The 52136-nt window shown below is 41.8% G+C and overlaps 2 protein-coding genes and 2 long non-coding RNA genes across 4 annotated transcripts; 2 read left to right on the top strand and 2 right to left on the bottom strand.

Annotated features, from left to right (window-relative positions):
* Positions 1-16074: 16074 nt before the first annotated feature.
* NDUFS5 (NADH:ubiquinone oxidoreductase subunit S5) lies at positions 16075-21752 on the bottom strand. The gene is made up of 3 exons (XM_045476816.1): positions 21624-21752; positions 19899-20116; positions 16075-16298 (listed from the first exon to the last, which is right to left on the bottom strand). The coding sequence occupies exons 2-3, from the start codon at positions 20112-20114 to the stop codon at positions 16194-16196; spliced, it is 321 nt and encodes a 106-aa protein (XP_045332772.1). The 5' UTR covers positions 20115-20116; positions 21624-21752; the 3' UTR covers positions 16075-16193.
* Positions 21753-21841: 89 nt separating this feature from the next.
* Positions 21842-29871, top strand: LOC123597667. The gene is made up of 4 exons (XR_006712203.1): positions 21842-21953; positions 25288-25350; positions 25701-25874; positions 29684-29871. It is a non-coding gene; the product is annotated as an uncharacterized LOC123597667 (long non-coding RNA).
* A 2576-nt stretch (positions 29872-32447) lies between these two features.
* On the bottom strand, positions 32448-43495 carry AKIRIN1 (akirin 1). The gene is made up of 5 exons (XM_045476815.1): positions 43021-43495; positions 38342-38482; positions 35921-36055; positions 34642-34713; positions 32448-33986 (listed from the first exon to the last, which is right to left on the bottom strand). Exons 1-5 carry the CDS (start codon positions 43238-43240, stop codon positions 33976-33978), a joined length of 579 nt encoding a protein of 192 aa, XP_045332771.1. The 5' UTR covers positions 43241-43495; the 3' UTR covers positions 32448-33975.
* Positions 43496-43595: 100 nt separating this feature from the next.
* LOC123597666 lies at positions 43596-45344 on the top strand. The gene is made up of 2 exons (XR_006712202.1): positions 43596-43694; positions 45116-45344. It is a non-coding gene; the product is annotated as an uncharacterized LOC123597666 (long non-coding RNA).
* The last annotated feature ends 6792 nt before the right edge of the window (positions 45345-52136 follow it).

Raw genomic sequence — 52136 nt, 5'->3', positions numbered from 1 at the left:
AAGTACTCGGTAATATATGTTGATTCGGAAGGCACTGGGTGGCAAAAAGATAAAATATTCCAGTGTTTGGCCTAGAAAAACTCAGGCTGAAAGCTGGTATATTTTGTTTACTTCATATTCTTTTGGCATTGTTGTTGTTTAACTTAAAATACCGAGGTAGAGTTTACATGCAATAACGCGCACCCATTTTAAAAGAATGGTTAGTTAAGTTTTAAGAACTGTATTCACGGGGCGCCTGGGTGGCGCAGTCGGTTAAGCGTCCGACTTCAGCCAGGTCACGATCTCGCGGTCCGTGAGTTCGAGCCCCGCATCAGGCTCTGGGCTGATGGCTCAGAGCCTGGAGCCTGTTTCCGATTCTGTGTCTCCCTCTCTCTCTGCCCCTCCCCCATTCATGCTCTGTCTCTCTCTCTCCCAAAAATAAATAAACGTTGAAAAAAATTTAAAAAAAAAAAAAAAAAAAAAAAGAACTGTATTCACTTATGTAACCACAAAGCCTATAGAACATGCTGATCACCCCCAAAAGTCCCCGCATGCTATTTAACTTTTTAAATGTTTATTTAGTTATGTATTTATTTGAGAGAGAGAGAGAGAGTATGTGTGCACGAGCACAGGGGCGGGGCAGAGGATCCGAAGTAGGCGCTGCACTGACAGCCGAGAGCCCGATGAGGGGCTTGAATCCACAAACCACAAGATCATGATCTGAGCCAAAGTCGGACACTTAATTGACTGAACAACCCAGGCATCCTGCTATTTAACTTTTAAAAAATCTTTTGTCTTGAAATAATTATAGAGTTACAGAAAGTTGCAAAGATAGTACAGAACAATCCCATGTACCCTTCAATCGTCTTCCCGCAGTGGTTACGTCTTCCATAATTATAGTATAGTACATATCAAGAGCAGGAAATGTACACTTGTACAATGTGAATAAATAGTTAATGTGAATAAATAGCTTTGTGTCATTTTATCACTTTTAGACTCATATAACCAACCCTGCAGTCAAGATACAGATCTGTTCCATCATCACGGGGATCTCCCTAGCACTGCCCCATTATAATCACGTTCCCGCCATCCCTATCCTCTGGCAATTAATTAGTAACCTCTTTTCCACCTCTACAATTCTGTCTTTTTGGGAATGTTATATAAATGGAATTATACAGTGTGTGACCTTTTGAGATGGCTTTTTTCCGTCAGCCCTTGAGATCCATCTAAGTTGTTGCTGTATCAAGTTTGGTCCTTGTCAGTGATGCGTAGTATTCCAAGCTGTATGTGTTTCCCAGAGCTGCCATCACAAATTGGCACAAACTTGGTGGCTTACAACAACAGAAATTTATTCTCTCATATCTAGAGGCCGGGAGTCCTCAATCCAGGTGTCACCAGGGCCGCGCTCCCTCCAAAGACTTGAAAGGAGGCTCCTCCCTTGCCTCTTCCAGCTTCTTTTGGCTTCCCCCATTCCTTGGCTTGTGGCTGAATCACCCCAGTCTCTGTCTCTGTCTTAAGATGGCCCTTCTCCAGTATAACTGAGTCTTCTCTTCTATCTCTTACAAGGACACCTGTCGTTGGATTTAGGGCCCATTTAGATAATCCAGACTGATTTTATCTCAAGACCCTTAACTTAATCCAGGGTTTTTCAGCTATACTTAGCAAGAGGAACAGGGAAAAATATGTCTGGTCCATATTTCCGGAAGTGGAAGTTGCTCTACATCCTTTAAAAAAAATTAAGGCCAACCTTTAAAAATCACACGTCTCATAAAAATGTAGACTTCTGGTTTCCCATGAACCGTTGGAAGAAAAGTCATCCTGGCCTGCACTTCTGCTTGGTAACAATTGGCTGTGCCGTTCGGGCGCCTGGGTGGCTCAGTCGGTTAAGCCTCTGACTTCGGCTCAGGTCACGATCTCGCGGTTCGTGAGTTCGAGCCCCGTGACGGGCTGTGTGCTGACAGCTTGGAGCCTGGAGCCTCCTTGGGATTCTGTGTCTCCCTCTCTCTCTGTCTCTCCTAGCTTGTGCTCTGTGTGTCTCTCTCTCAAAAATAAATAAACATAAAAAATAAATAAACAATTGGCTGTGCCGCTGTGAATGGGTGATGATGAGTTTACCATAAGCCCTGCCCTTGCCCAGTGAATGAATATAGACTTCTACGTACAAAAGGTTTGTATCGCTAGTTCTTATGTTACTGTAGGAGTCTGAACTTGCCGCCTCTGTATAAGAACTTGTGTTGGGGGGGTACCTCGGTGGCTCAGTAGGTTAAACGTCTGACTTTGGTTCAGGTCTTGATCTCACGGTTTGTGACTTCGAGCCCCACACGGTACACTCTGCTGTCATCGCAGAGCCTGTTTTGGATCCTCTGTCCCCCTCTCTCTCTCTGCCCCTCCCCCGCTCTCTCGCTCAAAACTAAATAAACATTTAAAAAAGAAGAAAACAACTTGTGTTTGATCTTCAGGAAGTGTTGGCCACAACAAAGCCTGGATGTCACGCCAGAAAAGGAGCCACTGGCAGGATCCTTAAAGGATTCTGCTACATCATTGAGGAAATGTTCTCTCTCTCTCCCAGCACAAAACTCAGCTTCAGCACAGATTGTTCTCAGCAGTTACAGTAAAAAATAAAACAATAAAATAAATAAAAAGATAAATTCTCTCAGGAAACAGCTAGCTCATTCCTCCTTTTGAGAACCCCTAAGCATGAAGTGACCCTGAGCTAAGCTCCCAGCCCATTCTTGTGGAAGAACTACAGACAGAGCCGGTTGGCCCACAGAAACACCTAAGTCAGCAAAAGCCTTGGATTCTTGGTGACTGCAAAGCTAAGCCCCGAGGGGAGGCAGCTTTGTGATCTAAAAGAGCAAAGAATGTTGTGTTGGAAGCTCCCACCAGACAGACGATCCAGGCAATGTGGGAGTTTTCGTGAGGGCCCAAGGAAAGGCCTAAAAATGGCCCATCTCTCCTCACGGATTCAAACAAGTGGTTCCGTTAGCCTGGTCAGGTATGCCATTTCAGTGCCCAAACTTACCAGCACCGGTGGGGCTGCAGAACCACACTCAAGGCAGATATTTTCTTTTATCTTTCTTATCTTTCTTTCCTTCCTTCCTTCCTTCCTTCCTTCCTTCCTTCCTTCCTTCCTTCCTTTCAATTTATTTTTTGAGTAAGCTCTCTGCCCAATGTGGGGTTTGAACTCACAACCTCGAGATCAAGATTACACGTTCTATCAACTGAGCCAGCCAGGGGCCGGCCCCTCAAGGCAGATATTTTCAAACTGTTGGGTTCACTGACTCCTTTCGGAGACATGAGGCCTCATGAGTGGCCTAGTCTCTTTGATCCACTGCACTCTGGCTTCTTCCTGAGAGGGAAATATCAAGAGGAAGCCACCGATCTCCTTCCTGTTGCCTGAATCCTCACCCCTCCCCGTCCCCAGCGCCTCACCTCTGGTTCTGTGCACAGCAACAGCCACCATTGCTTCTGGCCAGAGCTGAGAAATGCTGAGCAACCTCTTTGCTCTGTTTGGATAAAGCAAAGCCCAACAAATGACAAGAGGGCAGGAGCTGCCTGAGGAACCCTGCTTCCCTTATGTGCTGTCTCTGGGAAATCAAACACAAAACAATTCGGGTTGTCAACAAGGGCCCCGGCTCAATGCATCTTGAGGGTGTTTTGGCCAGGGACCTCATCATTCTCCTTGGCCAGGGCCCCGTGCCTGGCCCTCTGTGCCATAAGGAAACAAAAGCACTGATGTCAAACTAGGAGGAAACTCAACTGAAAGAGACCCTTCAAGAGGGCTGGCCATATATAATGTGGTAGTAATCGGTATGAGGAAGAGGAGAAGAAGAAGAAGTCCAGGTGGTCCAGGGTTGCTCTGGTCTCCAGCCAGGACTGGCAGGTAAGTGCCTCTAAATTATATGCAAATCAGTACTAAGTAATCCTGGCCTGGGCCATTTATGCTCAAATCTCTGTGGTCTGCAAATGACAGGTGCCACTCTCACTCTGAATGGTTACTGGAATCGAGTGAGTCCTCCAGGTGCCTAGACTGGGTAGTGGGGCAGGAGAGAGGACGCCATTTTGACTGACTCCAGGCAGGGACCTCAGGGCCGCCCTCTTGGCAGTCCAGGGACTTTACCTCCAACCGTGCCTCCCTTCCATCCCCTCCTCTGCTCCACTGCCACCACTACCCTAGGCCAAGTCTGTGCCCCTGCATTAGTCTCCACTACTTTCCTTGCTTCCTCGAAGCCAGAGATGGTGAACCAACACATGCCTCCTAAAAACACAGATCTAGCCTTTCTTGCACTCTCCACCCATCCCTCTCAGAGACCACCTGATCGATTTTCCAAAGCTTTGATCACATTACTCCTTTGCTCCTAAACCTATAGGGGTTCCCCAGTGCTGTCAGTAAACTCTTGTCCCGATGTTCATGGCTCATCTCACCCTTTTCAGTCAGGTCTCTCTCTTTGCTCCCCCTTGGCCCCATGGTTTTGTTGTTGTTGGGTTTTTTTTTTTTTTTTTAATGTTTATTTATTTTGAGAGAGAGAGATAGAGAGTGAGCAGGAGAGGGACAGAGAGAAGGGGAGACAGAAAGAAGGGGAGAAAGAGCCTGACACAGGGCTCAAACTCATGAACTGTGAGATCATGACCTAAGCCAAAATCAAGAGTCAGATGCTTAACTGACTGAGCCACCCAGTTGCACCTGAGCCCCGTGGTTCTTGAGCATTCTCTGATTGTACCAGAATGGTACACAAAACCATTTCACAATGAGGACCTCTGGTTGAAGAGGAACTGAGGGGGCTGCTAATAATCCCTTTTCTCCTTCTGCTTGAAAACCATTGCTTGAACCAGTGATTCGGAGCACAGTTGCTCTCAAACGCCTCCAGGCTTTTGCTCAAGTACCCTCTGCCCAGAACATCTGGCAAATCTCCATGTCCAAACCCTATCAGTCCTTTAGGGGTCAACATGAGTGCCACAAAGCCTCCAGCCCATCTCTGCTCCCCTGACCCCCAATATCCATTCTCATACCAACAAGGCTGTCTCCCTTTCCTGGGCTCACACAGGACTTGAACATCCCTCATGAAACTGAGTACTTTCTACCATGAACTGATTATTTGTGTCCATACTTGTCTCTCACTGAACTGTGAGCTCCATGAGGGTAGGGACCATGATCTATCACCTTTGACTCTTCCACAAGGCCCAACAGAGTATCCGTTTTTCCTCCATCCCTGTGAATAAGAAGTTTCTAATCCTTCATTTTCCAAATTGGGTAATGTAGAACACCAGGCCCATGGGATGCTTCTTCAAAATTAGGTTCTTCCACCAAATACAGTTGGGTAACACTGTATAGTCTACCCCTTTTTTTCTTTAATGTTTTTCTTTTATTTTTGAGAGACAGAGAGAGACAGCATGAGTGGGGGAAGAGCAGAGAGAGAGGGAGATACAGAATCCGAAGCAGTCTCCAGGCTCCGAGCTATCAGCACAGAGCCCGATGCAGGGCTCGAACCCACAAACTGTGAGATCATGACCTGAGCCGAAGTCGGATGCCTAACCGACTGAGCCACCCAGGCGCCCCAAGTCTACCCTTTTCTTGGAGATTCACAAACTCTATTAGCACAGTAAAAGTTCTAAGTTCTACAGTTAAAAATGACAACTTGACTTACTCGGCTTTACTGAATTGTATTTGACCTTTTACCAACTCCCCCCAAAATACATACTGAGATCTCAGAAAAGTACTGTTCCACAGCACACACGGAGGAAATGCTGTTCTAAATTCCTTTTGAAACCTTGATTCTTGTGTTCTCTTTCACATGACCGAGAGTTAACATTTAGGTGAATATAGCAGTGAGGTTGAGTAAGACTGCAACATCTTTCAAATCTGGGACCTTCTTTATTGCATGTAAACATCAAGAAAAGGGACATGCATGTAGGGAAGGACTCCATTGCTTTCCTCCTGCTGCCCCCTCTTCCTAGACGCTTCTGCAATCAGGTGCTCTTGGTAAGATTCCTAGTCTGGCAGTCACTGCCCTAGTCTGGCCTCACCTCCCTTTTTAGGTTTTCTCCCCAGCACTCCCTAACAATCCCTAACCTTCACTCTGAAGATGGGACGCTGGCTCGAGCAATTCCGTGAGCAGAGCTATGTTTTCCAACCGCCCATGTGATCCTCTGCCCTGAATGGCCATCCGTGCTCACAAGTTTGCTGGTGGAAATCCTGCCCCACCTTTCAAGGCCCTGATGCAACCTGCACTAGCTGAGCTGGAAGTTCATCGATCAATGAAGTCGAGTGCTGCAAGAAAACTTAGAAATGAGCTAATCCAAAGCCTTCATTTCAGGAAATGGTGATTCAAATAGGCTTAAGTGACCTCCTTAGGTGATAAAACTCAGTAGAGGGTAATTCAGAAACCAGCTCCTCCTCACTCTTTAAAAGTTTCCCTCCAGTTGTATTTTATCTTATTGTGCATTGAATTATGGTTAAACGGTAAGCCCCTCCAAGGAATTTACTTTTTATTTCCGTTGATAAGTCATAATGCTCTAACCAGAGGATACAGATAGATGGGTGTGGTTTCAGTATCTTTCAAGAGTTTGAGTTCTGGAGTTAAATAAACCAGATTTTTTTCAAAACAGGGTTAGTTAAATTTACAAATGAAATGTACGCGTTTTAAAGTATATAGTTCTAGGAGTTCTGACAAATGTAAACACTCACATAACCACCACCATCATCAAAATGTGGAACGGGTTGCCTGGGTGGCTCAGTCGGTTAAGCATCCAACTTCAGCTCAGGTCATGATCTTGAGGCTCATAGGTTCGAGCCCCACGTTGGGCTCTGTGCTGACAGCTCAGAGCCTGGAGCCTGCTTCAGATTCCACGTCTCCCTCTCTCTCTGCCCCTCCCCCACTCATTCTTTCTTCCTCTCTCTCTCTCTCTCTCTCTCTCTCTCAAAGATAAACATTAAAAAATTAAAAAAAAAAAAGAAATTGGAAAATAATTTTCTAAGCAATACCATTTTATACTCCCATCAGTAATGTAAGAGAGTTCCAGATGCTCCACGTTCTCACCAACATTTGGTATTCTTAGTTTTAAAAAATCTTTGGCCATCCTAGCGGGTATGAAGTGCCCACTAGGCAATTCAAATCTAGGCATTTTCCTGATTACTAATACTATTGAACACTTTTTTAAAAAAATATTTTATTTTCAAGTAATCTCTACACCCAACATAGGGCTCAAACTCACAACCTTGAGATCAAGAATTGCACGCTCTACTGACTGACCCGGCCAGGTGCCCCTAGCACTTTTTTTTTTTTTTTTTTTGAGCATCTTTTATGTGCTTATTGACCATTTGTGTATCTTCCTTTGTGAAAATATATATTCAAGTCTTTTACCATTAAAAAAAAGACTGGGTTGGGGCACCTGGGTGGCTAAGTTGGTAAGTGCCTGACTTCGGCTCAGGTCATAATCTCATGGTTTGTGGGTTCAAGCCACATGCCAGACTTTACGTTGATGTGCTGAGCCTGCTTCAGATTCTCTGTCTCTCTCTCTCACTGCCCCTCCCTTCTTCCTCTTCTTCTTCCTCTCCTCCTCCTCCTTATTCTTCTTTTTCTTTTTTTTTTTTTTTCTTTTTGTAGAGAGAGACCATAAGTCGGGGAGAGGGGCAGAGGAAGAGAGAGAATCTTAAGCAGACTCCACACTCCGTGCAAAGCCTGATGCGGGGCTCAATCCCACGACCTTGGGATCATGATCTGAGCTGAAATCAACAGTTGGACACAACCAACTGAGCCACCCAGGCACCCCTGCCTATTCATTTTTTAATACTGTCTTTTGATGAGAAGTTTTAATGTAATGAAATCCAATTTATCACTTCTTCTTAATGGTTAGTGACTTCTGTGTTCTTTGTAAGAATCCTTACCAACCTAAGATCACACATATATTCTCCTACATTTTCTTCTAGAACTACACTGTTGGTCTATATTCAAGTTCATGGATTCTTTTTTCTGTCATTTTCATTTGGATACTGAGCCCATCCGGTGAGTTTTTGATTTTGGTTACTCTATTTTTCAGCTCAATAATTTCAGATTGGTTCTTTCATATATTTTTCTACTTGCTGAGATGTTTGTTTCAAGAGTTTGTAATTGCTCACTAAAGTATTTTTATGATGACTGCTTTAAAATCTTTATTTAGATAATTTCAACATCTGAATTATCTTTGTGTTGGCATCTGTTGATTATGCTTTCTCATTCGAGTTCCTAGTTCTTGGCATGATGAGTGATTTTCTATTGAAACCTGGACATTTTGCATATCATGTTATGAGACTCTTGATTCTACTTAAATCTATTTTAGCTGGCAGTCACATTATTTAGCTTAGTGCCCAGGTCCCGGCTTCATTTTGAGGGCTGTCATTCCAAAGACAACTTAGTTTTCAGAGTGCTTGCAGTTATATTCTGGTCTGCTTCGTTTATGTGTGACCAGAGACCAATCTGAAAACCTGCATGGTATTCCTCACTGTAATTCAGTGCCTAAATATCTGCCATATGAATTCTACTTATTTTATCCTGTGGGCCATTCTGGGGTCTGCCTAGGATTTCACGTACAGGTTTTAAAGAACGTCTTTCAGTGGCACCTGGGTGGCTCGGTCAGTTAAGCCTCCGACTTTAGCTCAGGTCATGATCTCGTGGTCCATGAGTTTGAGCCCCGTGTTGGTCTCTATGCTAACAGCCCAGAGCCTGGAGCCTTCTTCAGATTCTGTGTCTCCCTCTCTCTCTGCCCCTCCCCTGCTCATGCTCTGTCTCTCTCTCAAAAAAATTAAAATAAAGAAAGAAAGAACCTCTTTCATCAGTTTCCTCATCTCCCAAATCCTCCTCTGCACAGATGAGGGTTACCTTGCTGCTGCTGGGTGGTGGGGGTAGGGCTCACAGTCCAAGGCACCTTGCTTCTTCAGAGTGAGCAAGTGAGGAGAATGAGTGAGGCAGCAAGATGGAAGTAAGTCTTTTGCATCCTAATCTCAGAAGTGACATCCTGTCACTTTTGTCGTATTCTGTATGTTAGAAGCAAGTCACTTAAGGCAGCCTGACACACCACGAAAAGGGGATTACATAGGACAGGAGTATCAGGGGATGGGGACGACTGGGAGTCTTAGAAGCAACCTACCACAGTTATCTGATTTTTCTCATCATTTTGTAGTTTTCAGAGACATTAAGTAGAAAAGCTACCTTTTACATTTACTCATATATTAATCTGGTTAGGTTTAAGCATCCCCACTCTGCTATTTGTTTCCTGTTTATTTCACCCGGTTCTTTTGTTCCTGTTCCTTTTTTCTTGCCTTCTTTTAGGTTAATCCTGCACATACAGTGAAATACACAGCTCTTAAGTGTATGGTTTCATGAGTTCTGACAATCGTGTACATTCAGGTAATCACCACTGTGATCAAGATATCGAACATTTCCACTACCCGCGAAAGCTCTCATGTCCTCCCCCGTTCGATCCCCAACCAACTGCCCCTCTTAGGCAATTACTGTTTTATTTTCTATTACCAGACATTATTTTACCTGTTCTTGAAATTCCTATGACTGGAATCATACAGTATATGTACTTTCTTGTGCCTGACTTCTTTCATGTGATCTGCTTTTAAGATTCCTTTTATTGGCTTTTTTGCTATTTTTCTTTGATCTATCTTCAATGCCACTGAACCTTTCTTTTGCTGTCTCCAATTTGTTAAGCCCATCTAGTGAATTTTTAATTTTAGATACGGTAGTTTTCAATTCTAAAATTTCATTTGCTTTGTTTTTCATGTTTTCATTTCTCTTCTAAGATTTCCTATCTTTTCATGCATTATGCTGATCTTTTTAAGTTCATGAATATATTTTTAATGGATGCTGTTAGGTCCTTGTCTGTTAACTAAACTTCTGAATCATCTTGAGGTCTGTTTCTGTTGACTACTTTTTCCCTTTACTATGGTTCACATTTCTTGTTTACAATATGTATACATGTCTACCATATGTTGAAAATTGTGAGTGATAAAAGTAGTACAGACTCTGGCTTCTGTTACTATTCTCTCAAGAGTGCTGATTTTGGGGCGCCTGGGTGGCTCAGGCAGTTAAGCATCCGACTTCTACTCAGGTCATGATCTCATGGTCCAAGAGTTCGAGCCCCATGTCGGTCTCTGTGCTGACAGCTCAGAGCCTGGAGCCCGCTTCAGATTCTGTGTCTCTCCATCTCTCGGCCCCTCCTCTGCTCATGCTCTGTGTCTGTCTCTCAATAATAAATAAACGTTTAAAAAAAAAAAGTGAAAGTCTAGATTTAGATTCAAATCCTGCTTCTAATACTTAGATGTTTGATACCAATGAAGTTACTTCACTCTTCTAAGCCTGTTTCCTAAGATGTAAAATGAGGCAACTTTGATGTATTTGCTATTCAGTGGGCCTTCTTTGTTACAAGTGACAAAAATCCAACTGGCATTAGCTTAAGGAAAAAGAAATTTATTTACTCATACAACTTCCAAGTCCAGGGACAGGGCTAGGTTTTCGGGTTTTTTTTTTAATGTTTATTTTTGAGTGAGAGAGCACGTGAGAGTCGGGGTGGGGAGGCAGGGAGAGAGGGGGACAGAGACTACAAAACGGGTCCTGTGCTGACAGCAGTGAGCCCGATGTGGAGCTCAGGCTCACAAACCGTGGGATCATGACCTGAGCCAAAGTCCGATGCTTAACAGACTGAGTCCCCCCAGGCGCCCAGGACAGGGCTAGTTTTATAAAGGACTTGAGGAAGAAGCTCATGTTACCAGACAGCAGTTTTTCTCTCTCAAATTGGCTGTTCCTCTTCATCTATTGAAAATATACCTTTATATTTCTCCTCTTAGTAGCACAGTTGCTTAATCAAATGAATAAAACATGTCTACAGCACCTATAAACTTAAACCTCCTCCACATTAAATCAGAGGAAACATCATTCCTCTCTTCTAATATTCCAAGCAAGTCTCAATCATTGGCTCCAGCTGGGTCATGTTCATGATTTGGAACATTCTTGAAAATACAGTAAGGGAAGAAAGCAAAATGCAGAAATCATGTACATAATTTGCTACCATTTTTGTTTAAAAAAGGGCAAAGAAAATGTGTGTTATGTATGTATAGGCACAGAGTATTTCTAGGATACTCAAAATACTGGTTGCCTCTGGTAGGATTACTACTATATGACTGGGAGAGATTTTTCATTACATATCTTTTCTATCTTTTGAATTTTAAACCACATCAATCACCTATTCAAAAAAATTACATTACATTACATTACATTACATTACATTAAATGAGTTGCCAAAGCACTCAGTGGTTTCCCTTGTGTGTTGTGTTGCAGCAGTCAGGGTTAAAGAGCACAGGCCAAAGGAGTTAAGGAGTCTTGCCTAGCAGAGTGTAGGGAAGGAAGAGGCAAGCACAACAAATAATGCTGTTTTGAAGGAGCAAGTAACTTGCTCTCTTGAGTGTTTAATCATCAGTTACAAAAAACCTCACAGCTTTGTCCCTCCTGCCTCCCAAACCCAGTTCTGCACCAACCTAGTTGGCCAAAAAGATACAGTCCTATTTGTTTTTATTCAAACTGCCTAAAGGAGGGGTGTCTTGGAGCTGATTCCTTCCTTTTAACAGTTCATTAAAAATTTTTTTTTCTCAAAAAAGCAATATAGGGACAAAATTGACCAAATATAAAGGCAAAAGGCAAGGTTGCTTGTGCCAGGGCTATTTATGGGTATCATATCACCTAAATGAAGGCTTCCGATATTCTATAAAGATATCAAGGCAATGCTTTCCAGCAAACACAATGCAGTGTTCTCTACAACTCATTTTTTACCTTTAGGCAAACACAATCTACTGGAATTTGGTTTCCTTTCATACAACAACCAAGAGCTCAGAAATAAGAGATCTTTGAATGAAAGGGAGGTACTTACTTTAAGCCTTGATTAATATTCTGCTTTCCTCTCTGGCACTTCCAATTTGCCTGACTTTCCAAAAACATGTATGCACTGAATCCCATTTTGGACTTTAAAAACTCAGAAAAGCTTGTGTGCACAGAGCAGAGAAAAACAACCTGACACAGGACACGGCATGGGATCTTGCTGGAAGGACTCCAGCTTGTTTCTTCATTGTGACTGACTGGTGATTAGTTTAAGAAAATGCTGCTTGGCTAAAGATCTGCCCTGTAACACAAAGAATAAGCAGGACCTTGCTCAAATGCCAAATCCTGTTTTCCCAATTTTGGGACTAGAATGCAATCTACCTTCTCTTTTGAGGAGAACCTTATATTCAAGCCCTACAACTGATATTTTTTAACTCAAAATGCTACAAGATTAATAATGAACAATACAAAAAGGAGATTAACAAAACCAATTCCACTTAAAGTAATATTAAAACAAACAAACAAACAAACAAACAAAAACATCCTTTGGGCACCCCGCTGGCTCAGTTGGTAGACCATGCAGCTCTATCTCTAGGTTTAGTAAGTTCAAGCCCCACATTGGGTATAGAAATTACAAACAAACTTTTTTTAAAAACTGAAAACTTGACAGCTGCATTTGTTAAAAAACAAAAAACAAAACCACCAAACTTAGGAATTAACTTAGCCAAGGAGGTGAAAGACTTGTACAGTGAAAATTATAAAATACTGCTGAGAGAAACTAAAGACATAAATACAAAAAGACATCCTATGTTCATGGATTGAAAGATTTATTGTTGTCAATATTACCCAAAGCAAGCTATAGATTTAATGCAATCACGATAAAAATCCCAGTTTTTCTGCAGAAATAGAAAAACTCATCCTAAAATTCATACAGAATCTCAAGGGATCCTGAATAGCCAAAACAATCCTGAAAAACAAGAATAAAAGCTACAAGACTCCCACTTCCTGATTTTAAAACTTACTACAAAGCTGCAGCAATCAAAACAGTGTGGTAGTGGCATATAAAGGCAGACATACGGGCAGAATTGAACAGAATCCAGAAATAAACCCTTGCACATACAACCAAATGACTTCTGACAAGGGTGTCAAGACCATTCACTAAGGAAAAGAGTCTCCAACAAATGATGCTGGAAAATCTGGATATCCACATGCAAAAGAATGAAATTGGACCCTTATGTAACACCATCTACAAAAATTAACTCAAAAAGGATCCATGACCTAAAGGCTAAGACTTAAAAACTATAAAATTCAAAAGAAAATATGGTGGGCGGGGGGGAATACCTGGATGGCTCAGTTGTAGAGCATGCGACTCTTGATCTCAGGATTTTAAGTTCACGCCCCATGTTGGGTGTAGTGTTTACTCAAAAATCTTTGGGGGACCTGGGTGGCTTTGTTGGTGGAGCGTCTGACTCTTGATTTCAGCTCAGATCATGATCCCAGGGTCATGGGATCAAGCCCTGCATTGGACTCTGTGCTGACAACATGGGCCTGCTTGGGATTCTCTCTCTTTCCCTTTCTCTGCCCCTCCCCTGCTCGTGCACTGTTTCTCTCTCTCTCAAAAATAAATAAACTTAAAAATAAAATAAAGTAAAATCTTTAAGGGCCAGCTCAGTCGGTGGAGAGTGCAACTCTTGATCTCAGAGTTGTGAGTCTGAGCCCCACATTGGGGGTGTAGAGATTAAAAAATAAAAATAAAAAGTAAAATCTTTAAAAAATAAAATACAATCTTTAAAAGAAAACACAAGAAAACATAGGGGGAAAGCTTCACAACAGTAGATCTAAAATGATTACCTGGATAGGACATCAAAGACAACAAACAAAAAATAAACAAATTACACATCATGAAAAATTTAAAATTTGGTGCACCAAAAGGCATTATCAGCAGAATAAAAAGGCAACCTACAAAATGATAATATCTGGAAATCATGTATCCAGTAAGGAATCAGTATCCCAAATATATAGAGAACTCCTAAAACTCAGCAAAAGATAACTCAAAAAATGGGCAAAGGACTTGAATAGACATTTATCCAAAGAAGATGCACAAATGGCCAATAAGCATGTGAAAAGATGCAACATCACTAATCACACAGAAATGCAAATCAAAACTACAGTGAGATACTACCTGGTATCTATTAGATAGCTACTAACAACAAAAAAGGATACGAAGAGACTGGAACCATTGTGCACTGTTGGTGGGAATGTAAAAATGGTGCAGCTGCTATGGAAAATTGTATGGCAGCCTGAAACTATTAGAAACAGAATTACCTTATAATCTGGCAATTCCACTTCTGGGAATATATTTTTAAAAAAAATGAAGACAGGGTCTTAAAGAGACATCTGTAGGGGCGCCTGGGTGGCGCAGTCGGTTAAGCGTCCGACTTCAGCCAGGTCGCGATCTCGCGGTCCGTGAGTTCGAGCCCCGCGTCGGGCTCTGGGCTGATGGCTCAGAGCCTGGAGCCTGTTTCCAATTCTGTGTCTCCCTCTCTCTCTGCCCCTCTCCCGTTCATGCTCTGTCTCTCTCTGTCCCAAAAATAAATAAACGTTGAAAAAAATTTTTTTTTAAAAAAAGAGACATCTGTACACCCATATTCATAACAGTATTATTCACAAAAGCTAAAAGATGGAAGCAACTGATGTGCTCACTGACAGATAAGCAAAAGGTGGTACAGACACAGTGGAATATTATTCAGCCTTAAAAAGAAAGAAATTCTTCAATATGCTACGTGGGTGAACCTTGAGAATGGTATGCTAAGTGAAATAAACCAATCATAAAAAGACAAATACTATATGATTCCACTTATATGAAGCCGAATAACCCAACCATAGAGACGGAAAGTAGAACAGTGGTTGCCAAGGGCTTGGGGCAAGGAGTAGGGAATTACTGTTTAATGGACATAGAGCTTCAGTTTTGCAGGACGGATGGTGGCCATGGCTTGTACAACGTGAAAACAACATCAATGAACTGTGTACTTAAAAGTGGTTAAGACGGTATTTTACCACACACACACAAAAAGTTGGAAAAAATTCTAAAGGACATCTACATTAATTTTTTCAGTTCATACCTCCCCTCTACATCTGGATTTTTCTTTTAAAAATGTTTATTTATTTAGAGGGAGAGAGAAAAAGCATGCACGAGCCCAAGCAGGGGAAGAGCAGGAGAGAGGCAAAGAGAGAATCCCAAGCAGATTCTGCGTTGTCAGCACAGAGCCTAACGCAGGGCTCAATCTCACAAATCGTGAGATTGTGACCGAGCCAAAATCAAGAATCAGATGCTCAGCCAACTGAGCCACCCAGGTGCACCTGATTTTTCTTTTTTTAAATGTTTATTTATTTTAAATGTTTATTTTAAATGTTTATTGAGACAGAGAGAAACGGTGTGAGTTGGGGAGGTGCAGAGAGGGACAGCAGATCCGAAGCAGGCTCTGTGCTGACAAGAGAGCCCCATGTGGGGCTCAAACTCACAAATGGTGAGATCATGACCTAAGCTGAAGTTGAATGCTTAATCAACTGAGCCACCCAGACACCCCGGAATTTTTCTCTTAAAAGCCATTTCTAAACATGTCAATTAGAAGTACTAATATACCAGGGGTGCCGGGGTGGCTCAGTAGGTTAAGCATCCGACTTCGGCTCAGGTCATGATCTCACAGTTCGTGAATTCCAGCCCTGCACTGGGCTCTGTGCTGACAGCTGGGAGCGTGGAGCCTGCTTTGGATTGTGTCTCCCTCTCTCTCTGCTCCTCCCCCACTCATGCTCTCTCACTCAAAAATAAATAGACATTAAAAAAAAAAAATTTAAGTACTAATATACCAGTGATGTAAGATAGTAAATTGAAACAACAGTATTGCTTCTTCAAAATTATCTGAAGTTCTCATTTTCTTAGCCTTTAAGTTAGATTTCACAGGCCTGAGAGTAAACACAACCACTCTCTCTACTGCCTCCCCCTCCCAGCCCCAGTCTGTGTTGTGTGGAAAATAAACCAGAATGAAAGCAGTAAAGAATACTGCAACTTCTTAAACCAGTTAACATATTTAAAGTAGCTTATACGTAGTAAGCATCATTAAATGCTGCTTATTACTACCTAGATGCTAATTTTTAAGGCATAGCTAGAGGCATTTTTCCTAACTTAAAAAATAGGTTGCAATTTCATTATAGACAAGTATGATCCAAGAGAAAATAGAATAAATAGGATAGAGCAATCCTTTATTTTTAGACACTTTCACAAAGAAGTTTTCAGCAAATGGACTTTCCGGCGGAGAAGAGAAAACATGAAAATCAGCCTGCAGCCATCAGCAGCAGCTCTGCTCAGGGCCTAGGGTCCTCCTTGCCCAAGTGGTGAGGCGGGGGTGTGTACTTCCCTTCCTTTATCAGTTTATCCCGCTGCCTCCTGATGTCACTCAGACGCTTCATCTGTCAAAGGAAAGAAGTATTTAAACTAGGGGGAAATACGCGCCATAAAGTTGAGGGCTAGAGAAAGAGACTGAAACTTGGATTCATTTTTAAAACATGGAAGCTTTTCATCTTAGCCTTGGAGATGAAACCCTTCGTTAAAGAAATAACTTGAAATCACTTCCCAAGCTTTAACCAAATTTCTGGTGTGAATAATATCTCCTTTAAAAATAATTAAAATGTTCCTGTTGTATACAGGAATACAGGTATTTACAAAAACAATAATAAAACACAGATCACAAATCTAAGAGGCATATTTGTGCATACTTAAATCCTTAAAATATTGAAAGATGAGATCAGCTCACAGCTGATACACTCCTGACCTATGTGAAATTGGTACTGCTGCTGGTGACTGTTCACTGGGTGTGAATGAAGCAGAAATAGCCGATACGAGGTTTCTCGTTACCACACCGAAATAAAGATCTGATATGTTCTCCGCTAATAGTCACTACTAAGCCCTGAGTTCTGCCTCTTCCTCTCAGGTAGGACACTGGTTGCTTCCTAAGCAAAGAAAGCCATGCTATACAAGACCGTATAAAGGCTGTAATTCACATGGATTCTTTGACACAGAAAATACACTCACTGATCCTGACTGCATTACTCCCCTGCTCAAAACCCAATGGCTTCTCATCTTACTGAGAAAACAGCTGAATCTTTCCTTATAATGCCTTACTAGGCCTACCTCTGACCTTATGTCTTAATGCTTTCCCTCCCTCTCGCTGCTCCAGCTCAGGGACCTTTGCACTTGCTCTTTCCTCTAATCGGAATATTCTTCCCTCACAACCACATGGCTCACTTTCTTGAAGTCTCAAAGGTCTCGTATCATTGAGGTCTTCTGTGACCACCCTCTTTAAAAGAGCATCCACTTAGGTCCCACAGTGTTTTCTTTCTTTCTACCTTTATCTTCCCCACTGTACTGATCAACACCTGACACTATTGTTGTTGTTTTTTTTTTTAACTTGTTTGTTAATTTTCTGACACCCCATATAAGCTCCTTTAGAGCAGGAACTTTTTGCTGTTTTGCTTACTGTATATTCCTAGCACCTACAATAGTGCTTCAATAAATAATTTTTTGGTAAGTTTTCACAAAGGTATGAAAAATTAGTATATTCAGTTAAAGACTCCATTAACCTTAAAGAATCAGTCAGGGTTTACCTTCAGCAGAAATAACTCTAGGTGTCCTAAATACTGACATAAACATTAGCATTTTGGGGGGACAAAACATGAGACTCTTAAATACAGAGAACAAACTGAGAGTTGCTGGAAGGGCTGTGGGTGGGGGGATGGGCTAAATGGGGAGCACTGGGTGTTACATGTAGGGGATGAATCACTGGATTCTACTTGTGAAATCATTATTGCACTGTATGCTAACTAACTTGGATGTAAATGAAAAAGTAATAATAATAACAAATAAAGAAACAGAAATAAATTTAAAAACAAAAAAATTAGCATTTTAAAAAGATTGCATTCGTTTTTTAATTCCGGTATAGTTAACATAAAAGACTGTATTCTTTTTTTTTTTTTTTTAATGTTTATTTATTCTTGAGACAGAGACAGAGCATGAATAGGGGAGGGGCAGAGGGAGAGGGAGACACAGAATCTGAAACAGGCTCCAGGCTCTGACCTGTCAGCACAGAGCCCGACGCGGTGCTCGAACCCACGAACTGTGAGATCATGACCTGAGCTGAAGTCAAGATGCTTAACTGACTGAGTCACCCACGCTCCCCAAAAGACTGCATTCTTAACATTTCTGTATTAAAGAACCTCTCAACAGAGGACTAGTCATGATTGAGCTATTACAACAACTAATGTCCAGCCTTTCTCTGAGTATAACAACTTAGTGTTGTGGATGCAAGCAGAGGCTCTGGAGCCAGCATTGCCAGGTTCAAATCCCAGTTCCACCACTTACCAGCTATATGACCTTAGGCAATGGCCTTGATTTTTTGGTCTTGCCCCAAGTTTTTAATTGTATAGTGGAAAAATTATAGTAATGTATCTCACAGGATTATTGTGTGAAATAAATCCGCTATTACACGCTAAGAATTTAGAACAGTGCTTGATTCTAATTCCCTGATTCATTAGCATCTTCACTTAGGGCTAAGCATCTAGTCATTTAGGGTGACATCTAAAATAGTAATGGATCTATTTACAAATTCACAGGATGAGTAAGTGACCTGAGAGCAACTCTTTAATATCTCCAGATAAGGAAACCAAGACCAAAAAGGGAAGTGACTTGCCCAAAGTCACAAAACTAGTGATGGCAGAACCAGTATCAAAACCCAGCTCTCAGGGCTCCTGGGTGGCTCAGTTGGTTAAGCATCTGAACTGATTTTGGCTCAGGTCATGATCTCACAGTTTGTGAGATCGAGCCCCACAGCAAGCTCCATGCTGTTATCTCCTTGCTGGTTGGGATTCTCGCTCTCCCTCTCTCTCTCTCTCAAAATAGATAAACATTAAAAAAAGAAAAAAGAAATTTAAAAAACAAAAACAAAAACAACCCAGTTCTCCTAACTCTCAACCCAATTTTCTTCCACCTCACCACACTGCCTTCTTTTGGTGTAAACTTACATGTAGAGTAGTCTTAATCTGAGCAATGAATAACTGGGGCCCACAAGAAGAGAAGTTAAGACATATTGTGAACTAAACAGCTGGTAGGTGGCTAACCAACGACCCACTCGCTGTCCCTCAGTAATATTACAATATTACTCATTTAATCATCGATATCCCCACAGTGAGCAATACAAAATACCTGATACCCTCTAATTCCTTCCAAGTTTGGAATAGCAAATGTTAGAAGATAGGAAATTAAAATTTTTTTGATACAGACAACTTTAACTAAAAATCTAAACCGCCTTCCTGAACTCCAAGGAGTTGGGAGTCATAAAAACGTTTCTATTTGTTTTATCTGGAGCACAGAAATAGGCAAAAATAACAGGCCACACCCAAAGATTTCTTCTCTAAGGGAGAATAGAGGCCTATATGTGATGGAGCTCATGCAACTCTTGAGGAGGTAGACATCATGCTGTCAACATCCTTTCCCCCTGCCTCTTTGGTCAGACTCACCTAAAGCAATCTCATTAACACGTCCATCTTGCCCAGAGTAGAAATTAATCCAGAGATTCTTATATCACATTCAGTGTAACAGACCTGTAGGGTTTTACCTTCTTCTCCAATGAGGGTTCAATGCATTTGAAACATTTTCATCCAGAGATGTTCACGGACAAACAACCAAGGCTGGTTGATAACTTTGCTTTATAACCTACTGCAAAAATGGGAATACGTACACACGTGCGATTTCTACCCTGGTGGCTACAGGAGGGTACAATGCTAAGGAAAATATGTCAGAAGACGAGGAAGAACACTGAGGAACAAGAGACACCCCCTCAGATCGGAAGGCAATTAACTTCCTTGACATGGTACCTACATAGAGGAAGTGTTTTCACCACAAAAGTTTTGCCAATTCACATTGGTCAAGCCATTACCAACGACCAATTAAACACACTTAAAGGTAGCCCCAAGAAACAAAGAAATAATTCACATCCCGTCTCCACCACTCCTCACCGTTTTCTGCCGAAGCAGACATTCTACGAAATCATCATATTCTATCTTGCACTCTTTCTCTGCACGGATACCACCAATTCCATGCGCACATTCTATCCATTCTTTTTCAAAAGCATGGCATCGACCTGGAATCTTGTGAGGCTGCTCAGCACTTTGGATTGTCATCCACTGATCTAAGTTAAGGCCCAGCCTTTTCTGCACATCAAAGAAAGGCATGGCTGAAATGGAAGATAAAAAAGAAAGAATGCCATAAAAGTGCAATCAAATGAGAAATTTCTAAGAAAAATGAGATAGTTAATTATGACAAATATCCCTTTAGAAAGCTATGTTACGCTATTCTCCCAACATAATCTCATTAATTTTTTTCATTTGACAGGTTCTTCCAGTTTATAGTAGATAAGCAATATCTTTGTTTTCATAAAACTCAGGGGAAAAAAACCACTAGAACTAAAAAGCAATGCATAAAAATCAACTCTGTATTGATAAGGTCATTTTATTTTGATAAGGTCATTTTAATCAAAAAGAGTGTTTATGTTTTGACTCAAGAATCCCAATTCTTTAAGACAGGTCTGAAGAAATTAGCTGAAAAAGAACAAAAAAGCCCAAGCACAAAAACATCTTTTTTTTTTTTTTTTACATTTTTCTATCTGTAGCAACTGAGATGACAATTCTGTGACGTCATCCTGAATCTGGTGTCCCTCATCTGTGTTCACACAGCATCTCAACTTTCCATAAGAGTACTTTACTTTTCATGCCCCTGTAATGGATTATTAACTTGAATGTCTCCCATATTGCAAAACGAGTGCTGTGAGGGCAGGGATCAACAGGGGCTCAGTAACTGTTGGAAAAAAATGAAATTCAAACAACTTAAGTGTGCAACAGGGAAATGGATAATTAAATCTAGTAAGTACCCGCTTATTAGAATATGACAGACAACAGGAAAAACAGGTAATATACACAGAACGTATATTTTAATGTTAAATGATAAAGGGTCTACGGTGTCAAAGAAAAACTGCAAAAGATTGGAAGGAAGCACAAAAAATGCCAATAAAGATTTACAGGTGAATTTCGATTTTATGTTTTCTATCCATTCTTTCATTCTATCCAGTACCGTTCCAGATAGTGGAATGGGGGTAAAGCAGCAGCTGCAACGTAAGCACTAGATTGGAGACACGGAAGGAACTGGGAACCCAAAGAACAAGAGGGTAAGAGCTGGAAGGAGGAAGCACCAACTCTGCCTAGGAGACTGGAAAATGCCTTTAAGATGGGTTGAGTTTTGCCAAGTGAAGGTCAGTGGACAGAGTACTCCAGTAAGGCACAGCACGAGTTACAGCCGGAGGTGTTGGGTATGCCCTTGGGGACACCGAGCACCCAGGAGTGGCTGAAGCGCGGAGCTCAGAGCGCATGTCGGGACGAAGAACGAAAAGGCGCTGGAGGGTGGCGCGGCCGTTATCACTAAGGGCCTTGAAAACCAGGGTAAGGTGGGTGGACTTAGGGTTAAGAAACAGAAGGCCAAAGCATTAGTCTGGCAGAAATCCGAGAGAAACGCGGTCTACAGACTTCGGTGACCCTGCCTGTGGGCGTAGGAGCCTGGGAACGCAGAAAACACGTTCAGAGTTCGGGCCTGGGACAACACACACCCAGGAAAGCAAGAGGAAATTCGTTTAAGAAATCTCGGAATAAATCTCTTTGTCTAAACTACCCGCAGACAAACGCATCACCTACCGTCCCGCTGCGATGCCCTTGTCTCCTCGCTGACCGCCGCTACCGGATGATCTGAGAGAGACGCAGAGGCCTGCCGCAAAGGACGCCCGCAGTGCGACTCTTGCAGCGCGACTGCGAGGCCCGACCTTCTCTCTGCAGTTGCGCCCGGAAACCATAGAAACCAAGCCCCTGGGTCTGCGCCTGCGCGGTCGTGGGCCTCAGCCTTTGATGGTACGGACCAGGCATAAAGTGACCCTCTCTAGATGGCCGCGTTAGAGACGGCCTAGCGGTTAGTGTGTTCCTGCTGCCGGCTCAGCCCTGTGACTAGCACCCTCACGACAGCTCGGATTGGTGAGGGACTTGACCAAGGCCCCAGTAGAGAAACAGCAGTGCCTTCCCCACCCCCATCCCCGCCGGTAGTAGTTAAGGTCTTGCGCTGTGGATTAACGCTGGGTGGATTCAAATTCTAGCTTCACCATTTCGGTGCGACTCTAAGAAAGTGCCTTAACCTTGCAGTGCCTCAGTTTTCTTATCTTAAGATAAAAATACCTTGGGGAGCCTGGTCCTCAGTCGGTAAAGCAAAAGACTGCGTCTCAGGTCATGATCTTACAGTTAGCGAGTTCCAGTCCTGCGTCTGTCCTGACAGCTCAGAGCCTGAAGCCTGCTTCGGATTCTCTCTCTCTCTCTCTCTCTCTCTCTTTCTGCCGCTCCCCACTCACTTTGTCTCTCTCTGTCTCAAATAAATAAATAAACATTAAAGGTCAGCCCTTAAAAAATAATAAAAATATCATCTTAAAAGATAAAAGTACCTACAGCCTAGGGTTCCTTTGGGGATTAAATGAGTTAAGTGTAAAACAATGAGGCGGTTCCAGGCACATGGAAAGCTCTCCAAGGTAATCACAATTCTTTGTTATTTTGTTTTTAGTTTTTATTTAAAATCACAGTTCCTTAATATCTCAATTTCTAAAGTTTGCAGATTCGGGGTGCCTGGTGGCTCAGTCGGTTGAGCGTCCGACTTCAGCTCAGGTCATGATCTCGCAGTTCGTGAGTTCCAGCCCGGTGTTGGGTTCTGTGCTGATAGCTCAGAGCCTGGAGCCTGCTTCAGATTCTGTGTCTCCCTTTCTCTGCCCCTTCCCCGCTCATGCTCTGTCTCCCGCTGTCTCTCAAAAATGAATAAACGTTAAAATTTTTTTTAAAAAATTAAAAATAAATAAAGTTTGCAGATTCAAGAAAGTGAAAGAGACCGTGCCCCTCCTGTGTTTCAGGACATCCAGTGGCTCTCTGATTACAGCAGGGCCTTGGAAGTGGTGTGTGTGATATGATACACCAGGTGGGAGGGAAGAAAATACTCAAATACTTTTTTAATCTAATCATTTTAATTTCTGTTTTTTAATATACTTATTACATAAACTTCATGCCTGAAGTGGGAGTCTTGACTCTGAGATTAAGAGTCCCAATGCTCCATCAACTAAGACAGCCAGATGCCCCTTTAATTTCTATTTTTTGATGTTAATCTTTATAAAGTACATAACATTACTGCAGTTATACATATAAGTAACTTAAAAAATAAGTGTTTGAGGTTTGGGCTGAATATTTATTCTCATTTTAAGTGATGTGCTTTCAAAAACATTTAAAGAAGTCAAGCCTTCCACCCTTCCCAGCCTCGTTGTCCAAAATCCTCTGCCTAATCCCCCACCCAAGAGCTTGCTGTTCCATTGTATTCTTGGAAAAGTCCTGCCACCCAGTCTCTGATTTTCCCCCCTTTCCCCTGGAATGACACTATTCCCACCCTGTCTCCATTTCTACATACCAAATTCTTGTTCTGCTTCAGGATTTTGGCATAAGTTTTTCCCCAAAACAGGTGAACTGCCTCCAAGTCCCAGGAGTACCCACTCTAGAGAAAATTCCTAAAGTCTCAAAACTTAATTGGTTTCTTTCAAGCATTCCAATTCTCCCTCTGCTCCCCCTAGCCCATCAGATATATATATCCCCCCCAACTGAGATCAGAGTTTCAATTCAACTGGAATCTCCTGAGCACCTAACGCATGTCCAGCAGAATACTGGAAGATTATGGAATTAATCATTCGTGGCCCTTGCCCAGAAAATAGTGGAGATAGCAAGATGCTACTGATAGCCACCCCACTTTCCACTTCTTCCACTTTCTTGTTAATATTGGTGGCATCTTCCTGGTCATTCAGACAGGAAACTCTGAAGTTGTATTTTGCCTTTGCCTCAACTTTCATCCAATCTTTCATTAATTACTGGCCGTTAATTCAAATACTCCTTCAACAGGTTGCAAATTTATTTCTTCCTCTCTGCCTTGCAGCTCCTCACTTCAATCTGTTTTGCACTGAATGTTTCTAAAATACTAATTTCATTGTATCACTCCTCGGATACCAGGCAGGATTAGTACAAAGATGGGTCACTCAAATACCTCCAAGGCCAAACAAAAGTGCACTATAAGGAAATAAAAACAGAAGCACCATAGAAAATGGCAACTGGTATTTGGCTTCAGTTTGACTGATGGAAAGAATGGTATGGAATGTGACGAACTGGAGAGGGTCTGTCCTGTCTGAAGGCAGCTGCAGCTACTCTGTTCCGTCCTATAGCTGTTGAAAATATCAGGGCTCCAAATTGTCAAATCTTCAACTTTTTCAAGAGAAGCCAGAAATCTTTTATTGTTTAAATGTGAAAACTACTACTTTCTTGTTAAGTTTATTTATATATTTTGAGAGAGAGAGAGAAAGAGAGTGGGGATGGGAAGACAGAGAGGGAGAGAGAGAATCCAAAGCAGGCTCTGTACTGTCAGCATGGAGCCCACTGCTGGGCCCAAACTCATGAACTGTGAGGTCATGACCTGAGCCGAAATCAAGCGTTGGACGTTTAACTAACTGAGCCACCCAGGTGCCCTGGAAACCTACCACTTTTATTTATTTTTAAATGTTTATTCTGAGAGAGAGAGAAAGTGCTCATGTGCTAGCAGGGGAGGGGCAAAGAGAGAGGGAGAGAGAATTGCAAGCAGGCTCCCCACTGTCAGCGCAAAGCCTGTCTCGGGGCTCAATCCCACAAATTGTGAATTCACGACCTAAGTGGAAATCAAGAGTTAGACGCTTAACCGACTGAGCACCCAGGCACACTGAAACCAACCACTTTTAAACTACAGGGCAACTAATTTTTTTAAGTGCTGGGGCCAAACGAGACCCACATTGGAAATGGCTTGATGTGCCAGATTTCAACCCATGGATAGAGGGAAATTTGAAGGTGGGGAAAAAAATTTACTTGGAACTCTGATGGTTTTTTACATCCAGCCTTTCTCCCTTCTTACCCACTCTCCTTATTGCTGCCAGTTTCTTTTCTAAAACTCAAAACTGATCATTCAAAGATACTTCCTGAGCTCATATCATATACTGTGGGCCTTATTGAGTTCTTGGGACTAAGACACAGAATGATGTAGCAAGTGATAAAGATGGACAAAACAAGGGAGAACGCGAAGTACGGGGACGTTCATACTGCTTGGGTTGTGTGTGAGGTGTAATTGTATTCAAGAAAATGTTCAAATTACTGGGTTTGGCATTCAAGATCCCTCGATGATTTCTTCCCATTTCTAAATCCTCAGATACAATTGCTTTTCAACCTCCTCGTATTCTCAGCCATCTAGAATTGCTCTTTCTTCCAAACCTTGTAGGAGCAGTTTCTTCTGCGTGGAACAATTCTACCAGCTCGCTGCCACCTACCCACTGCCTCCCAGGTGAATGCCTAATCTGCCCAGACCATTTAGCGAACATTTTCTATTTTTCTTTTTTAAGTGTATTTTTTTTTCTTTTTTTTTAAGAGAGAGAGAGAGTGGGAGAGTGCAGGCGGGAGAGGGGCAGAGAGAGAGAGGGAGACACAGAATCTGAAGCAGGCTCCAGGCTCTGAAATATCAGCACAGAGCCCGATGTGTGGGTCTCGAACTTAGGAACCATGAGATCATGACTTGAGCTGAAGCCGGCCACCCAGGCGCCCCTCCAGCGTTTTCTGGTGAAAGCTTCCCGAATTCCTCAGGCATTTACTAGGACTTTCTTGAAGTCCCGCTAGCCCTGTAGACTTCCATTGCAGATACTGTTGACTGTTTATACGCCGGCCCCCTGCACTGGACCACGCATGTATCTCTGTAACAGCACCGCGCGCGCAAGGGTGCCTGTGACAGGTCTTCCTGTATACGCGGCATACATTGGAAAACTACAACTCCCAGAAATCCCACGCCAGAACTGAGCCTGCGCCGTTGCTATGGTGAGTACGCGCGCCCTCCAGGATTCTTTCGCTTTACGTTGTAAGTGACGTAGTTTTCTCTGTAGGGGTCCGTGGTCGCTTCTGTTAGGTGCTCGGTTTTCCTTCCCTTTAACTTGCTCTGCGGATTCTGTTTCGGGGAAGTGTGATTTTAGGACGACGTCAAAGAACTTTATGTGCAGAAGCCTGAGCAGTCCAGTTCTTCCATTTGGTGTTCCGGAAGCCGAGGCGCAGAGACCCAGTGAAATATGACTAGGCGTTCGCCGGGTCGATCACGGCGATTTGTTCTGACCTAGTAGAGCCTTGCTCCCAATTTCATCGCATGAGAATGGCCTGATGATCTAATCTAAGCCCCCGGTATCACCCCTTAGTCATAATCCGAGAAAAGCTTTAACACTACTCTTCGAACATTGGGAACTACATTGGGAACTTCAGGCCTGTATCTGATACCACTGCTACAGTTGGGGAAGACGGTTGGGAAACTTTCCCCCACCCTCACCCTGAAGCCCCCAGCTATGTGATAGATACAGAAGCGCCAATACACAGAGGCTTGCTGGCTTAGTGGGTGGAGCATGTGACTCGATCTGGGCATTGTGAGTTCAAGTCCAACCTTGGGTGTAGCGATTACTACAAAAAATAAAGCGTAGGATGGCTTGGAATATACTGGAAACCAGAGGGATCATTTAGAACTAAAAATGAATGTGTGGACTGAGGGTGGAGAAGATACCAAATTGAAGATGCAACAGGACCAGGAACTAATGAAGCATAACTTTAAGTGGGATGGCTGTGCCAGGTTCATGGTGATAGGTGTAACTTAATATTGGCAAACATTCCATCACTAGAATTAACTCCCCTCATTCGGACACGTAAAGCTGCCCCTTGACTTTAGGTTTCCCAAGTGGTATGATTGCATGAAGAAACCACACTGTTAAGGCCAATGGCAGTAGTCTACTGTACCTGACATATTTATCATCGTAAGTTAACACACTGGAGGGGTGCGTTGCTGGCTCATTTGGTAGAACAGGAGACTCTTGTTCTGAGGGTCATAACTTCAAGCCCCACATAGGACACAGAGCAGACTTAAAATAAAAATAAATGAACACACTGGAGTCTGGTTTTATAGACCAATACAGATTTATTAGTGAGTCAGCCTTCCTGAGTACAGATCAGGGTAAACTACCTGGAGGGAACCTGCCAGGGCAGCTGAGTAGTCTTCCCCAGGAAACATCCTGATCTCTCTGTCCAGATGCACAGACACTTATGAAAGCAAGTTCTATCACATTTCTTCCAATAGACTGTGAGCTTTTCTAGGGTAAGGACTACATCTCTCGTAATCCTGGCTGCAGAGACAGAACCTACCAAAGGCTTAAAATTACTTGATCTGAGAGTCAAAGAAGAGTTTCAGGTAGTGTACTGATTGACTGGAAAAGGGAAGGAGTAGCCACATAATTTAGTCACTCATCATTTAAGAGCCAAGAATAAAGCACCTGGGTGGCTCTTACTCTCAGGGTTGTGAATCCAACACCCACACTGAGTGTGGAGATAACTTAAAAATAAAAAATAAATCTTAAAGAAAAAAGCCACGAACAGAGAGAGGAGCTCAAGGTGCTGATAACTGCTCAATATAGTGAAAGAGTCATGTAGACACATAAATGCATTATACAGCTTTATAAAGGCATAAAATGAAGTGCTGAAATGAAGTACTATGTAAGAGTACACCTCCTTAGAACTTCCTTACAATCCAACTTAGGCACCTAGTTACTCACATTACCGTTTTATTTCTTTGAACACTTTATTTTATTATTATTTTTTTAAACATTTATTTTAAGAGAGGGGTGGGGAGGGGTAGAGACAGGAAGACAGAGAATCCGAAGCAGGCTATGTGCTGTGAGCACAGAGCCCAATGCGGGGCTCAAACCCACAAACTGAGATCATGACCTGAGCTGAAATCAAGAGTTGGCCACTTAACCAACTGAGCCACCCAGGCACCCGTAAACACTTTTAAATCTTGGATTAACTTGTTTTACTAGTTTGCCTGTTTTACCTCATAAGAATATAAGCACAAGACAGGAACCTTGTCTGTCCAGCTCAGTGGTATATTCCTGGTGCCCAGAACAGTACTTGCCAAATAGTAGGTGCTCAATTAACATTTATCAAATGAACAGGTAACTCTGCCTTGAAGAAGGGGGCAGAAAGACAACTGCCACTTGAGTGGGTAATTGTCAAGTAAGAAGGGCTTTAATTCCAGGCAATGGAATGGGAGCACCATTAAAAATGACAGATTGAGTTGGTGCAGGGGACATTTTCAGGAAAATTTCTCAATAATCCATGTAAAGTGCTTTTACGAGATAGATTTAAGAGAATCTATGCAAACAAAAAAAACCCCACAGCAGCAGTTATGGAACTGGGCTGGATTAGCTAAGCGAGGGGCAAAGACAAGCCAAACCAAAAGAAAAAGGATCTTTTCAAAGTCTGTCTCTGTGAAGAGGGAAAATGAGACTAGACAGATCCTTCATAAGGATCATGCTCTTCTTTTTAAGTTTATATATTCATTTTGACAGAGAGAGAGAGAGAGAGAGAGAGAGAGAGAGAGAACGAACGAACAGGCATGCAAGCACGAGAGGGGCAGAGAGAGAATCCCAAGCAGGCTCTGGCAATGTCAGTGCAGACCTCAATGTGGGGCTCAAACTCATGAATCATGAGATTGATCACGACCTGAGCCGAAATCAAATGCTTAACCAAGCCACCCAGGCACCCCAGGACCATGCTCTTCTTAGCCAGGCAAAACCAGAGCCATGTTTAATCATCCTTCCCAATCAATGTATAGGCCTTTGTTATCTCTAGACCAAAAAAAGGCTCTTTAACTGGTCAACCTGTTCTCTAGTTTGGTATTGGCCCTTCTGTCTTATATTTACTCCTGAATTAGTTTCCCCCAAACTCTCCAGATTCCCACAGATTAACAGCTAAATGCCTATTAGTCAAAACCCTTCATTATCTAGGCCCTACTACCTAGCTTCAAGCTCTCTTCCTGGGATCTACAAGTTTTCTACTTCGACTAAACAAGAATGTCCTCACTGCATACCACCATGAGTTCCCACCACCCAGCCTTTGCTCATTTCAAGCCCCCAATTCCTATTTTTGCCTGAGCTTTATTCATCCTTTGAAAACTTGCTCCAGCTCTACCTCCCCAAATGAAAACTTCTCTGATCCCTATTACTTAGAACCATCTCTTCCTTTCCTTAGTCCATTATCTGTACCATTCACACAACACTTAGCAACTTTTACCTTGCCTTACATTCCTTGCTAGACTCTGACTCTCGGAGGTCAAGATCCGAATGCCTAAGTCATTTATGTATATTAATTCCATACCAGGTATTGTGGATATAAGACCGACTAGGGCTACTTACAAAACCTGTCGGTCTTTAAAAACTCAAATATCTGCCCTTCACAAATAAAGAACTTAGAAGACAACAGTAATGCTTGCCGAAGGATTGGAAAAACACTCAAAGCCAGTATAAACATGTCTTTCCCTACTTATCTTCCATTAACATGAAGGCATGTTGGGTACCAAGCTACATTAAGCACCTTCACCAAAGCTCTGAGGAGACAAAAAACACAGGAACTTGCACTTCCAGAAATTGAGCATCAGGAAGTTTGGATCAGCCTATTGCTAAGACCAACTAAAAAGCAATTGAAATATAAAAATTATTTTCTTAAAAGCATAAAAAAGGCTAACTAGGTAATAAAGAATTACTGAGCCAAAATCTGAAAACCCAGAAAGCTTACAACTCAAAGCTGTGCTTTCTATTAAGGCATCTGTCAATCTGGAAGACGCCCCTGGATGCCTGCACTGTACTTTCAGAAGCCTCATGGACTGAAGGGGACAAAAATCAAAACCTAAGACCAGCTAAAGGTGGGAACCCCCATCACAGACTGGGATTTCAAAGTATTACACTTTTAAGATACAGGCGAAACAAAAGCAAATCGGTCTTCACACTGACTTGAGACCTGGTTGTGTGCCATCTGGATGATCTAGGGAACCTCCAGCTTTCAGTATGAATTAAGGTTTGGTAATATTCCCAGGTAAAGGCAACCAGAAATCCTTCTAGAGGTAGATGCCTCATCCTTATCCTGTTTATTCCTATAATTAATTGTTCAAATATAGTATTCAGCTCATAGATAACCTGGCACATGTAGAGACAAGACACTATGAGCAACAATCAGTAAAAACAAGAGACCATTAAGACTTCAGGTACTTAAATTTTAGACAAATTTAGGTAATTTTCCAATCCTCCCTAAAATGAAGTGCTAATTATTTGAAAGTATCATTTGGGGTGAGTAGCTGGAGATTTTTCCCTACGTAAACATGCTTTCTTCCTGAAGGTGTCAACATTATTCAAGGTCCAGTTTAACTGTACCTGTAGACTATAGCATTCTCTGAAGCCATTTTCAAGGAAATAATCACTAGGGCAGCAATCAAGTCACTGTTCCTTAAGAACAACACTTAACAATTTTTAAACCTATGCTATCTTCTGATAAACATAAAATTCCTACACCCACATTTGTATCTCAATTTCAAAATTAACTATGCTAAAAATAAAAGTCATCCTAAGCATCCACCCCCAATAGCATGTTCCCTGTCTCCATCTTTGAGAATCCTTGCTTTGAAAACTTCATTAGCTTTTTCTGTTAAGATATTCACTTTAGCAATCATTTGTAAGTAGAGACTTTTTTTTAAAAAAATCATGCCACAACCTGAGGTGTAACTCCCCTAGAGGTAACAAATTATGCACCAAGTTTGCCTTGTTTGTGAGCTTTTCAAATGTGTATCAGTGCTACAGTTGCAAGGGCCCACAAACTTTTTTGTGAAAAGCCAGAGAAAGTATTTTCAACTCTGTGGCCCATACTGTTTCTGGAGTTGCAAACTGTGAAAAGCAGCCACAGATGCAAACAAATAGGTGTGGCAGTATTTCAGTAAAACTTTATTCACAAAAACAGGCCTTAGTTTGCTGACCCCTGCTATAGTGAATAACAAAATACAGATTCACCGCAAGGCATTACTGAATTCATTTGTCATTCATCTTTTATTGTTTTCTTAGTCAAACACTTAAAAGTACAAATTCTAATTAGAGAATGTGATATTTTGAGGTTAACAAAGGGCTATTTATTCATACTGGAAAGTTGAGAATTGCTGCTGCAGAAAGGAAGGTTTGGCCTTCAGATCTGATGAAGACCACTGTAAAGAAACCTGCTATTAACAGTTTCAAATGCATATTTTGTGTCCCAGGCTGTGGCTACTTTCTTCACATGGGCTATTTAATTTAATCTCCCATTTGAAAACAAAACCCAATGATGTACATACAATTAACCCTCATTTTGCAGACAAGAAAACTATGGCTCACAAAGTTCAGTAGCTTGGCAAGGCTGACGTAACAAACTAAAACTCTAGGGCTACACACATCCAAAGGCCATTCTTTACTACACAAGCCAACCAATCCTCCCTGGCGGGCAGAGAAGATTCACCACGTTTGAGAGGCTGGCCCAAATTCTTATACTCCCTGATGTTGTTCTCCTTGGGGAGCTCTTAACAGTCATCTCCATCTCAGGAACCTTCAACTCCCCTGTACTCCTCTGACCTAAGCATGAACACTTACTCCTTTCATTCCCCTTCAGCTTAAGATTTTACCAAAAGAAGGTAACAAATGGAATTAAAACCAAAAATTTTAACTAGCTCAGTAGATATGGCTGTTCTGAGACCACAGGTCTTGGCCCATTGTTATAGATCTCTGTAGATCAACTTTTTCCCTGGACACTGTACCTCCATGGGACAAAGACGCTTCCCTACCTGGCAACGCCCGTGTTTAATAAGCTCTAGAAATCAAGCTCTGGAGAAAAACTCCTTTTGCTACTCTAAAGCCTACATTATAGGTCCTCATTTTCTGTCCTAGGAACTGTCTCTTCTCTGGATAAAACACTAAACAAATATGTCTAGTCCCTTTTGAGGAGATTCTAAAACCCAGCCATGGTGGTCTTACCCTATGGCCCCAAAAGGCAACCACACTGTAACAGCCTAACAACACTGGGTGCAGTGAGAGTGTCTATCAGTTTCCTTATAGAAACTTACCCTACCTCCCAGCCAAAAGTATTTAGTGGGAACGGGGCTGACACTTGCAACAGTGAGCGAGCAAGCATGTCACTGATTACACTGATTCTGTAACAATACTTCAGTGCAGCAGTATTCCCTATTCCTGATCCTCCTTTCAGGACTTTTCATGGCTCCCAAGGCTGCCCTACCCTTGTTTTGGTGTGACTATCCCACTGTAAGGCCACTCCCCTGACAGCCACTGCTATGCTCCTCTTCCAGGAACAAGTAACTACCCTGGAAAAAGAAGAGATGAAACAAACCACCCTTCAAATATGAAGTAAAATAGTGCTTTAATTATTAAAAGATCACTAATGGGCTTTTTAAAAAGTCTATAAATCTTAAATGTAATGTTTTACTGGGGAAATGGTTATAGCAGCCTCCCATAAATTATTTGAATTCATAAACATTATCACAGTATTAAGAAGGCAAGGTAAACAAATAGCTTAAGTATTTTATTTGTTTGCAACTAAGCTTGTTAACACTATATAATGAAAATGTACAAAGAATAATGTTGCAGTTTTTGGTTAGATTTAAGTCAAAGACATTCATTAATAAGGAATCTTCGAATATGAATATTCCAGAATTTCTCTAAGCCATCTGATCAGAACGACTGTCTCTGAATATTACCTTACTTTGGAAGGTACTGGCGTACATTTGAATTAAACTCAGAATTTTTCAAAATAAGCCCTAATTAATAAAACTATTCTATATTCAAACTAAAACAATTTTAATAGAACTCTCCTTTCCAGAAACAATGATAAAGGAAACAAGGCATTTTGTAAAATGTGGTCCTGAACAAGTCACAGTAAAAAATAAATGTATACTTAACTTCCACCTCCTCAAAACAGAGGCTACTTTCTGTTCCTCGGTCTCGGAACAAAGGTGAAGAACAGTCTGTAAGCAACTTTGGGCAGGGGGTTGCCAAAACAAAGCTCAAGCAGTTGAACGTGGTCACCTCCTAAAAAGAATTTGGGGGAACCTGACCAAAGGATCCTAATTCTGTTTGTAATAACCGATTCAAAGGCGAAGCGGCTCCTCCCAAGTAGCAGTGCCACCAGGGGCTGGCCCAGCCCCGCGCTCACCTGTGTCGTGCTCCCAAGAAAACCCTGATGCTCCTGCTCCAGGGGAGACTTTTTCTTTTTAGAGGTTCAGTGTCCAGGGAGCTCTCTGTGTGAATGAGGTGAGCACAGACTCCATGTGGGTATTTTAAGGCTTGGAGTCAATATTTTTCAACACGGCTGGGCAGAGTCCACATGTCAAACGGCCCGTCTCCAGTTTGTCCTAATTCCTCACCACGCATTTGTAGACCTAGGACCACAGACCTTTGCTATGTCATCATAATCACATCTAATGTCCATCCTAACTTATGATTCATATTCTGTGCCTGGAAACAGTCCCTGTATTTAACAATAATACCTACACATAAAACAATCCACCATTACAACTTATATGGTCACAAAACATTAATGATCTTCTGTAGACCAAGCAAATGTTTTTAACCATAATTGTCGTGCATCAAATTCACAGCCAGAATCCCCAAGATCAAAAAAATTTGCACAATACAAATAATAACTTAAAATACACACACACACGCACACACACACACACACTCTCACACACTCACACACACACTTCTTACAGAACTGTGCTTGGGGAATCTCCATTTGCTGAGTGCCAGTGAGGGCATATTTTGCTAAACTGCTGCTCCAGGTATTTTTGTTTGGAAAATCTATCACAGTAGGGCACAGCTGTTTATTGGATGAGCAGAAAAGAAAGATATGCTTGTGGCAACCAGAAAGTTTTAAGGTCTTTCAAGTTGTATAAAATGGACCTGCAGAAACGTTTAAGTGTTCTCAGGATGCAAAGTTGGAGCTGAAATGTGATACCAAACCAGTTGCAAAAAGTGTACAGCAGCCATCTCTTGAGGTCAAACCTGGTACCCAGATATGCAAGAAAGCTTCAGGACACATCTATAAATTAGGAATAAAAACAAAAGAGTTTAAGAAAATTAAAAATATAGTGTCATGCTTTTTAAAAATATTAACCAATGGGAAATGTGATAAACGGCACGAAGACACAAGTCAACACTTAAAAGGTCCTAAGTTTTCCAGAATTTAAGAAACCTGACTCAGCTTCAGTTTAGATATACAGCTATTTATTACTTTATGCTTTGAGTAACCAGTAGTTCCAAGATGTCTAGAATTAAGAAATTCTGACCACACACTTGATAAGCTAGCTTAAGGAACTAACTTCCATAAATTAACAATTCAAACTATCTTTCTGCAGGAAAAGCCAGGTATCACACAAATTGGCATTGCAGTGAGACTACCTAGGTTTCAATCCTGGCTGAACTACTAGCTTTATGAGCTTGAACAAATTATTTAACCTCTTTAAGTGTTATCCTTACCTATAAAATGGGGCTAATGACAGTTCCTCCCTTACTGTATATTAAATAAACTCCATGAGGATTTAAAGGGCTTTACACAGTGCTAGACATTTTCTTTTTTAATGTTAGTTAATATTTAGCTTCACAGGGGTTTTGCTCTCAGGAGACAAGGTATTCAGTATCAAGATCTTGCTCCTGGAAGTCTTGGAAAATTCAAAGAAAAACTTGGCAATACTTACAGCTTGTTGGCCTTGTCCCATATCGTCGCATAATCTGATCATGTGTGAATTTCACAAAAGATTCATATTGTTCTGTAAGGGGAAAGACAGTATATACTATAACAATAAATTCTCCCCTGGTTTTTCAAGAATCAAATGTCAGGATCACAGCTAGCTTCCCAGTTTAAGTTATGTACTCTCAGACTCTCCTTTGTAACAGCCACTGAGGTGTGTTACTTCCTCTTAGATCCCAGAGCCAAATCTCTGGCTCCTACATTTGGTCACTAATCATCTATAATAGTCTGACTCTTGATTTCAACTCAGGTCATGATCTCAGTTTGTGAGATAGAGCCCCATGTCAGGCTCCACACTGACCGCATGGAGACTGCTTGGGATTCTCTCTGCTCCTCTGCCGCTTATGCATGTGCTCTCTCAAAAGTATAAACTAAACTTTTAAAAATTAATTAATTTAATTAAAAAAAATAAAGGGGAACTCCATGAACAGAGAAGTGACTCAGAGTCAACTGAACGATTTGGGGGTGAGGGCAGAAGGGAAATGACATATTGGAGCTGCTTCTAATATACGTTATTAGTATATTAAAGGATCAAAGAAGTTCAACTATAAAGAAACCCATTTAACTTTGTTGTTAAACCAACAGTTGGTTTAACAGTTCTCAATATAAGGCAGAGTTTCTAACATTCTGAGGAACCATGTGGTATAGGTCACCAGATTAGGAAATAATACTGTTACAGGAAGAAGTTGTTGCCTAAAACCTCTCTGATCACAACATTGTCCCCTTTCACTACATGGGTATTACTTTGTATTCCTGATTCAGATCTCTTCCTTTCACAAAAGGCTCTACTTGTTGACATCACTATCAACTCCTTTGTTCTAACCTGAGCTGTGCTTTCCAAACTTCACTCTGATGTACCTCGGAATCACAGGATGTCTGACTTCCCACATCCACCAAGTGACTCCCACCAGAAGTCTGAATATACGGACTATACTCCACTCCTCCCAACCACCTGTAAGGAGGTTAACCCAAATAATCTACTTAACACCTTTATTTACATGAAAAATTTTCAAAAGAAAAGCTTAGTTTATCTCATTTCAGAAATATAAATGAAAAGCCTTTCCATAAAAGTATAAATGAAATGTTTAGAATCACCAGAGAGTAACAATATTCACAACTCATTAAACCTTCTTACATGAGGTCCAGCTCTTTTTCTAAGTTACCATTTAACTGAACCTTATTTACTAAACCCTATTAACAATGGCATAGCCACTACCTCAGCCTACCTGCTAGTTTGGTATTGAGGATTTGCTCATACTCCTCCCGAATTTTATCTTCGTAGTCTTTTAAGAGACGTTCACATATTATTCCAACTTGTCGGAGGGTAAAAGTGGGCTGGTCCTTCTTCATCCAGGAGGTACCTGGCCAAAAGACAAACCTAGTTTTGTTTCTTTTTTGTAAGATTTTAAGTAATCTCTACACCCAATGTGAAGCTCAAACTCAACCCCGAGAATAAAAGTTGTATGCTCTACCAACTGATCCAGCTGGGTGCCCCAAGACAAATCCAGTTTCAACAGTACACTCTAATTCTAAGGCTCAGAATTAATAACTTTATGCAAACAGTCCTAAGGTACAAAAACTGTTTAGAAAAATGTTATTTTTCACAACCCTGCATGGAATATTTTCATAAAATTCTCTGAACTTCTGCCATTAGTTTTACAAAGTAAGGCCAAAGGTAAATTGAGAAGCAGGAGGAACAATGTAAGCCCATGTTCAATGCTCACTTGGTAAAGAACAAGAACGAAAAGTTGATATGAAGCCTCTACTCTGGATTAGAGAAAGCAGATTCACAGAGCTACCCAAACCCTTGGAGATTATCTAGACCTCTGTTTAAGTGAGGCAGTGCATCATAATTACCTATAGAATTTACAAAAAGATACACGTTCTGATTTAATTCTGGGTTAGGGCCTGGCTACCTTTTAAGTTCTACAGGTGACTCTGAAAAGAAATGGCTCGGAGTCTGATGCTTAGGAGACCAAGTGACTTGCCCACTATGAAAAAATGTTAGCAAAGTCACTGAAGTATGAATGAAGGAGACAGTTAAGCACTACATATCTCATCCTTGATCCCTTTTGAATCTAGGAAGAGAAGAGTGAAATGTTCTTAAGATGGAGTTAGAAACCAAAACATCCACTGGAATGCTAGAAAACATGGAAATTGGGTTCCTGATCCTGGGAAAAACAGCAGCTCCTTTGGTAGCCCAGTTATGAGTTTTGCCTAGAATCAGTTTCTTCAGCCCACTTAATCTATGAGCCATTTAACACTCTGAAACAAGTCGTTTTTACTTAAACCAAAACCAAAATTTCTTGTCTACAAATGAAACCTGACCAAAAGTTCTACCCAAGCATCACTATATTGTTTTTCTGCACCCATAACATATTCTATTACTTCAAAATTCTATTACTAAAATCTCAAAAGAAAATTAAAGACAGACCTGCTAACTATTACCACTGAAAGGTCTACCACTCAAGGGGCACCTGGGTAGCTCAGTCCATTGAACGTCCAACTTTGGTTCAAGTCATGATCTTGGGGTTTGTGGGTTTGAGCCCCACGTCAGGTTCTGTGCTGACAGCTCAGAGCCTGAGCCTACTTCAGATTCTGTGTCTCCCTCTCTCTCTGCCCCTCCCCGGCTTGCACCCTCTCTGTCTCTCTCAAAAATAATTAAACATTAAAAAAAAAAGAAAAAGAAAATTCTGCCACTCATGAATGTACAAGAGCAATTTAAAAGGGTGTTCTGAGGACCTTTGGGTTATAAGACAAAAATTATTTGAGGTGAAATTCACATAAAATGAACCATTTTAAAGTGAACAATTCAGTGTCATTTAGTAACAATTTTGGGACAACACTTATCTAGTTTCAAACTATTTCCACCACACGAAAGAAACACCCCTTACCTATTAAGCTTTTCCCCTCTCTCTCCCTAGGTCCTGGTCAACACAATTTGTGTTCTGTAAGGAGACGATTTTTAATAAAGGTAATCTTTAACTCTCAGAACTATTAAAAAGTAGAATACTTTGTGAGGAAAAACTCCTTTACTGTTAAAAGGACAGAGTTTACCACCAATGGAGATGTTTGAACACTAGCCTGTTAACTATTTGCAGGGATATGGCAGGCAAGACTGATGGTTGAACTATGTGACCATGAAGATTCTCCAACCCTGAGATTCTATTTTTAAGCACATCCTCTCTGACCACCTGTCAATGTTATAGGGCAGTGCTGTCACACAAACTTGTGCAGTGATGGAAATGTCCCATAGTTGTGCTAATACTAGAACTACGTGTGGCTACTCGGCACTTGAAATGTGGCTACTGCATCCAAGAAACTACATGATAAAATTTTATTAAATTTTAATTAACTAAAATCTAAACAGCCACATGTGGCTAATGTAATGACTATGATATTAGACACTGCAGTTACAGAGGGTACTTCTGCACTGTCAAATCAACCTAAGGTTTTTTTCCAATTTCATGACTCTATGGTTTGAAAACTATTTATAAGTAGTAATATAGTGCATACACTGTACCAATTTTATTGCTTTAGATGAAATCAATTCTGGATTAGGAAACCATCATTTGAAGTAGCATTTACCGTTTTTTTTTCCCATTTACAAATTCTTAAATGGTCTGTCCACATTAATACTCGCTTACCTGGAGAACTAGGTGCTGTGAGTGCTGTAGAATGAGGCTGACTTTCCGAAGTACAAGCTTCACTCTGATTAAGAACAACTTCTAATTGTCTCCACCTCTGATAACGACTATATTCTTGTTTTATGTTCTGAAAAATTTGTTCTAATAAAAAAAAAACACACTTTTTGAGCATTCACTTTATTGTGCCATTTCTTCAAACTTCTTGTCTCTTCCCCCATGTTATTAATATTAGCAAGAAAAATGTCGATACTGAATAAAGTACTCCTCCTAGAACTCCCACAGTATGCCCTCTTATTGCTATTTTAACAATACACAGAAGAGCAGCTATTTTAGCATAAGCCTCCCAGATAGTTCCCTTTGCTTGTCTTCCTGTGACAGTGAAGACCAGATCTGCTGTTTGCTTTAGAATTAACGAGTACAACTTACAGCAAAATAAAAAAAAACTCATCCTTCACCTAACAAGGAGCTACTTTTCATCTCCATTAAGCTGCACAATTTTACAAACTGGCATAATAGGGGGATTCTCTTACACAGGCCTTCTAAAAATGAAACTCTTGCCCCAATTGGGACTCAAGATCTTTGGGTGAGAGGACACCAGAAATCCCGGACACAGACCATGGGAAGACCTGAGATGTACTGCTTGGAATTGATGATCAGGGCTTAGAAAAGAACTTTCTGATCCTAGGAGGCAATATTTGATAGGATTCAGATTACTGTTCTGAGTCAAAGCAGTCCTGAACCAAATTTGCTAATGCTATTGAAGGGAATCCAGGACACACAAATTCACTGTCAAGTACATTCCTAGAGACAACAAAGAGTCTGGAAGGAGGTGGTTTTCAAGTTTTTCGTTTTTGTGGTAGAATATGTATCCACTTTCCAGATAATAAAGCCTCTTTATCAAACACAAAACCCAGAAAATCATATCGCCACCCTACTCATGTTATTCTAATGTATACTCTGCTATAATTTTATTTTTTAAATGAGATTAAGTGTTAATAATGCCATTTTGCTTCTTCCTAGCTATGTGACTATGACCTTGGAAAAGTCATTCAGGATCTTTAGCCTAGTTCTTCAATATAAATGTTAAATGCCTACCTGATAAAGTTTTGAAAATCAAAATCAAAGATTTTAATAATCTTCTAATAACAAGTGACAGTACATACAGCCCAGGAATTGACACAAACTTAAAGCAGCTCTACATGCGGCTAAATTCACTAACCCTCAGCCTAAACACACAATGTAGGATTAGCAAAACTTTCCTTTAAAAATGCTATGAAGTTCATATTTTAAGTCCCCTGAATTTATTAAGATTTCACTTCATCTTTAGAACGTATTATTCTCCAGCATATACTTGCCAGATTCAATACAAGGATGTAAGGAACTGTGAAGACTTGAAACAAGAAAGGACAAGTATGAGGACAATGCTCATGAGAACAGAAGGTCTTTGATAAACCTCTAAGTGCCTCCTGTATGGCGAAGTGAAGAAATGGAAAGATACAACTTTTAGGCTGGTTAAAGGACTAGCATATCCAAGAATTGAAACATGGCATGCAGAGAAGAAAAGTAAGGAAGTAGATGTGATTTTCTCTCCAAGAAGGCCACTTAAAAAAAAAAGAAAATGCAAACTTCTTTTTAACAGCGGATGGTTAACTTTAGGGACATCTGGGTGGCTTAGTCAGTTAAGCATCAGACTGCTGATTTTGGCTCAGGTCATGATGTCACAGTTCATGAGATCGAGCCTGCAGCGGGCTGTGTTGACAGCACAGGGCCTGCTTGGGATTCTCTCTCTCTCTCTCTCTCTCTCTCTCAAAATACATAAACATTAAAAAAAAAAACAAACAGTGGATAGTTAACTTTAATTCTTGCCTCCTATTATTATTTGAGGTTATGCTTCCAGGTTATATCAGACTAAGCCTATCCTCAAAATTCTATAATGATTCCTAGCTGCTACAGACCAAAATCCAGACTCTTATCATGGAATTCCATGCCTTCCAAGACTTGGCCCCAAGTTATGTTTCCAGTTCCATCTCCCACTATAACCCAGTTGCATTACATTATCCTTAATTTGTACGTTTTCTGGCCTTTGCTCAGTTTCCCTTTGTTTGAAATGTGGGTATCTTTCTTTTCCCAACATCATTCAAGACCCAGCTGAGGGGCGCCTGGGTGGCTCAGTCGGTTGAGCGTCCAACCTCAGCTCAGGTTATGATCTCAAGGCTTGTGGGTTCAAGTCCCCATTGGGCTCTGTGCTGAGAGCTCAGAGCCTGGAGCCTGCCTGCTTCGGATTCTGTGTCCCTCTCTCTGTTCCTCCCCCGCTCATGCTCGGTCTCTCTCTCAAAAATGAATGAACATTAAAAAAAAAAAAAGACCCAGCTAAAATGCTACCTCAATCTGGATATTTACTCTCCAACTCTCAAGTCTTGATCAATTAATTGCTCTGCACCTAGACTCACTCCATGTTTACAGGTTAGCAACACCCTCCTATGTCTGGTATCCACCTAGCTCATTTAAGCAATAAAAGGCTTAATTTTATGTGCCTTTTCCACAAAAAGTGCTATGACACTTATCTTTTCTTTAAAGTGAAGCAGGAGTGCCTGGGTGGCTCAGTCAGTTAAGGGTCCAACTCTTGGTTTTGGCTCAGGTCATGATCTCACAGTTCTTGAGTTCAAGCCCCACATCAGGCTTCATGCTGACAGTGAGGAGCCTGCTTGGGATTCTCTCTCCCTCTCTCTCTCTCTGCCCATCCCTCACTTGCTGTCTCTCTCTCTCTCTCTCTCTCTCAAAATAAATAAATAAAAACTTAAAATTTCCTCCCCCCATTCTTCCTTTTCAGTCCAGAAGGCATCTTTCACTTAAGCCAAAGCATCATATAATCAATCATTCATACTTTCTTTCATGACAGAACCATACTCCAATGAGCATTAAGGAATTTAACTGATCAATCTTTGCAAATAAATATTTTAAGTAAGATATTTTAATATAAATTGCCAAGAAGGTAGTTTGCATGATCTATGCAAAAACTAAAATTTAAGATAAAAATGGACTCCCATTACTGCACTCTGCAACACTGAAGCTTCCAAAGGCATTCCATAATCATTTACTAAACAGTTGCTGTAATGTGAACTACAGGAGAATTAGTCTAAAGGGTAGTATTAGAAGAAATAAGATATTTGCATAAAATCCATGAAGACAGGGCAAGTATTAATTCTATTTTGCAGAATAGAGATCCAGAAATTAATTCTATTTTGCAGAAGAGAAATCCAGACTATTCTTGGTGTCTGTAGGAACAGCAGAACAAAAAATATCACTTCAAGTGGGCATTTTTGTCTCCTGATTTTGAAGGACTCTTCACAAAAAAACTTTTGCAAACATTATGTCCTTCAGTACATAGGGCTTTCCAAATAGTAAGTGATCAGGGAATTTAAAGTGTAACAGAGTTCCTTGTGGGGCAAGGATAGTCAGGTAATGGATGGAAGACTTAAAACAGAGCAAAAGCATAGTTTGGAAAAAAAAAAAAAAGTGTTGAAGTCTAGGTAAGACATAGCTGATAAATCCTCTGAATGCCAGGATAAAGAAAAGGTGAACATGAGAGAGATACAGTGTCTAGGAGAGCTTGCCTGGCAACTGCAGGAATCTTGTGAGAGGATGAGGGCCTGAAATCTGCATTATGGAGATGCAGAGGAAAAAGGAAATAAAGCCCAAAGGCATCGGTAACTGAAAAGGGGTAAGGAAAGAATGATATTAAGGCGGTCCTAAGGTTTTGCTCATGCTTGAGGAATAGAAAAACACACACAAAGAAATAACTTTGCTCAAGTCCAGTTCTGAGGACCCTCCCCCATCTCCGGGAGCCCTTTAAAACTGCTACATATTAATTCTGATGCACTTTCCCCTCTATTCCTGCACAATGGTGGGGGGGGGGGGGGGGGGAGGAGAGGGGTTGTCCTAACTTTACAGTCACACTAGCTCTTCCCTTTCCCTGGCCAATGTGGAATCCTGACTGAAAGAGAGCCTCTGTTACGGATAGTTGAATTCCTGCTTCTGGAATCTCTGTATGTTTAAGGATTCTCAAACAAATTCTAGTTAACGACCTACCGATTTCAAGCCATATATGGTACAAGACAATAGCCATACAATTAGAAAAAACACGGCCAGTCCCTTAGAAATAGGTTCAAATCGGATTCCATGACTTCTGCGACGGCCTCCGGTCCCTAAAGACTTCAGGAAACCCTCCAAGCTACAGTACAGTGAACAGCACGCACTCAGGCCCCTTCCCAGGAACCCGCCCCCAACCCCCACCCTCAAGGCCGGCTTCGTGAGGAGAATCCCATTTTCCATGGCCCACTGGATCTGCTGGGCGGCTCTGTGCAGGCCCGGGCAGCGAAGGCAGGAGGGGCTTCGCGCACGGGAAGGGCCCAGAGCGGCTAGGGATATCCCCATCTTCCTCTGCCCACCCCTCTAGTCTCTCCAGCCCCAGGAAAACCGAAAACGGACACTGTGGCCCCACCACCCCTCCCGGATGTCTCCCATCCCCGGAAGCGACAAGGCCCAGCGCACCCCAGTTCCCGTTTCCGAGGGCAAAGAGGGGGTCTGTGGGTGAATGAGCCCAGCGCCCAGAGCCGCCCCCCCCCCCAAAAAAAAAATGCCTGGGCCTGGCTTCCTGCCAAGCCCGCAGCGCAGGTTACCCGGTGTTGGAAGGCGCCGCTCGCTCCCGGGCGGGGCGGGCTGCTGCAGAGTCGGCGGTGGGGTCTGCGTCTGGAGCAGCGGCGGCGGCTCGGCGTCCGGGGGCCTGAGGCCCGGAGTGGGGCCGGGCAGAGGGGCGCAGCGCCTCCGCTTCGGGGAACCAGGGCTCAGCAGCGCCGCCTCGAACTCCATGGGCCGCTTCAACGTCGCCCCGCACGCCATGCCGCCGAGGGGCCAGGGACCAGAAGCGGACGCGGAGGCAACTGCAGGCCAACCTCCGGCTCCTCAGCGGAGCTCGCAAGCCAAGCCGGCTCCAATGGCGCCTTCAGCACCCGGCAGCGGCGCTGGCCCCGCCTCCTGTGACGTCACGGGCCCTGGCCACCGCCCGGCAGAGGGGGAAAAGCCGGAAGAGGTCCGCTCTGGGAGGCCCGTCAGCCACGTTCCGGCCCCCGGCGCCTCCCGCTGAGGAAATGGAACAGTCTGGGCGGAGAGCCGGGTCGCCAAGCAACCTCGGGAAGGCCCCCGCCCCCGCCTCCGCCCCTCGCGGGGTCCCATCATCCCCCACCTCCACCCGGCGTCCCCCCACAGTTCCTCGAGCCGTCGCGCCGGGGTGGCCCTTTAGCTCTTCGCACCTGCGCGCCAGGGGCGTGGGGGAGGGGAGAGCTCGGAGTGGCCGGTGAGAGGGCGCGGGGGTCGGGTGTCTCCGAGTCCGGTAAACGTCCTTCTACTTAAACCTATCTAGGCCGCTCTAGTCCCCATAATGGAAGAGAGGGGCCTTCTGAAAGGTCTTCAAGGGCATTCCCGAGTCCAGGAAGTCTTCACTTAAGCATGACTTGAGACCTGAGGATGGACGTTAGGAAGTCCACCAATCCCATGAGATTGTGTACAAAATTGTGTGTGTGTGTTTTGGAATACGTGATCCGTATCTTCAGCTCATCAAAGGGGTCTGCTACTCAAAATAGTTAAAAACAAACAAAACTCATTGGCTTAAATCATCCTAGAATGGTGTCAGAGTATTAAGAACTTAAGCTGGTTACTCATTTGCCAGTCTCTCCGCATCTGACCTGGCAGCTCAGTGCTTCCTCAGGGCCATGAGAATTCTTTACAGCAGTGGCAGCTGTAAAGTGCTTTTGATAAATTCTGGAAAGGCACATAGATAACAAGAGGGTTTCGCTTTCAGAAACTGAATATGCTTATGTATTACTGGGAAGCAGGTCAAATGCTTTCAACTGTTCACCAAAGAAGCTCTGATCCAAAAAAGGTTAAAAACCTTCCTATAAATATTCATATACATTAAATAATGGCCATACCTCCTGGGATCTGTCTGCTTCAACATAGCCTGGGGTTTTCCAGAAAATGGTCCCAAGTTTCAGATACTCTTTTCTAACAGGCCAGCCAGATGCCAGATCAATGTGCCCCAAGATTTGAGTTGGAAAATATGGGCATGCTACCTCAGTCCCATTCTTTGTCCTTATTCTGTTGCTTTTCTCAAGATCCAAACATAGGCTAAGTGTTTTTTTTTTTTTTTAATTTATCTTTAACAAATAGCAGAAATAATTCTAAGATGACTGAGCATAACAGATGTTATATTTTATCCCATCTCTTTTTCTAAAGACATAAGGAAGGTTTACCATAGGCTAGAAAACTAGAAATAAAACATTAGGGCCAAACTAAAAAGAGATCGCAATCAGCCTGAAGTTAAACATGTCTGTGACTGAATTTGAAACTTAGTTCTGAGCTTCCTGCCTGCCAGGGCAAAAATGAAAACATAGTACATGGCATCTAAAAGGAATTAGTGCGGGGCGCCTGGGTGGCTCAGTCGGTTAAGCGGCCGACTTCGGCTCAGGTCATGATCTCACGGTCCGTGAGTTCGAGCCCCGCGTCGGGCTCTGTGCTGACAGCTCGGAGCCTGGGGCCTGTTCGGATTCTGTGTCTCCCTCTCTCTGACCTTCCCCCGTTCATGCTCTTTCTCTGTCTCAAAAATAAATAAACGTTAAAAAAAATAAATAAAAAAAATAAAAGGAATTAGTGCATCAGAGAAGACAGACCATAGATTTTTTTGCCATAGCTAAATATTCTTTTTTTTTTTTTTTAAAGTCAACTTCACCTCCAGTGTGAAGCCCCTTGCGGGGCTCAAGCTCACCACCCTGAGATCAAGATCTGAGCTGAGATCCAGAGCTAGACGTTCAAACAACAGCCACCCAGACACCCCTAAAAATTCTAATTCTGAAGGTAGTTGCTCATTCGACCTTATTGGGAACCAGTGAATGATATAATAAAGTAATCAAGATTTGAACAATAAATGCAAAAGCAAGATTCAAACAGACATTTCTTGTTATGCCAAATAAAAGCCAAGGACATAAAAGCAACCTAGTGATGGTTATTTTTTAAGGGGCTTGTCTATTGTGTCCTAGTAAATTGTTTTCTGTGGTCTAAACTGGTCCAAAGTTAGAGCTTAGAATGTTTAAAAAGTGTGTCCCCTGAGTCATCATTAACAGCACTTTTTCTAGCTAGGGTTTTGCTGAATGCTTTGATAATCAGTCTCTTCTCTGTGATCCTTTAAAACTTTGAGCGTGCCTTGTAAGATTAGTGTTTTAAAACAGGAAGTTATAATTTGTTTACATATTTGTGCATCAAAACTATAAATTCCTTGAGAATAATAAGCAGGCCTCATTCATCTGTGTTTCCCCACCCCAGCACAGTGTTTGAATACAGTAGGGGTAGGCACAGAATAAATATTGGTCGAATGAATAAATGGTAATTATTTCGGGGTTGTTCTGTCTGTCCCTGAAAGTTGATAGTCCACATTGCTGAATGAGGGTGGATTCAGATGATTCAGAAACCAAACAAGTAGGTGGTATATCCTATTATAAGTTGCAGTTGACAGTGGCCCAAACAGAGAGATATCCTTGAGGGAAGCAGATGGGGTACTCTGATGGCCACCCAGTGTGGTGTCTCATGAGGTCACCACAGTCCAGGTCTACATTGCTTTGCATATCCAGTCACTTGACCAGTCATACACATGCACACACATACACACACATTACTAATTACCAGCACTATGCTATCATGGTGGAGGCTTCTATGATATGAAAAGAGACACGGTTCCTAGGGCTTCCAGCCTGTTGGAGATGGCAGACATTACTCAAATCATCACAACAACAAATATATAATCACAAAGTGTGACAAGGATTATGAAGGAAAAGGAGAGAATATCATGAGAGAGTACATCGGACATCTTAACCAATCTTGGAGAGTAGTGAAGACTTCCCTGAAGAAGGGATATTTGAGCTAGGAATCAACTAAGCAAAGACAGCTTGGGAACATCCAAACCTGAAGGAACAGCATATCCAATATCTTGTTATAAAAAAGACCATGATGTATTTGAAGAACCAAAAGAAGACTCGAGTGGCTGTGGTACAGAGCATGAATGCAGAGAGTCAGGGAATAAAAAACTGATGAGGAAGACAGGAGCCTGATCATTTAATGCCCCATTGGCGGCCCAGAGATGTTTTAACCTTTATCTTAAGAGCAGTGAGAAGCCACTTCAGGGGTTGTGGTGGGAACAAAAGAGTTTAAGTATGATCAGATTTACATTTGAAAAGATTCCTAGCAGCTGTATTGAGAACCGGTTGAAGGAGAGCAGGGGTGGATGGAAATCAGTAAAAAGGTTATTTTACTTGTCCATTTTCATGCCTTGCAGTATTAGTTTTATAATATTACAAGGAGGGGCGCCTGGGTGGCTCAGTCGTTTGAGCATCTGACTTCGGCTCAGGTCACGATCTCGCGGTCCGTGAGTTCGAGCCCCTCGTCGGGCTCTGGGCTGATGGCTCGGAGCCTGGAGCCTGCTTCCGATTCTGTGTCTCCCTCTCTCTCTGCCCCTCCCCCGTTCATGCTCTGTCTCTCTCTGTCTCAAAAATAAATAAATGTTAAAAAAAAATTTATAATATTACAAGGAATCTTTTACGTCCCGGCAAATTCTTTCATATCCCCACCTGCGGGTATTTCTTTGCTAATTCACCCTGTGAACGCTCAGTAATAGGTTTTGGGCTCTGTTTACTGGGCCAGTAATTGTCTGACCCAGGAGCATGGCTGGACTAAAGTCGGGGATGGGAGTGAAAGGAAAGAAGGATACCATCTTCCAAAATCTTCCAGAATTCTTTGCCTAAAGTTTTCAAGAGTTGTCTGTATTTGCTGTCTTCTTTTACATGCTTCCTACCCACCAAGCACCAACCCACATCAGTCTGATTTCTGCCCCTCCCATTCCATTAAAACAGGTAAAGTCACCAATTATCTCCAAGCTATGGAGAGAAGTGGACTGATTTGAGCAAAGTTCAGAAGATAAAATGAACAAGGGCACCTGGCTGGTTCAGTAGGTAGAGCAGGAGACTCTTGATCTCAGGGTCCTGAGTTCAAGCCCCATATCAGGCACAGAGCCTACTTAAGAAAAATAAAATAGGGATGCCTTGCTGGCTAGGTCAGAAGAGTATGCAACTCTTGATCTTAGGGTCATGAGTTCAAGTCCTATGTTGGGTGCAGAGATCCCTAAGAAAAACAAATGAACTTTAAAACAATATTAAAAATAAGGGTACCTGGGTGGCTCAGTCAGTTAAGTGACCGACTCTTGATTTCAGCTCAGGTCAGGATCTCACAGTCTGGAATCTAGCCCTGCCTCAGGCTCTGTGCTGACAGAGTGGGGCATGCTTGGGATTCTCTCTCTCTCTCCCTCTCTCTCTTCCTCCCCTGCTTGTGCTCTCTCTTTCAAAATAAATAAATAAACTTAGAAAAATAAAAATAATGGTAAAATGAACAGATCTTGGTGAGGATTAGGCACGGAGGTGACCGAGATGAGGACTCAGGTATGACTCCTAAGCTTCTAGCTTTCCCAGTGCCATTTTCTGAGAAAGTTTTTATCAGGTAAGTATAGGGGAAGAAATGTGTAGTTTGGGATATGTTGAGATAGAGTTTCCTTTAAAGCATCACGTGTGATTCTCAAGTGGAGAGTGTGTGTATAAATCTGTGGGTCTGGGATTCAGAAGTCTGGGCCAGAGAAAAAGTAGAGTCATTAGTGTCAAAATGATAATTGAAGTTACAAGGGCAGCTGGGATTCTCTAGGGTAGGAATTCTTGGCCATTTTTTTTTCTTGGCCATTTTTAAAAAAGATTTTTTTTTTAGGGGTGCCTGGATGTCTCCGTTGGTTGGGTGACTGGGTCTTGATTTCGGCTCAAGTCATGATCTCACAGTCATGATATCATGCGATCAGGCTCCATGCTCAACTTGGGATTCTCTCTCTCGCTTTCTCTCTCTGCCCCTCTCCCTCCCTCATTGCACGTGTGCGTGCACACACACACACACACACACACACTCTCTCTCAAAATAAATAAGTAAATACAGGTAAAAAATTTATTTACTTTTTAAAATAAAGTTTATTTATTTTGAGAGAGAGAAGGGGAGGAGCAAAGAGAGAGAGGGAGAGAGAGAGAGAGAGAGAGAAAGAGAGAGAGAATTCCAAGTAGGCTGTGCATTGTAAGGGCAGAGACTCATACGGGGCTTGAACTTACCAACCGTGAGATCAGGACCTGGCTGAAATCAAGAGCCAGGCAGTCAACTGACTGAGCCACCCAGGCACCCTATTTATTTATTTTTTAATGTTTATTTATTTTTTGAGAGAGAGAGAGAGAGCACGCGCGCGCGTGCCCACACACACACACACACACACACACACACACACACACGAGTGAGGGGGAGGGGCAGAGAGAGGGAGACAGAGGATTGGAATCAGGCTCTGCAATGACAGCAGAGAACCTGACTCAGGGGCTCACACTCACCATGAGATCATGACCTGAGCCCAAGTCACATGCTTAACTGATTGAGCTACCCAGGCACCCCAAGATTTTATTTTTAAGTAATTTCTATGCCCATTGTGGGGCTCAAGCTTACAACCCCTGTGATCAAGAGTCACATGCTTTGCTGACTGAGCTCCTCTTAGCCATGTTTTGTGTGCCGTGAACTCCCTCGTCTAACAGTATCCATTGGTGATCCATTGGATACTAATAGATTACCTGGAAATATATAATATATATCCACTGGCTATTAATAAACTATCAGGAACTGTGTAATATAAAGGCTAAAAACATTATCAAGATTGAAGAAACATACTGCAAAGTGAACTCTTTTTTTTTATTAAAAAATTATAAAATAGGGGCGCCTGGGTGGCTCAGTCGGTTAAGCATCCGACTTCGGCTCAGGTCATGATCTCACGGTCCATGAGTTTGAGCCCCGCATTGGGCTCTGGGCTGATGGCTCAGAGCCTGGAGCCTGTTTCGGATTCTGTGTCTCCCTCTCTCTCTGACCCTCCCCCGTTCATGTTGTCTCTCCCTGTCTCAAAAATAAATAAACATTAAAAAAAAATTATAAAATATAATTTATTGTTAAATTGGCAAACATACAGTGTGTAAAGTGTGCTTTTGGATTTTGGGGTAGATTCCTGTTGTTCATCGCTTACATACAACACCCAATGCTCATCCCAACAAGTGCCCTCCTCAATGCCTATCACTCTATTTTTTTTTTAATTGTTAAGTAATCTCTACACCCACCATGAGACTCGAACTCACAACCCTGAGATTGAGTCACATGCTCTACCAACTGGGTCAGCCAGGCACCCCAGGAAATTCTAATAACAGCCTGAAAAAAAAAATAGCCTGAAACAAAATACCAAATTATCTGAGCAAGACCTAGGAATTGGAGTGGGAGTCAGGAAAGAAGTGGTAAAATCCATCTCAAGTTTTCATGTGAGTGGAGAATGGGGAAATAAAAGTATTCTAAAAGATCTTATCTTTTGGGGAGAAGGGAAGGAAACGAAGGGGCGAGAAAGTATCTCTGTAAGGCAAATAGTTGGTATTTTTATATATTAGAAAAATATATGGGTAATATAAGCATAGGGAAAGAAAATCACAAATAAAATGAAAAATTATGGGAGAACTCAAAAATTAACAAAAAAGAAAAAGGGGGAACAAATGATAGTTTGATAAACCCAGAAGGATCAGCAAGGTAAAATAAATAATAAGCATAGTATTGACCAAGAACTGAGTGTTATCAATTGCCATTAAATGTAAACAAATAGAACTATCCCCTGAAAGACAGAGATCATCAGATTGAGTTAAAAATGAACCCAGGTAAGTACTGTATATAAGAAACATGTATTTTTTTTAATGTTTATTTATTTTTTGAAAGAGAGAGAGAAAGAGAGAGAGACTGTGAGCAGGGAAGTGGGAGAGAGAGAGGGAGACACAGAATCTGAAGCAGGCTCCAGGCTCCAAACTGTCAGCACAGAGCCATTGCAAAGCTCAAACTCATGAGCCATGAGATCATGGCCTGAGGCGAAGTTGAAGTCGGACACTCAACTGACTGAGCCACCCAGATGCCCTGTATATAAGAAACATTTAAAATGCAGTAATAAAGAAAAGTTGAAAGTAAGGAGTGGGCAAGGCAAATCCAGCACATGCTAAATAAACAGAATGTAGAAGAAGCAATGTTAATATCAGGAGGAATCTAAAACAAAAAAAACAAAAAACAAAAAAAACCCGCACTCAATGGTATGATATAATAGTAGAAAGCATAACTTAAGAAGTTTTAACACTTATAAATTAAATAACATGGCAGCTAACTATACAAGGCAAAAACTATTAGAGAGAACCTGGCTGGCTGGCTCAATCAGTAGAGCATGTGACTCTTGATCTTGGGGTGTTCAAGGCCCACGTTGGGCATAGAGAACATATTAAAAAAAAAAAAAAACTATTAGAAAGGCAAAGAGAGCTGATAGAAATACAATCGGGGGCCTGGATGGCTCAGCCGGTTAAGCATCCGACTTCAGCTCAGGTCATGGTCTCACAGCTTGTGAGTTCAAGCCCCATGCTAGGCTCTGTGCTGACAGCTCAGAGTGGAGCCAGCTTCAGATTCTGTGTCTTCTTCTCTCTCTGCCCCTCCCCGTTCGCGGTCTGTCTCTCAAAAATAAATGAAAATTAAAAAAAAAAAAGAAATACAATCATGTTGTGATCATACTGAAAAAACAGGCAAGAACATAAAAGAACTGAATAATTGAATAAACAAATGTGATTTAATATTCATTTATGGAACCTACCTACCATCCCCTGAATATCATTTTTCAAATATGCATGAATCATTTACAAAATTAGACCATATACGTGGGTCAAAAGAAAATATTAAGGCCTTTTTTTAAAAAGCAAGTTTATAGAGCACACTTTAATTATAACCCAATAAAATTAGAAATATATAATAAAAAGGTAATGGCAGGCACCTGGCCGGCTTAGTCGGTAGAACATGCAACTCTTGATCTCGAGGTTAGGAGTTTGAACTCCACATTGGGTGTAGAGATTACTAAAAAACTAAAATAAAATAAACTTTTTAAAAAAGGTGATAGGAATACCTTTGGATGCCTGCATATTCCTAGATAACACTGAAATCAAATAGGAAATAAAAATTGAAATTATAAACCAGAAAGCAATAAAAAAGAGCGTATTTCAGATTAAAACCCATACACACATATATGGTCAAATGATTTTTGAAAAGGGTGCCAAGACCATTCAATAAAGAAAAAAAAAAAAACATCTTTTCAACAAATGCTTATGGGAAAACTGGGTATCCACACGCAAAAGAGTGAAGTTGGACCTTTACCTAACACCATATGTAAAAATTAACTCAAAATGGATCAATGGCCTAAATATAGGACATAAAATAATAAAATTCTTAGAAGAAAACTTTGGGGGGTGCCTGGGTGGCTCGGTTGGTTGAGGGTCCGACTTTGGCTCAGGTCATAGCCTCGTGGTTCACAGGTTCGAGCCCTGTGTCAGGCTCCCTGCTGTCAGCTCAGAGCCTGCTTCAGATTCTTGGCCCTCCTCTTTGCAGCCATCTCTCACTCTCTCTCAAAATAAATGAATAAACTTAAAAAAAAAAAAGATGAAAACATAGAACAAAAACTTCACGACCTTGGATTTGGCAATGTCTTCTTGGATATGACACCAAAGGCACTAATAACAAAAGAAAAAAATAGGACTTCATAAAAATTTCAAAGTTTGTGCATCAAAAAACACTATCCATA

This window comes from Leopardus geoffroyi, chromosome C1 (assembly GCF_018350155.1).
Source record: "Leopardus geoffroyi isolate Oge1 chromosome C1, O.geoffroyi_Oge1_pat1.0, whole genome shotgun sequence".
Classification (NCBI taxonomy): Eukaryota; Metazoa; Chordata; class Mammalia; order Carnivora; family Felidae; genus Leopardus; species Leopardus geoffroyi.
This window is presented reverse-complemented; position numbering and strand designations above follow the sequence as displayed.

Coding starts and splice junctions, on each gene's coding strand:
- NDUFS5 (XM_045476816.1), bottom strand. CDS start 20,114: ATGCCTTTCTTTGATGTGCAGAAAAGGCTGGGCCTTAACTTAGATCAG. Junction 16,299..19,898: donor GTCTGCTTCGGCAGAAAACG/GTGAGGAGTGGT, acceptor TTCCTTTGACAG/ATGAAGCGTCTGAGTGACAT.
- AKIRIN1 (XM_045476815.1), bottom strand. CDS start 43,240: ATGGCGTGCGGGGCGACGTTGAAGCGGCCCATGGAGTTCGAGGCGGCG. Junction 38,483..43,020: donor GCGGCGCCTTCCAACACCGG/GTAACCTGCGCT, acceptor TTTTTTTATTAG/AACAAATTTTTCAGAACATA. Junction 36,056..38,341: donor CACAGCACCTAGTTCTCCAG/GTAAGCGAGTAT, acceptor TCTTTTGGCCAG/GTACCTCCTGGATGAAGAAG.